Source organism: Diprion similis, chromosome 4 (genome assembly GCF_021155765.1).
Source record: "Diprion similis isolate iyDipSimi1 chromosome 4, iyDipSimi1.1, whole genome shotgun sequence".
Lineage (NCBI taxonomy): Eukaryota > Metazoa > Arthropoda > Insecta > Hymenoptera > Diprionidae > Diprion > Diprion similis.
In genome coordinates, this window is record NC_060108.1 from 25,516,341 (window position 1) to 25,569,347 (window position 53,007).

Genomic DNA, 53,007 nt, shown 5'->3' on the forward strand with positions numbered 1-53,007 from the left:
TGCAAGACGGGATCCAAAGAATTGGCAAAATTCACCTTCGTCTTATATTTCTAGGTAATATATACTACCCATCTTCAGAGGATCAAGCCCCTGTATAAATGAAAGATCTATTTAAACGTACAATCATTTTTATAGAAAGGTTTTCAGTTTCACCATCACAAAGATTCATAATGTTCAACTGAAATTTCACAAGGTGGTGAGACTTGATCATAGAAGTTTAGTCTTTTGAACCCGTTAGCTGACAGAGTTTCAACAAGACTGCTAAATGAGACCTATTTTTGAATAAAAACCATCTCGTCTGCCAGCAATAAGATCCATTTATTTGTCATTTTGTCAATTTCAAGCCTCAGTAAGATCGTCGTTGTAGTAGCAAAGCAGGCAAGGTATATAAAAATCATCTGGAAGTCCAGCGGCAATGAATCGATCTCTCTCATCAGGGATCCCATTTTCGGTCAAGGTGCAGCGAGAATCAATGTCTTTTCCTTCGAATTTCCAAGTATACGAAGCGCCATGGTTGTTAAAGCCCAAAAACCGTTCCTGGATGCGTTCGATGTTGTCCTCCTCGCAAACCTGTACACGGTAATTATTACCCTAGTCCAACATTGACGAAGATAAACCCCGGTTTCAGCTTTCCACTTTCTCGTCCACTCTGTCTTTTTATGCTCACCGATATCACTGCCTGGGTACCGACGAGGACGTTCAAGACCTTGCAGGGTCTCGGATTGCTAGTAAGACTACCGATCTTGTATCTTTCTTCTAGCCACCATGGGCAGCGATCCAAGGGTCGCCAGGACGCAGTTGGTGCCACAGGATTGACGTCAGGAATAGGTCCATGCGGACAGTAAGGCACGGCGACTCCTGTTACTGGATGAATGTAGTGTCGGATATCATTTACGCGGTGATCAAACCAGTGGCTTATGTCTTTGCCAGCGTGGGCGAGGATCGGTTTGATCTGATCACTGTCCTGATACATGCTGCAGAGATCTGTCAAGTCGTAAACACCCCCGAGGTAGGAAACCCAACAGTCCTTCGGGGAGTTGTGGATCACCACCTCCGTTGGTAGATAGTAACGCTCCATCATAGTCATTCCATGCAGGTTGTACCACGGGGCTCGATTTCAGCGTACATTTCGTATATTCGATCCCCGGAACACGAGCCATTGCATTGAAAAGTTATATGATTGATCGTCTTTTCATCGAAACCACATTTGTTTCCTCGTGAGCGGGAAGTAAAGAGGGCCATGAGTATGTTATATTTAGAGATCACGTCAAAATATACAACAATCTTCTTTATCGATCAGCTACAAACGCAATTTCTATTTTATTACTCGCCGCAGAAGCATGAAAGCAGGAACGTGGATAAGCCGATACACGCGGGACCTTCCTTTACCTTCTAGAAGTAAGCTGAATATGAAATTTCTACTTTGCATGGTTTCATTATCCGTATAATAGTGGCATTATTGTTGACTTCCCCACTGTGCTACCTTCAGTTAGTTAAGTATCTTTTATTCAGTCCTACCCAAAATAAACGTTTATTTTAGATATGATGTGTATTTACCCAGAGGAGGAGGCTATCGGCCATCAAATATTTGAGCTAAATCAAGTATATGGCATTCGTTTGCACACAGTAGCTGCTACCGCTTTACAATACAGTCGCAAGGTCGCAACCATGCAGTAAGAGTCCCTACCCTGAATTATGCCTACCGGCATTGAGAGATACACGCTTACGCGCATGTGTGTGATGCTCACTCCATAAAACTGTACTTATTATTAGTGGCTGCGGCACACGCACCAAGCAGTCGGTAGTCACGCCGTGCGCCTCGGATCGACTGGACTGACTGGCTGGCATTTGCAACTAGCGAGTTGCTATTTACATGGGACTGACGGCTACTCGACATTGAAAAATTCCGCACCGAGCCGACCCGTGAAGAAAAATGTCGTGGGACGACATCGTCTACGTCTTACTGCTTCTTTTCTGTATCGGGTTCGGGCACTTCTATCGAAAAATAAAAGACCCCCTAGCAAAGCAATGGGCTGGCACTGGAGTCGGATTTGCAGTGGCATTCCTAGCTACTGGATCGCAAATAATTCATCCGATAATCGTCACCCTTGTGAACGCAGTAATTGTTACTCGATTATCTTGGAAGTACGCTTTTTCAGTGTATTAGATTGCTATTACTGTGTTTATTGTTCAGTCAGCTATTTCCACCTGTAAACCACAATAATAATTATTTACATATGCATTTTTTTCTCAATCCTTAGGCAATGTCACGTCGTTAGTTTTGCCTTCACATTTTTCTACTTGCTGGGTTTCTTTCGGCTGGCTGATTGGTACGGATTGTCTTTACCATCGGGACCTGGTAATATGATACAGATGATGCTGACACTGAAATTGGTGGGACTGGCATTTGAAATAAACTCAGCTGCAACGGCCCCAGCTGATGATCCATTGGGTGCCAAATCTCCAGCTTTTGATAAAGTTGGATTCATTGATGTTTTCCACTATGGTTTTAACTACGCGGGGATATTGACTGGTAACAACTTTCGTCGCATTATTTGATAGCTTTTAACTCTCAAGGAAATTGATTGATTAAGAAAATCAAAACTAGTTTTTGAAATCGCAACTCATATCTGACAGTTAATATCCATTGATAAAAAGCCATGATATTATCAATGTATTCCTAGTTTGCTTTTCTATCATGTCTTCTCAATATTATTGATAATCATAGTTGGAAAAGTCCTTGATCCCTGCCAGGCTTAAATTATCAACTTTCTCATTGATCTCTTCAGTCAATATAAACTAACTGAACGATTAGTTATAGTAGCAACGGCTTACATTTTACCCATAAGTATTTTTTCTTTTCCCAAATTATAAACTCGTAATGTTTGTAATCTAAATTTGTTCTGATTTTCACAAAAAATCTTGCTTGCAGTATTTAATGTAGATTTAAAATTCAAATACAGTCGCCCCAGATCCGGAACTCAATATTCATTATACCAGATTATATAAGTAATATTCAAATGGGCTGTGCATGATGACTTGCATGTTGAATCAATCAGTAAAAATATGATTGTTATCCACTGCGCAGTAATGACATAGAGTCTTAACGACTTGTTATTTTCAGGACCGTACTATCGCTACAGGACATACTGGGATTCAATTTATAGACCATTTGCCCAAATCGCGGATCACTGGGGAGTCACACTTAGTAAACTGAAAGAAATTGCAGTGCATATTACAATCTACCTCCTGTTAGGGTACTATTATCCTTCGGAGGTGAATGAACCTACTTTCATGCGATGGAATGGATAACTTGATCTTTATACGAATCTTTTTATTTTATACAGCACATGTCTTCTTTCAATTTTTTTTAGTACTTTTTGGCGGATGAATTCATGAACCGTAGCTTCTGGTACCGAATTTGGTATATCTACCCATCATTTTTCGTATTCAAAATGAGGATCTACGCAGGCATGGCACTTTCCGAATGTGTTTGCACTATGGCTGGAGTAGGAGCTTATCCAACGAGCTGTACGACAATCTCTGGTCTAGGACCAAAAAACTATCAGGCATTTGAAAACTTGTGAGAATGAATGATATTTTTCACCTTCTTTATTTAGAAATGAAACGATTTATTCGATCACTACTCCTACTGTTTCTTTTAAAGGAGTAAAAATCCGGAGAAGATAACGGCTGAAGATATCGATTTTGAGACTATTCATAACATCAACACATGGGGCGTTGAGAGCTGTACAAATGTCAGGGTAGCCATGAAGATGTGGAACACCTGCACACAATATTGGATGGCTGCATATGTGTATAAAAGGTTTCCTCACAAAGTGCTCAGAGTACCAGCAACATTTCTTATATCCGCTCTATGGCATGGATATTATGCCGGTTATTACATCTGCATTTGCTCGGTCGTGTTTTACTTGCCGATGGACGACATTTACGTGAAATTCTACAAACAAAGTGAAGAGAATAGCCTGGTGAGTACAGGTTTACATGTAACAAGAATTAATTCAACGATATTTCTGGTATTTTGCAGCATAAAGTTATTCGTTTCGATGTTTATGAAAACTTGAATTTCTTACAGGCAAAGAAAGGCTGGGGTTTTATGGGATGGTTCATGAAAACTTTTTGCATGTCCTATCTAGCAGCTTCTTTCCAAGTACTCAAATTGCGAGATGCACTCAACTATTACAGCAGTGTTTACTATGTGGGCCAAGTGCTTGTGGCCGTACTATACGTGATTGGAAGAATTCTGCAACCACATATTTTAGTGAAACCTAAAATCAAGGAGGGTTGATCTCAGAATTGTTAGACATTGTTATTTTATCTCATTATTACTCTACATGCATGCACACATTTTTTACTTTTATTACAATTTTACGTTAATCCTAAAACGTATCTAATACGAATCTCAAATTATACTTTTATGTTTATGTGGGTACACATAGATATACAGAAATATTTTTAAATCTCTATCAAATCTCTTTATGTAAAATTAGATAATATATCAATTTACCTAATGCGAGGAGCAAAAAATCTCGAAATAATAATGCAAAAAACTAGTACGTAAACTTGTCAATTTGCGGAAGTAGTCCTAAAGATTTAATTACAATTTTACAAGATAGTGTGCAACACAAACATGGTGTTATTAAAAGTCAAGAAATGTTACCAAAAATTGTATTTATTGTCATCTCAAAAAAGTACATTCCACATCCCTTGAAGTCCTCGGAGAATCTTCTATAAATACGTATAGTTGTGCATTTGGGGCATTTTCAGATTTATAAATTACAGCCGTCTACTAACCGTTCGACTCTGATTGACTATTTAAAAAAAAATAGTTTGAGAAATACGAAAAAAATTATCAAAATCTTAGATTACACATCAACAAGTTCAGGTAGAAACCCATAATAAACTGACTATTGCTTTTATGTCATCGTTCTTCAAAAAGATACAAAAAGAATAAAATTGAACGCTGGCCCACCTGGGAATTTAGGCTTAAAAATGTTGATCACTGAAACAAGATTTTTGAGATTTTTGTCTCATTTTGGAACTACGCCAAAAACACGTTGGTTTTCAAAAATGATATACAAAACAAATCGACTCAACAATCTGAAAAATACCCCATTTTCTTTATATTATCACCAATTATATAAGATCTTACCTTTGCAACTACGAAAATTGTTGATTGTCGAAATCCTGAAATTCAGATACACAAAAACACATGATACCCCCAGCCTATGCCATTTATTAAGGAGTAGTGGCAATTTTCTCAATGGTAAACTACTACTCGGAAGGCGTCTTTCATATTAACCCATGAATAATAATTCCATCACAAAGTAACATAGATCAGCAAGCCCATTCAGAACGTTTACTGTTGATTTCACACAAATATAACGTTTATGGAATGTGAAAATTAGAGCAACATAATTAATTGAACATGTATCAACTCAGAACCTTGCACAAACAATAGACTTCAATAAACAAACCCATAAGACTGCTTGTAAAGATTATGCCCTTGATTATCATTTATTACAATTGAATTAATGATGATCAACAGTAAACTGTTTTCTTTATAATTTACTGGGAATCGAGAAACCTTTGTACACGTTCACCAATAATTCTTGATTTTGAGATCAATGGTTCGTTAATGAGAATTTGAGGGGGCTGGACAAGAAAAAAAAAAATTGAAACTGATGTATTATTGGTTCGGAGATTCGCTCAAAACACAGTGTTTACCAACTCTACCAAATCGCATAAATATGTAAAATTTCCTAGTCAAGTATCCGAGGAAGAAGACAGAATGGCAAGTGGGTCGAATTCATACGTTTTTACTCATTCTGTTTTGCAGCCATCCTCTCACTCAGTAAACACTTGAACACAACCACATATGGATCTCGTGATCAGGAATATTAATGAATACGTATAAAAAGGTAGACTCTGTTCATTGCTGCTATATGCGTTGCTGCTTGCGAGGTCTGGTGATTCTCGTGCTACCTGCGAGTAAAGATCGGCTGCGACAGCACAGCGTAGTTCTGGCTGCTTTCCGCAATTTCTGTGCTCGAGTGCTCTCAGCAATATCTCAGGACTCTGACCCCCCAGACTGCTTACGCTCGCACACTTTCGCCTGACTGGTCGCGAACTCGCTTTCACCAGACCACCAACCGCTCGCTCGCTACTGCACACTGCATACTGCTTACAGCCCCGCTACTCGGCTTACTGCTTACTCAGCTACCCCCATCATCAGCTACACTCGCCACGCCACTCCTTCCCACCGCCTGTGGCACCATAAAATAACAACTTAGTTACATGAAATAACTTTGCTGCTTCCATATTTGACTTTACCATTTATATTAAACAAGTATTGACGATTCAAGCGGATATCAAATGGATGTCATGTGTTTTTTCTCTTAACAAAACCTTAAATTCGTGGGATACATGAAATGAGATGGATGATCATTTAAGCCAGCATTTTCAAGATGCAATAATGATAAGGATACCGAAATCGGTATATTATATGTACCTCATAGTTTCACCCCCCCAGCACGCTACCAATTTTGTCACATACTTTTCTTTTTTACCATGTATTGTGTTATATTCAGTGTACAACTAGTGAGTGTATATTAAAAATATCATTCCTCTAAGGAACCTGTACAGATTTCAACTCTTTTACTTTGGTTCACAAATTATGAGGACCTACAAAAATGCGCGCAGTCAAACCCACACAATACTGTTTCCCAAGACAAGCACGTAGATAAATTGTATTTCCAAATTACGAAGAAAACATTGTTTATGAAACTGATGCAAACTTACAATTAATCCACATGACAAAAATAACCCGAAAAAAAAAGAAAAATAATAATCTGATGTTATCAAGATCGTCTTAATTCAATAGCTCATAATATCAAGTATGAAAGCATACCAGACATATAAAATCTTGGACCCATTGTTGCCAATTGATTAACTACATGGGAATACTTTATCAAGTGAAACTTTAATAAAGTCAGCAATGATACTTTCGAACTCATCTGAGAATACAAAGGCAACTTGTAGGCTATCCATCCATTTTACAATTGTTACGATTCTATGAATATTACTATTACTACTATTGTTATTCTTCTTATTATTATTATCATTAATGTTATGATTATGGCTGAGAAGATATTCCTATCAAATTTCATCGATCATACAATAAAAATTATGCAGTAATTATTGACAGTCAAAACTACTACAGGAAATATTAATTCCTTGATGTATCACTGAGAGAACATTTACAGTTTTCTAGACTCATACAACATTCATTTTTATTAGTTGATTCAATTTTAAGCAAAAATTTTAGCCTTTGCAGCATAATTTACTTTATTATAAATGGCAAACTTACACAAACAAACCTGTAAATCGCACTACAGAACATAGAACTTAAGTTTAACGCTCGGACATATCATGATTCTCACCTTCTCATACAAGTTAAAGAAAATTCGTATGCTCAGGTAGGGTTAAACTAAGTAAGGGTAATGAGAGCAAAACTACATTCAATATCTGAATAAGATGTTTTTGCACAAATTTAGAGTCAATCGTCAATTAGTTATGAAGGTAAAGTAAGTTCAGTTTAATGTTCCAATCTCTATAGGGTGTGGAATTACTTGTTCTAATTTTTGTTTCAATTGTAAATCTACCTGTAGTACCTGAATATATTACTGAATTCGAACGGTTTTTGTAGCTTTTTCACGTAATTGAACAAAGAAATTTGGAAACATCTGAGTTAGAGAATGTGATCCATACGATCATGTGAAAACTCAACATCAAGCAAAAACATTGAAAAGTTTCAAGAGCTATTTTTAAACACTACAAAATTTTAAGCTAGAAACAGCTTTTATTTTCTTCTACAATTCTCATGAATTTAATTTAGAAATAAGTGAGACATTAATTTCAATGACAATTTCAAACTTGTAATACAAAAATATGGAATACAGCTATTTAACTGTAGCGTAATCCACATACAACTGTAATTGTTTATTTATTTTGTTTTTAGATTTTCTATACGGTGTTAAAAAAAAAAACGTCAACATGGTACTGTTTTAGATCACAAGAACGTCGGATTATTTATATTATCAAATTTAATAACGAGAAAGAGCATGGCAAAGTAAAATCTGATGTTCATGATAAAAGCTAACTAAGGGTGTAATCTAAATCAGCAACAATAATCAACGTCTAAATTGTTATAGATTTCATTCTTAAAAACGTAGCTTTCTCAAGTCTTTGCTAATGTAGTTTATGTATATTACATTAAAATTAAACTAGGTTCTTTTTATTCAAAACCCACCCAAGTGCGTCATTGTAGGTAATATAATAAATGATAGAAAGATGTGAACAAGGTAATGTGGCTTAGGTACAGAGTATAATGGAATACCTTTATTGTTTTGTCAGAATGCTTTACTGCTTTTGCAACTGAGCACATCCATCAGTTCCCTGCTATACACTTCGAGCCATATTATCTTCAATCCCTACAAGCAAAAAGATGAATAATAGAAAGATTATTTTCCAGATTCAACTAAAGACTCAAAACTATTCCAGTGTTTGCGGCACAAAAATTTAATTGATTACAAATGGTATGAAGATACATACGTAGTACTGCTTACCTTGACTTCGAACGGCTATCCTTCTGTCTTTCCTGCGATTTGCTGCGCGAGTGTGACTTGCCACGAGAACTCTTGCTGTCCGAACGGGAACGGCTTCGGCTGCGACTGTAAGATCGTTTGCGATCTCGATCGCGACTGCGTGACCTAGACCGAGACCTGGAACGTGAACGTCTACGGTCCCTGCTTCTGCTACGTGATCTGACAAATGAATGAGGGTATTTGAAGTAAACGATCCGCGGTTGAAAATGAATCTTGACTCGAATAATTGAATTCGTTACTTCTTTCCAAAACTTGAACAAAAGGATTCATGATTTCAATTACAAAATACTCATAATAGGTGATGTATCAGTAAGAATGTCTGAACAAAAATTCATTACTCGCTTATCAGTCATCTATCCAACCTAACGGAGTTGTGAATAACTAGCAAAACTACCAAGTACGTTATCGATATCTTGATGCAACAATGAGATTCAAGAGAGGGAAATCTGCCAACAATGAAACGAGAGACTGATTTATAGAAGAAAGACCAACCTTCCACGACGTCGGCTTCCGCGGCTTCGGTGCGGTGAAGTTGGCCGTCCATAGCGAGCCATCTGAACTCTCAACTCCCTGCCGTCGAGGAGACGTCCATCCATGGCGTCAAGTGCATCTTCGGCGTCACGCTTGTCGTAGAATCTGCGAAAAGTATACCGGAGCGTATAGTACAAGAGTCAGAATAACGAATGCGGAACTGAAAATAGACGGGGCAAAAATATTGAGCGGCAGCTGCGTGTGACTGCTGACGTCACGGGTCCGTTTACGGCGTACGTACGCGTTTTATGTACTTTCAAACAATTAACATAACGCGCGACGATCGTCGGTTGGAATGCAAGGTAAAAGAGTAATTTCATGCACGATTACCTGACGAAGGCAAAGCCTCGACTCTCACGGGTGAATCGGTCACGAGGTATGTAAATATCTCCAACTTCGCCGCATCGCTCGAACACGCGCCTCAGATCCTCCGGCGTTGTTCTATAGGTGAGATTATCGACTTTCAACGACACCATGCCGTCGATACGGGGCGGCGGCCTGCCGTAGCTCATTTTCTTACTACTTTTGTATACTTTCACTGACAATAGGATAGCGTATTCACACCAAATTAAGCAAAATAATCCACCGCTCCGTCTTCCGCACCAAACGATGCCAAGATGGCGAACGACGGAAACACTGAAATTTTCAACAAGGGGAGGTGGCGCGCCGGAACCGGAAGTAGAAATCGAGATGTGCGCACGACGCGGACGAATTAATTCACTAGGAGAGTCAAAACCGTTTGCGGCGGGAAGAGCCGTCGGCGTTTGAAAATTTCCACTATTTCTGACGCGTTCAAGAACACTGCCGCATTTAACGGTTTCAGGATAAATGTAACCGGCAAAATGAAATGGCAATGAATAAATATATATGAAAATGACGAGAATGTGTCGAAGAATATTAGTTTTTTATACCTAGGAAGCCTTTTATTTAAGTTTTTGTTTTTTAAATAAACAAAAGAGAACTTTGTTGAATCATCATTGCGAGATAGAATATCCGGTTCTGACTCTGCTCTCGATTTTTAAAATCTTTTTCACCCCAAATTTTATTTCAACTTAACCTTTTACTGATAATAAAACTGCAGAAAATTCAAATAATCAAAATGGAAAAAATGTCACTGAGAGATATCGGTTTAATGTACGACGAACAGTTCAACAGAAAAATGAAGATAGCTAAATTTTTGCTCAAGAATTTAGGCAATAAGAAAGGTTGTGTACCGCATCTGAAAAAAGGCTATTTACTACTCTTGGTTGACTCATGTAACGTGTTATATCAACTCAACAGAGATACAATTGGCAACTAAATGGCTTATCAGAGTAAGCAACATAAAATCAGCCGACTTGGAAGTAAAGAAAAATAGGAACGCTTTTCTGTCGTACGTGGTGAAAGTTCTGCGCGACGGCGTTCTGCGTGGCTGTTTAGAGTCTGAGCCAGATTTACTCTGTGATCCGGATAATAGTTTGGCTTTTTTGGATTACCCGGTAAAATCTATTACAAAATTATATAAAATTCTAGAACTTTTTACCCGTGTCACGACATCATGAAATGTAAATAAAATTACTCAACATCAGGATGAATTCACTGGCAAGTCCGCGGAAGAAATTTTAAAAGACACGGTCAATCAGCCGACGATTCAGTTCCACTCAAAATGGTCTGAGGATCACAGAACGTACGTGGCGGTAAAGCCGATACCAGGACGAGGAGCTCTTGTGTATATGGCTGTGTCAAAGAAACCAGGCATGCAGAATTGGGACCTTCCTTCTCTCAAGAAAGCCCCACAAGATTAGCGTTTATTAGATCAATTTCATTACTCAGTCACCGATGTTCGCGATTTGGGAATTTATCTTAACTGATAGGTCATTGATGTAATAGGAAAAGCCTCAAGGACTTTTCAGAGATTTCAAGGTCTCAAAATTGACTCAAGGAAGTAATTTTTTTTTTTTTGTTTGTTTTAAAGAAATGGGTTTCTATCATCTTGGAATTAGTAATGTAGATATTGCCGGTTATATGTAATGTATTATAGCATGATTAAGAAATAATCATAAAATGTAATACTTGTGAAATGCTTTGACACAATGTTGAATAAAGTATAAAGTATATAGAATACAGAATTATCAACACATTATTTTTTATTGAAGATTTTTATGAAGCTGCGTCTGTGGTATCACAACAATGCCCTTGCATAAGATGCCCTCGAAAAATTCATTAAGGCTAATTTTTATAGTTACGTCAACATCATCCGGTCTCTTTTCCCATTCTCAGTTCTGTTGTAAAAATTAAAATCAAATCCTATCAACCACTATACCAGCAAACTCATAATTTTGTATGAATATTGGTCATTGACACTAAAGAGTCGTGGTTCCTTTGACTCTTACTCGTTATGTGTCACAACATCTTGCAGACTCCTGAAGTGGTGAAAAGTGTAATACTGCGTACAGAGCCAAACGAAGAGCATTAAACTGCATAAAAAGAGAAATCGCATCCACAAGAGAGCGTTTGCAAAATACTGAAGATTAATTGGCTGTAGGAGACTAAAATTATCGTGTGTTTATTTTAGAATACTTGAGGAGCTTGCTGAGAAATTGAAATGAACGCGTGAATATTTTAGGGGTGTTAGCATCGTGCGACCAAAAATATTACCTTAAACTGGTGTTAACATGTGATTGGAAGACTATGATGCTGTGATTTCCTGCGTTTTCTACATTCTTAACCTTTATTTGTTTCAATGACAAAAAAAATAAATAAAATGATTAAAAAGAAACGGAAGTAGAAGATGGCTAAAACCTAATTGTAATAAGTTTCGGCAGATTTAAAACTTAAACAAGCACAATCCAAACTCTTGCCTTAAACATTCCTAGGCAACTATCTAACAAAGTATATGATACACATCACAGGACAAACCAAAAATATTTTGATGCTTATTAATCATCATCAGTAATTACAAGAATTCATTCAATATTGAGTATTAAGTATTTAATTCGTTCTATGTGACGTATTTAATATTATTAAATCAATGCAAATAGAATTTTCATGTGCTCGGTGATTGATGTTTTTTTAGTGAATTTTTTCATTATAGATTTGATGCATAATTGACAAATTCTCGTGTAAATGTGTAACTACTTACGATGTGGGTAGAAATTTAAAAAAATAAATTTTAATAAATCACATAGTAGCCGAATAAATAGCTTAAAATCTCTAACATCGTTATATCACCTACCATTATAATACAAAAACATGATTTTTGTCATTCGTAAACCCATAATATAAGTATATAAATTAGGTACACCTGTCATGGGAGGTTTCTATCATAAATTAGAAAGAGAAAAGAAATGTAAAAAAAAAATCAAAACTTATCTTGTCACAACATTATGTATAGGAATAATAATAGTAATAATAATAATAATAATAATAATAATAAAATATAAAAACACGGGCAAAACAAAATATATCGATTAAATAGAGTAAATCATTCATGTATGATATAATTATGACAAAATTTGGATCAGAAATACTACCAACCACAGGGCATAGTATCAGTTATCTATTACCCTAGGGTTACGTTCTCTAGGGGGGAGAGGGGGGATGATTACCGCGCCCTGTGCTCTCTGCTTACTATTATTATATTACTATTCAACAATTCAAAATACTTATAATGATACACACAACCTTGAGTAATCTCAACAGCTGCTGGCATTAGCCCAAACTAACTTATTACAGTTTAGAATACAAAACTAACTTGCTTTTACATATTATTACTTTTTATGTATATGTATTACAATATATTTCCACTTCGTAAGTTAGTCTTCAGCCAATTTTAACACCACCACAGCATTGTATACAAAATATGCCAGGGCACTAACAGTATATTGATCTTTCTCCATTTAAGAAGAACAAACACGTAATACTACGTTATGATACCATGTTCTTCTTACAGTTTGTCATGTTTATTAGGTATTTCATTATTCATTTCATACTTCTGTACTCATTCATTACTATCTCTTCATGCTTTACTCAAATTTCAATAATTTTGTGACGTGTTAGTATTATTATTATTATTATTATCATCATCATCATCATCATCATCATCATCATTATTATACTTTATTATAAAAAATAATACTCAGTCAATTAGTTTGGATTAATACTCGTGTGAGAATTAAACAAAATTCAGTATGAGTGTTTATGTCATATGCAAGAATATGCAAACGGTAACTCATGTACATTACAGAGATGGATAGAACATACTACAGGTATAGCCAGCAAATTTCAATGCAAAACTAAGATTCAAAGTTCAAGTGGTAATGTCTATTCAGACTTGGAAAATTGTATGTGATATCAGCAGAGGGTGATTGTTCACTGTCTTCATTTCTGTTTTGTAAATTCATTCATTGACTCATTTTTTTATATTTTTCATTTCATTGTTTTTTTTTTGTTTTTTTTTTTTGTCAAATAGGGATACACAGTATCATCACTTTTGGCACACGCTACTTATGGACCCAACTTTCGTCATTCAATTTGAAATCTTTGAATGATCACGAAATAGAATCATAGCATATTACTTATTCCGACAAATAAATGGGACGAATGATCTAAATTTATAGTAAAAAGCCAATTTTCAAGCAATTATAAGTTTCTTCTTGAGTATTATGCATATGCAAATAATTTATGGGGTTGTGTATTTTTCACAATAGAAAAGTAAGGTGTTTTACAACGTAATTGGGGTTTATTCTCCATTGCCAGCTCACAAGTGCACATTACCACTTCGTAAGTGCTTCATTCTAGAATTTATTTTTATAAATATGAATAATAATTTATTAAAAAAAAAAAAAAAAACGGATGATATCATTACCAAGTTTTTAAAAACATCATATTAATAGAATTGGTAAAAGGCTTTTCTGTATACATTTTTCTACGCTACCTCCGTCAACAGCTCGACTACTTTGTAGTTTTTATGAGCACCAGTGCTTATAAAAACTACAGAATATTCTCGTATTTGAAAGGACATAGTGCAGAAAATAGAATTTGTGACATGTGGGCATAGTCACCTGCCACGAAAATAACTATTGTCTTACAAGTGTGAGATCAAGTACACTTTAATTGAAAAAATGATACGATTATGAAATAAGATGTTCAATCTAGTGTTAGAACTATTCTGGCCCATCTCTTTAAGTGTTGTACTCACAGCATTACCGCATTACCATCTATATCATGTGGCAAATAGTATCATCAAGAACTTGTATGCAAGGACCATTAACGCAATAGGCTACATATATGAATCGACTGATTGAAAAAAAACAAACAATTAATCATGTATAAAATATAATGTAGAATAAATTAAGCCAGTCGCTGCCAAATGTTATGCAAACGTTGGTGCAAATAAAAAGTAATAATTTACCACTTAAATAATAATTAGGGTTGTACAAATAAATGTAAAAAACTAAATAATTTAATAATTAAGTAATGATTCGTAGGTGACCCTTTTAAGTAGTGTCAACATAAAAAAGAAAAAAAAAACGAAAAACTTAAAAGTATTTAAATTAAAGGAGTGGAATACTGATATAGAAACCTATTAAAAAAAGCCTCGACTACCTGAACCAAATTGTCAAAACCATAGCAGACTTGTTACTAATTAATGATAGTAATAATAATGTTAGAATACGCTATAGTTAACCATTAATTAATTAATATAATTAATAAAATAGCAATACTCAATCAATGTATAGTTACAAAGAATAACTTCAGCTTCAGTATTAGTAGAGAGCTCAAAACTAATCTACATATGTATAATAGTAATAATAATAATAATAATATTGACAATAATAATAATCATGTATCATGAATTTATTCTGCCAACTGCAGAGACATGTCTAAAAATGCCTAACGAAAACTGTCCGCTTTATATTATGTATAGCTGCGTTACGTGCGGTTATTTATTATTAACTCAGGGTAGAGTAGTAGAAGTAGTATATTAGTAGTAGAAAGTGGTCGTTCGAATATTTTTTTTTCAGATCAAAAAAATACCTTCAAAGAATTGACCATGTATACATAGTATACTACAATATACATGAATTTAAATAATCCTGCCGACGAGTCGAGTTACATGTGCTTTCAAGTTCAAAATTCAATTCTGGACTCTGCACCTAAGTATTTTTTTCGATACTACGTGAGTTATTTTTTATTTGTTTTTTTTTTAAATTCATTCTATGTGACAACGATGAAAATATCGAACACGATCGGTGGTGCAACACCTTTATGCAGCCTAGTGAATTCATAAAGAATTTCCTTGCTCAAGTCGATTATACCTTCGTGAAATTTTAAAGTATATAAACCTTGTGGACTACGATTTTTATACTAACATGACTTGAAACAGTCCATCTGTAAATATATTCGAACTTGTAGTCAATTTATTTATTCATTTTAGAGATTCAATTGTCTTTCGTTTTAAACATTTGTGAAGTGACATAGATATAAAAACAAATTCATTAAGGTAATTGAGACCTTAAAGCCAGTTTCAAAATGCCGAAAAGATATAACGTATCTTCGAATAAATTGAATGCACTGCTTTTATGAACTTGATAACATATTACTTATTGTGGAAGTAGCAAAGTTTGAAATTCAGATCACAGTGGAAAATATACTCGTCTAATAACTCATGCATGGATCATCCGTTCCTAACTATGCCGCTACCCTATACTGTCCCTATCGCTTAGCTAATTATCATTTATATATATAGTAATATAGAATAATATATATTTTGTATAATATATATCTATAATCTATACACGTGTGTTTATAAGGCTTCTTGAATAACAAATATATGTATGTATAATGCTAAGCCACTAGGCAGCTGCTGCCAATACTAAATTTCCAGTGTGTCAAAAACTTCCGCCGATATGAGTTGTTGGTGAGAAACAGTTAGAGAGAGTGAGAGAGTGAGAGAGAGAGAGAGAGAGAGAAAGAGAGAAGTAGAAAAAAAATTAAATTATTTAAATAAAATAAAAAAACAAAATACAATGACGCGATGTGAAAAAGAAAATACATAAAATTTTTATGCCCTTAACTATATTCTATGTTACAAAACTAAATCTATTTTTGGCAAAGTTATTTAGGTATACAACATTAAGTATAACAATACGCGAGTAGATGCACTGGCCACAATATTATGCACTATTTAAGGCTGCTTATCTTTGTGTTTTATCAACATCAGTTATCTGTACAATCTGGAATATGTTTATCAACGATTCCTTCTGCATCTCTCAAGTGCTTTGTTAAAAAATGAAAATGCTTACAATGAAATTCTTCATTTATTAGTTACTAGACAACCAGGGAACACTGGGTTACTTTAGTAAGTTCAGAATTTGATACATTATTAGTTAAAAACTTTCGAATATCCGAGGTTTAATAATAATTTACAATCGCGGGCATTCCCTGGAGGCAACCAAAACCTATCTGGAAGTCTTTGCATGAAACTTGGAAGTGGTCGTATAATTGGCAGCAGTAGCGTGAAAGCGGTGATGTTCATTATTCTTAAAATCCGGCATTAAGTGGAGAACGTTACCTACGTATTTCCTGAAATTCCTGCAAGTCAAGGGCTAAGAAAGTCATCGCGACGTTTCACGAGTATTATTACGAAATGACCAATGTAAGTAATTCTAATCAGATCCGTTATTGCTTTTGGATAATTAGATTACGTAGTGACGCTTTTAAACCTTTTAAGTACTAGTTTGTGTCCTTATTTTAAAATTTTTTGTAACGATACTGTTCATTTTGACGGCTCGTATATAATCGGTAAGAGTATTACTTCACTGTGTTTAAACAAGTTAAACGTATCGAAAAGAATCTACAACCTCTAGACATTATTAATCATAATATACCGTAAGTAAATTGTCCATGATTTTTAATAGGAAGAAAAAAAATGCGAAAAAAACGTAGAGAAACTAAAAAAAAGCAGTAAAATACAGTAATTAAGACGATACTGGCATCACATTCCTACACGAAATAAAAAATACTTTACTTTAAGTTAGTGAGTATACTAAGGTCTTAGCAATTAACCGTCGATTAATACGCAAGGTAACTTTCCCGCTACCAACATTTTTTGTTACCCTTTGTAAATTTTTTGTGTCCTAAAAGTATACATTTGTTCATGATTAAAAAAAAAATAAAGAAAAAAAAATTAAAATTTTAATCACTAGTAAAGTTTAACTGGGTCATTCGCAAAAGGCTTAAAATTATATAACTTAATGGAGTATTATGATTGCTTATGTTGTCAAAGAGCTAATGGCCCAGGGAACAATTCGATTAAGAGCTAGTTTATGACCCAATTAGTGAGCTTAAGGCAACCAAGAAAGTGATCACTAATCATTTGATCAAAAACAAGCGCAAAGAATCTTTTTTAAATTGTTCTTTTCTCTCTTTTTCCGTCTTCTCAATTTTTTGGAAACCTTGAACAGTAATTCCAGCACCACATTTTTACCGTCAACTTAACTTCGATTACGACTAATTAATTGATTAAAAAACAGGCTTCTTCTATCTATGTAAGAACTTCACAACATCAAAAAACAGTTTGTATATACAATCGTTATATCACCACTTGCAAGCATAGAAAATTTAGTATAAAAATATTTTCTCGTTTTCATATGTACAATTCGTATAACTTCTCATAATTAGGGTAATACTGCGAATTAATATCATCATTTATTTGCGTTTTGTTCCCCAGGCCACACAGCTTTGGGAATACTGTGTAATATTTCGATTCCCTGTTTCATCTTTTCTTTTTTCATATAGGTAATTCATTACTTGATATCTTGTAGAGAGCATGCCGCTAACACCCTGTGTGTCACCGGACAGATCTATGTCTGTGCAGAGATTCTTAGTTACATATTATATTATATATTTACGCTTCTCGTGAACAAGACGAAACTCTCACTGGGCATCTACCGACAGTGACGTAGCAACTAGATTCAGTGGTACGTCCGAGACGTTTTCTTCATCGCCTTCATCTGCTTCTTCTGTAATGTTGCGTTGCTGTTCCATCACTTCGCTCTTCAAATGCTAACAACGGAAAGCAAAATTTTATTGAAGCCAAGTCACCCAGTAATGTAATTATAATTTAAAATAAAAAAAAAAAATAAAAAAAACCAATGGAAAAATACTTACATGCATCATATACCCAGGAAGGGGAAGCGGGTAGTTGAGTTGGGGGGTGGAAGAAGGTGGAGCATGAGTTCCTGGTATACGAGGAGGAGTCAATGCTGCCATCATAAGGTGAGGCTGAATCTGCCTGCGGAGAGCTGCTAACATGTCTGCACTTTCCGCATCCATCTGCTCGGGCTGTGATGAATTTCCATCTCCTTTTTCTGTCAGACAGTTAAAAATGTAATCTTTATAACCATCTTTTGAAATGAATGATTGTTTTTTACTTCAACAGTCATTGAAAATGTCAATGATGATTCCGGTTTGATGCGTAATAATACTAAAACCACTTAATAGCTCGCTTGATGGGCTCAATAACAGTTTCCTGCACAAGCACGGATACAAATAATATCGTGAAGTCATAGAAGTGTTTTATCGGAATCTTGTGATTATTGATAGGAAAATAAATGACTAATTACAAAAGGTTCATACTTCTGTGTCTTGTTGGTTTTTCGCCTTTCGGCCTGCGTCTACGCGTATGAATAGTGTCCCTTCGCATTGTAACAGGGCGATTAACTCCATGGAGTTTATAGTACAACCCACAAGCATTACAGACCATTTCTCCCTTCATATTTCGCCGCCATATTGTCGTTGTCATAGTCCCGCAATTTGTACAAGACATGTCAACTTTTTTAGCAACGTTACCACTGTGCTGATCAAACTGCTTCTGCTCACCAATCTGTTATGAAATACAAAACAAAAACAGTTTCACCCAAAGTTCACTAGAATCGTGATACTTAAACCAGTGTTTGATAAATGATTTGCTCGCACTGACCTTTCCTTTCATTTTATTAGACCAAGCAGTGAAATCATGAGCCTGTTCTTCGCTGGATTCATGGTGATAATTAATCACGTCTGGACTGGCAGGGGCTTTACTGGGATAACTTTGTTTCCGTCTACCCTTTGTCTCTTTCTTTCCCACACTAGCAGGACTGGAAGGATTACTATCCATGGAAGTACTCTATGTAACAAAAAGTAAATTCAACATCAATGAAATTACTATCAAAATATGAAATAAAAGTTTATAAATGGATTGTGATAGAATTGTGTTTGTAAAATGAAATACACTTTACGAAGAACTGCATTTTGTCATAATATATTTAAATAAAATTTAATAACGGAAAAAGTTTAGCAATGAAAAAGAATTTCACATTTTTAACTGAACATCTGTTGATAGTCGGTTGACAAAATTTTTAGAGTGGGGCACAACTTGGAGCACATCACAAAGCAGTTCCAGTTATCTATTATTTGTTAGACCATCAAAGCCTCTACCTGTCAGGCCAGGTGTGCCTTTATTCAGACCCATGGGCTCCCTTAACACCCCTAGTAGCTACCTGGGTCTCTCTAAGTCTACCCATCTGGCTTTGTGGAATTTGCATTTGTATTTCACAGTACTGTGTTGATAAGATGTGAATTTCAGACCCAAGTTTAAGAATAAAATTTGCACAACTATTATTGCAAAAAAAAATGTACCTTTTTCAAATAAATAATATAACGATAGTTTGTAATTACAAGCAAAAAAAAAAAAATTACATGTATTTACCTTGTTATCTATACATGACATATTCGTGCGATTACCAAGCACAGAGCAATCTGGCATTGTTCGCTCAATTGTTGTACCCTGGGTATCCCGGTAGAATCGTATCTGCGGAGACGTTCTGCCGGTATCAATGGCTGTGATACCGATCTGCCTATTGTTGATTAGAGAGCGCAACAAATTAGTTGCTTCACCACTAAATCCGTTGTTCAACTTATCACCATTTGTCCTTGTTATTTCCAAACTTCTGTTACTAGGCCAATAAAAATGATCGTTTAATTACGCAGGTCCGTTGAATATAACTACTATCCAATATCATATACCTTGATCAATAATGTGAACTACTTGTAAACAGTAAACACAATCTTGTACTCAGAACACATCAGATGTGAGAATTGTTTGTAAAGTTAAGACAGATTTACAAGCTCAAGTAGCAGGTGAGAATCAGGCTAACAACCCTCAATCTTATCTCAAAACAGATATGGTGAACCTTCTCGGAACAGATTGTCCCAAATATGATAAAGAAACTACACATATTACAACGACTTATCACTTCAAAAATGCTTTAAAAAATTTGCAACCAGTCAAGTTGTTTCTTCTAAAGGATTAAACAGGATATAAAAATGTTAGTAACTTACTTTGCAAGCGCCTGCCAAAGTTTTGTTGTCTCTTGATCGATGTGTGTGTCAGAACAGTTACTTTCTGGAGTATCCATCCTATTAACAGGACTTCGATTGGGTGTACTTTGTTTAGAACTTTCGTATCCAGTGTCTAATTTGACCCTCTTACTAACAGTCATGTCATAGCCATTTTCTTCCCCATCAGATTCAGGATCACGATCTTCGATCTCCAATCTCTCTGGGTCTGAACTGTTTGAGCATGTATCATCCTCGGGTTCACACTTTATCGCGTCTTGCTCCGGCATCTCCTTCGTGCGTAATTCTAAGTGATGGGTCTGCGTTGACGGCGATACATTTTGAATACTGGCTGGAGAATTGGGCTTCTCATTGAAAAGCGTTTTGTTTAATTGAAGAAACGACTGGAGCGGACTTAAGTCGGCTACTTTGGCAGTGGAGAAAGATTTGTTGTCCTGTAGAAAAATAATGCAGTATTGCTCAATTGTTCAGGCCAATTGTGATATATTTATCTAAAAGTAACCATTAACTCAGAAAGAAAGAAGAAAAAAAAAACGAACGCTATCAAACTAACGCGATAAGTGATTCCAGTTAACAGGGAAAACCTTGAGGTCGTTCTGCTAATTAGTTGCTGTAAGTTGAGAGTTAAGAACGAGTAAGAGAACATGTAGGATATGAAATACAGTGACGCTCGGTTCTTATCTACAATCAAATTGCACATATAGCACATTCCGTCATTGCATCACTACGTGGAACGGAATGAAATGACTAGGTATCACTGTCAGCACATCAGGCCAACTTGTACTACGTGATTAGTCATTGATACCAAGTATCCTTTCCTCTTGCTAATCATTTTTCTTTCCTCATTTCTTATATGAATGAATGGATTTTTTCCTCTTAAACTTCCCTTACGTAGAAATACGGGAAATGAAATTACAATATCTTTCAGCAGAAAAAACATTATCAAAAAAATTCTTCAAAAGATTGATAGGCAATCACTGACCATTTGTGTTTTTACCTGGTCTCCGTTAGACAGTTGCATGGCATAATCCAGATACTGTTTCAGGATGACATCAGACTTGCGAGATACCTCACGGAAGTTATGAAGTACATCTAGCTTGTACACACAGCGGTGGCATATTATTGGTGGAAGAGAATCTCCATCATTCACCTGCACAATTGATAAAATCGTTGCAGTATTTTTACCTCAAATTTTTCTTTTCCTTAAATTTTTACCAATGAAATTTCTTCAAATTAATCACTAATGGTTATTCCGGGTAGTGATGGTGGGGAAGGGGGAAGAGGGGGGAGGGGGGGTTCTTTTGCAGTAATAAAATAAATTTGATTATTTGTTTCCTTAATATTACGTGAACGTAGAACGACGCGCGTAACCGGGCTTTGAGGGAAGAAAAAAAGGTGAAAAAAGAGATGCGGTTGAGAAAACGCAAAATTAGCAGAAAATACTCATGACGGAGGATGGAGTGATACGGATGAGACGAAGATAGGTGACTAAGTTTGGATAAATTTAGCTTATCACCTGGAGAATCACATGGGACGAATAAACGTAAGATAGGAACCAAGGTACGTACGTGTAGTTATACACGTACAGAACGGACGGATAAGCCGAGAAGCGCGTATTTATAATATCTCTCGGTGTGCGATATCGAATCGCTATGGAATAAAGTGACAAGCGACGAGTAGGTGAAACCTGATAACAGGGTGTCTAAATAAGGAGCTGCCCCCCCTCTCTCCGGTCTGTATAAGCCTACAAGGAGCTTATCACTGCCATTTTAAATTCTCAAGCCTCTTATCTTTCCGACACATCTTACGCCAAACTTTCTCTCTTGTCATTAGGCCAGATGTTGCGTGTAGTTGATGGTATTTTATGGGGTTTATTTGTTCAAGGATTGATAAAAGTTGCCTCGTGAACTCACCGCTATCGACAGGCACGTAAGTATCTTGTCAGCGAAGTTACGCTGCGTGCCCTCTTCGTCAAAAATGGATAATTTTACACCGTCCGACGATAAACAAAGGCGACACAGCTCGTAAAATTTTGGCGGTACATTAAACATAGTTGCAGCTTATTAGCCCCACATAAAACACCCCAATCGCACTCACTGTTACGTACATTCATTAATAATCCTTTTGTATCTTTCTCCACTGCCGTTGACAAGGGAATAATTAAAAAATTAGTTTATCACCAACACCGCTCATTGTCAGACAACACACCAAGAGTACATGCAGCGTTGCAGCCAGCATTTGTGCCACTGCCTCGTGGATCTTCTACACCGCCGGGGCTACAACGACGCCACTTATCAGTTACGGAACGCTCTTTATCTGATGGCGCCAAACTTTCAATCTTCGATATTCACCACTTCGTCATTCTCTCTTCTCCTCCAACAAAATTCAATATATTCGACCCGAAATTATTCGTGGTTTAGACTGTTGTACAACGAATCTCAACGTGCAAATATTTACGTACGTGTACTTAACTTAATGGTAAAACAAAGTACTGGACGATTTTCAGTCACTGAGCGATGGCAGTGCCATCCATAAACGCGTAGTTAGGTAGGACCGGGAAATAGAAACGTGAGAAATCGTACAACGGTGACGCGTACTTTTAATTTTCACTGAACGGTGACGCGTGAGTATTTATCCTCCGGGTATACACACCCTACGTTAAGCGAACATCGCAATGATCTGAAGTGATAATTACGAGTGTCGAGATTCTCCGTGTTTCGTTGATAACGGATGTGAACGCATCCTGAGCTGTATGAAAGTGTTGATCGACGAACGATTTGCGGTTGGTAAAAGCCCCGTGTGGTTAGCCGCGCAATCGGTGAGTCAGCTAATTGAATAAATAAAGTTTTTGTTTTAGGTCCGGAAGAAATACTTTTCAGTCGTTACGATCTGTCACAATCTGAAAATTACACATCTAAAGTTTCAACCAGAAATTCAGCGTTTCCAGTCATAAAGTACGGCCATCTTGTTCACGTATAAGCGACGGTACAGTCCGAGCGACAATTATCGTTAGAAATTCGTCGAAACCTAGGGACTTTCACCGAATTTTGTTAGCTTCTTAAGTACCGATAGTTGGCTCCCATGACTCACATTGTTGAGTCTCAAACTTGACGAAGCTGTTAGTTTACCACATTTAATTACAAAATACATACATCGTTTGTGAAATAATAAAACAATAATAACGAACACATGATATTCGTTTTCCACATTACAAATGTATCTGATACGTATAATGTTTCTTTGAATTTTTGAAATCAACAGGGAAATCGTGCGTTACACTTTTACGCCTCATGCAGCCATACCAGCACAACGGTGAAACGTTGGCCGCGCGTCTGCATTGATTATTGCCTAGGTATTACTCATCTCAGAAGTCATTAAAACTATGCAAATCCAATTGTGCAGATAATCATGCTAAATAGACTTATGGTAGATTGCTTATAAGTTTCCCTTCACGAATGTAAAATATAAGGCGGATCGTGGCGTAAAGTATTTCCTGACCATTAAGACAGCCGTTGGTGGGAATGAGAAAACTGGTTTCTTATCACGCATCATTTTACCGGGAATTTGATTACGTCAAATAAATCGTCCAACCCACTTTAAAAACGAGTGGACGAAGCGAATGACTAATCCCGTGCGCGAATGATTACGCGATCGGACACTTCTTTCGACCCACGCCGCTTTATGGGCGCTTATACATATACTTGTAGAATTACCACACACGTCTGAAGATAATATGCGTACTACATAATTTATACCGTCTCTCGTAGATATACATATTACTATTCGTCATATCGGTCTATCACGTCTATCTTTACCCATATGACTACGCTATATCGGGAACGAACACGACGAAGCTTCGCCCTTTCTCTTTTTTTTTTTTTTTATTTAATTTTATTACCAATTCATTTTACTCTGCTAATCTGGTATCTAGGTTTTTCCCACTACGTCTCGCGTCGTCTTTTCGATAATGATCACCAGTAACTTGTTGCCACGTATTTATTTCCTAATAGCAGTCTTTGGAGTATGTTGTCTTTCGGCTGATGATAGCGTTAACTTGCAATCAGTTTTATATTATTCGTTTATGAATAAAAGCCAACAAACGCACGCACACATATAATTAGCATATTTTATGGACAGAACAAGTTTTCTGCTTAATGAAAAGCAAAAAAAAAAAGCAAAAAAAAAAAAAAAGATATGACTGCGAGTAATAGTATTCGAAAATGTCGGATAACGACAAAAAAAAATTCCAGTAAGTAATTTGGAATTTTAATTTTACGTCCAATCTATTGCTGCATATGTTATGTGAATAGAAAATTAGTCTATTATGTCTTAAGATTTAAACGTACGTGATTTATATATTAACACCATATTTTCTTATAATTCTTACTAATTAATAACAATGATATTTACATCAATTTACAAACGTTACAAATATATTATTTGATATATTACATAAAAACGCGGCGAAATATAATAAGATTATAACAGGAGCGGTTGTTATCAGGGATTACAAATCGGAGAAACAGAAAATATCACGTAATTCATGTACAGTTACACTCGCCATTCAGCAACAGACTCTGGTGAATTTATTTACTTAATTGAGACTTGGTAATACGGTAGGTAAAGTATTTGCAAAATTCAAATACGTATTTATTCGAATCGTCTCGATTAAGCATATATTCCTGTATATCATAGAAACGGAAATTCGCATTGTACAACCCAATCCCCTGACTTGAGAAACGTTTATTCTGATTATAATGTGAGGAACAACAACAAATGGTACAACACAAAAAAAGAATGAAAATTTAAATTTCTCTTCAATCTCCGTAACAATCAAGAATCAGATCTATTTTCATTAAACGATACTTACGAACAAGTATTATCCTACAGCGAATATTTATTTTTCTCAACTCTTCTGTTCAGTTGCAAATTTGAGTGAAAACGTGAAGAGAAAAAAATTAGGAAAAAGAAATCATGACCATACCATATAAAATAGAAATTATAACCAGTCAGCGCAAAAGTAACTAAATGAAAGACTCAACCAGGATTTGGTATAGCAAGAGAAAAAATTTATGACATGTCATTCATTGTATTGTGCAGGATTTCAAATCTAACATATCATTTTAGTAATTGTTTTTTCAATATATTCCCAAAAAGAAACCCACGTCAGAGTTGAATGGGAATGTTTTCTAACATGAAAAGACTCATGATTTCACAATTTGATATGTCACTGTGTCGTCACGCAGCAACTCTTGTCAGAAATTGAAATTAATTTGAAGTGGCGCAATTTTAAATAATCCAGCAACAAATCACATTGATAAGTCAGTATGGAAACTTTAGGTTGTATTTGAAATGCAGTGTCTTTGCTACCGAGCAATGGTCGGGCGCAGATATAATGAACCACGACAGGAACGAAAGTGTCCACAAACCAAATATCAGATTTGCATAGCGCGAGTGAGCGAATATCACAACTCATGTCTGAGTTTACTTACATTGTTAATATTTACATGCTTGTCACTAACGACCTTCCTATCTACACCATTGTCTATGTCAAGAGCTGATAGCTCTTGATAATACGATTTAAACTTATCCCGAATTAAGATAACCTTGTCCTCGTCAATTCGTAGATCGCTGATCGACCCTAATGTCAAATGAATTTCTTTAATATGCTGTAACCTTAATAGTAACACTTTCAATTTCTTACTTGTGGCAGTCTTATTTGTAACACTAACTAAACTTCGTCGCAGTCTTCTGTAGCTCCGAAGTAAGTCTTCAATTATTTCTAAACAAAGAAGCCTAATTTGGGATACACAGTCAGCTGGCGAATCTCCTATTCCCAAGTGGCAGATGTTTACCAAGGCTTCAACGTGTGCATCCCCATCCAAGTTGGCAAGAACAAAGTTGAGGAAATTTGGAATGCTGATTGGTAGAGAGAACGGAAAGACAGTGCTGTCTGCTTTTCTAAAATAACACAAGCTTATTAGTTAATACATAATCTTCAGATGATTCTCGGGTAAAAAAAAAATTCGATTACCTCTTAGCTGGGAAGAAGAGAATGGCTGGATATCGGTTCATTGTATATTCCCACGGCAGATCGTTTCCGTCTCCGTTAATACGCACAAAAGTTAGATTCTGCATGTTATGTAAGTACTGTGCCACTGTTAGGAACACGTATGATACTACGTGACAAAATGCGCAGTAAGGTGAATGGTACATTACTACTACATCCTGAAAAGAGAAATTAGCGATTACTAATGTTTTATAGTAATGGACTGTGGTGATATTTAAAAACGGCCACCCCACCTTGTCAGGGTTCATAACAGTATCCAAAAATGTATCGGTTGTTATCTCTGCAACACATATTACAGAGTTTTCGCTGAAACTGCATGTCTGGTGTGTTTTAGAATTCTTTACTGATTCCAAACGGCTGTGTGAGCATAAATAACGTTCTAACGAATTTTCGGTGTAATTGTTTATGAATTGTACAAGCGAGTTATAGCTCACAGCTTGCTCCAAAATGTATTGGCTTTCTTGCTGAAAAAACACAAAGTAATTTTTCTATACTAGGGTCAATTTATCTACATTATTACAATATTCATCGATCAACATACCAGAGGGTCTACAATAGCCACAGTAGTTTTATCTTTCTTTATTGCAACATCAATACCCAGCCCCTCAGCAATATGAAAGAACTGCAGGCTATCAACAGCTATCAAAGCCAATGTTTTGTTAGTCTTGCATATGGAAGATGTTAAATTAATTTTCTGATGATCGTGAGGCAAATTTTTCGGAAATACTGGTGGATGATAATTATTTCCAGTTAGTAAGTGTCTGCATTCATCTTTTAGAATGTAATCAGACAAAGCATTTGGAGTTTGTGCGTCATTTTCTTCTGTTAAAATAGAAGTTTCAACACCTTCCATCATTTCATGGTTTTCACAGCAAAATTCGTTTTGTTCGTGTTCTTTCCTCTCTTCTGCAGGTATGTTAAAGACATCTATTTGCTTACAGCTGTGATAAAAGCTGTTGAAATTTGCGGCACATACCGGGTCTTCACTCTTTAGTAACACAGATGTTTTCTTCTTGCACATTAAGCACTTATTAGTTAAAATTTGAGTACAACAGCTGCTGTTTATCCACTGTCGATCGGAAATACTTATTTTTGGAACCGGTTGTTGAATCTTGTTTCTATCTAAAAGGCGCATACACTGCTTACTTTTATCATAATGCTTTGCCTTTTCTCTAGGGCGAACATACTCCAAGTGGTTTACTATGTCTTCGATCATCAAGTTGTCGCCGCAATTATAATACTGCACCCCAATTGCTTTCAACTGGAAAAATCAAGTCACATCAATTTATAAAACAAATGTTAATGATGAGTAAAGAACAGTTAGTGCAAATGAAATTCAGACTACAGTTATCCTTGAATTACTTACCAAATTATAGTAGTAGTTATATCGATGAAACGGGTTCCTGGGTGTAAATAGAAACAATACTGGTCCATCCTTCAAATATGGTGCTAGTGTTAGAGACTTTGTACCTGGGGGTTGCAGCCAAAGAGTAGCTTGATGTAGTGCTCCACCAATCCACTTCAGCAAACTATCAGATTTCCATTCATTTTCCACAGGATAACTCTGTATAAGGAATATTTTATAGTAGCACAATGTTCAACATTGATGGTTCAAAAGCAAAACCTGGTATTTATATATTTCAAGCTAAAACTGCTCGTACCAATGACTCGTTCCAAAGTAGCAATCTAGCAGAAGGAAATTCCGTGACTCCGTAATTAGATTCTGCGGATGTATCGGTAACCACAGCAAATGCTAGCTCTCTGTTAGGATCTCTTTCTAGTGATTTAATTGCAGTTTTGTAAAACACATTGTATCCCGGCGAGTTTTTTAGTCCGGTAAAATTAAAGTACCCTATCACCACAGCCTAGAACATAAAGTTTTGTGATAATTTCACATGTGCGGAGATAACTCCAGTGATAATAACAATAAACATATAGAGGTCACAAGCCAGATTGAACACGGAGAGATAGAGAGAGAGAAAAAGAGAGAAATGTAATCAAACCTACGTCATAGTCTACAATCAGGTTCAGGAGCTGATTTCTGTCAGTAATTCTGAATATTGGGTTCATAAATGCATGGAGAAAGCGTATCATGTACGCTGCAGTACGAATGCCTCTGTACTGAACACCAGGTCCTCGTCTAGGATAGAGCATCAAAACTGGGTAGCTCTGAATCTTGCTGTATTGAGCCCGGCACTCTGAACCTGGGTGCCAACAATTGATGGCTGCAAAAAATATCTGAAAATTGATAAATTAAAGTTAGTGTTTCGTTTCTGCAAGTTTTTACAGAAATGTCAAGTGCAAGAAGCAATACACGAATAACGATTTCTGCATGGAACTTAGTGAATGTATTAATGAGAACCTGTTTGTGGTGAAAACGGGCCACAATTTCAAACTCCTGTCGAACGGCTTGACTCTCAGCATCCCATGGTGCGTAGTACATAACAAAACTGAGATCTGCATCTGTGACTCTTTCAATAGCGGCGCCTAAATGACCCTTGTAAAAATCCAAAACCAGCGAGCTTTGGTTGAAGAATGGCCGAGCTAAAGGAGGTTGTGACACTTTTGGAGGCCTGTAAATAATACATTCGTAGTTGAGGATTCGCTATTAAAGCAGTTGTTTACCAGATTTGTTATACACAAATTTAATCAACTAAAAAGATCTATGTGAAATCATGTTCTAAGATCATACGCAGTCAAGGTTTGATTTGATGTTTTCGAAATGAATATTTGAAAATCTCATAGGTTTTTATTTAAGATTGAGTTTTATAGTCAGATTTAAATTTGACTCAATCATAGATATTCAAAAAGATGAATAATAGAACGCTGTTATGAAATAGTGTTGTAAAAAAATTTCTGAAAGTGAAACGAATTTTGAAAAATAATTTCTTCTACGATGTAATTCATGATACTAGCATTTGAATTTTTTTACAATATGCTAGGTGATTAAAAATTCTAGAATTACTATGTTGAGTTGGCCGATAACCTTAAATATTCGCGAAAACTTACGAAGTGTGCAGAGCTGCTAAGGTGGTGAATAATATTGCAGCAAAGAAACATAATTCTTTGCCATAGTGTAACATTTTCGAGGCTAATCGTTCTTCTAGTGCGGAGCTTGTTGCGAGTGATGTTTGGACCACGTTATCACTTCCTGAATCATTGGTCGGCCGCAAATTATCACCATTTCTCTGCGGACTTGTGTCGCGTTCTCCACTGGTCATTATCCACGAAATTAAACAAATAACGAAGGTCCGACAGGGGGATGATTGCCGTCAAATTTTCGTCACGTATCGCGTCATTACTCGGGCCTACTTATCTTTTCATGGGGATTATATTAACTTAATTACAAACGATTATCAAACTCGCGCCCCAAGGTCTGCACGTATGTCACCTGTGCTCCATCTTTTTCTCCCCTGTGAACAGCTGACCGGTAAAATGCACACGTCTAACGACATTTGAGTGCAAGTGTCGAAATTTCATCTACAATTAAATTGAGCTTTCATAATATCCTTATGCATTTTCAACTTATTACAATATGTCCTTACTTCCGAATCACACGTGGCTTATTTTTTATAAATATCGTTTTGACTTGAATCGGCTGCTAAACTGTCATGAAATTTTTTTAACACCTGCAGTTGGCAGCCTGCACATCTTTCCACTATGTCTAGGGATATCCTGACGTGGACCAATGAGAAACCGCGACGCCGAGTTTCTGGATATCCCGATGTGGCACATCTCCAAAGGTTTAACTCTATGGTCGACGCAACGCGTGTCTTGCATTCGTCTGCTCCTAACCTAGTTCAAATTAGGTTCAAATTGTAGCGGCGAAGATAGGAAACGAATTGAAATGCAGAAACAATTGGAAACTATGGAGGAGGAGGAGTGCATTTTGCGACCGATGAATTGCGAATTAAATCAGCTGAGCAGACCGGATGGTTCAACAATGTTTATGCAAGGTAACCAATCCGTGTGAATGGTTGTTTGTTTTCCTAACACAAGTGCAGGATTGATTTTTTTACCTTGTATATTAGCCATCATTTCAAAAATATCCAGACTTTACTTTCCTAGTCTCGTAGATTCACATGTTCCAATTTTTTAAAATTATTGGTAAGCTGTCGCGCGGTTTCTAATATGTACATACATACATACATACCGTAAATTGAACTGATGGTGTTTACAAATGATCAATTCCAGGTGACACCGTCGTTGTTGCCGGAATTTATGGACCAATTGAAGCGAAGCTACAAAAGATGATGCACGACAGAGCGACAGTTGAAACAATATTTAGTCCTGCGAAAGGACCACCGTGTAAGTATTTCTTGATTGCTGACAATCCTGGTGTTTTGTTTATAGCTCTTTACAGAATACTTGCTTTTTATGTGATTAAACTTTTTCATAATTATTTTGTATTTTAAGGTGTTGACGATAGATTGAAAGAAACTGTCATCAAGGAAACGTGCGAGGCTGTACTCTTGACTGCGTTGCACCCTGGCATGGCGATAAGCATAAATGTACAAGAACTGCAGGATTCTGGAGGAGTTGGTATTTTTTTTTATAGATTAAGTGTTGTATGGTACAATTCTATCACTTCACTTTATCGCTTGATTCCAAAAATATTGATCCCACTTTACTTGATTGTTTTTTCTTTTTAATGAGATAGTACTTACATGTTATGTACAATTTTGCAGTTACTTGCCTGTGCCATTAATGCTGCTTGCTTGGCGCTCATGAACTCCAGTATTTCTATGAAATTCACTGTCGCTGCTGTATCCTGTATGATTGACCGCGAGTCAGGCAAACTGATTATAGATCCTGATAGCACGCAAATACAGGTTTCTGAAACTTATATTTATATATTTAAAATATTTCAATTAAAATTCATATTCTATCAACATTTATGAGTATAAAATATCATTGGTATTTATTTTTATTGCATAATTTGAACCATTTGAAAATAATCTTATTTTCCATAATTTGAACTTGAATTTTCCAGTAAAGTCTTAATCGCTAATTTTGATCAGCTTCTTTTTATACTCTGCAAATAAATTTTGAGGAAACATAAGAAAGATCAGAACTTTTTTTTACAAATTATTCTTCCTCTGTTCCTAGATGTTAATCAGAGCAGAACTGACGAACCAATGAACTTTGTATAATTTTACTTGCTGAATTTCACAACACGTTGTTGAGTCAAGTTTCGTAATTCAAAAGTATGCTATTCATTTTAAATGTTACTTTCGTGAAAAAGATTTCCTTTAATCCCAAGCTCATGGAGTTACATGTAATTGTGGAGCATAAACAACATTTTTGAAGGATGTTGGCTCTCAGAGAACAAAAATGCCATATTATTATTGTTACCTTGTTTCAATACCTTTCCTTATCACTCATCACATGGAATTCTAACATATTTGATAATAATTGTAAATTGCAGCATGCACGAGTTACGTTCACGTATGTTTTCGAGGGTATAAAAAAGGACTTGGTGTCTTGCCACACGACCGGTCGGTTCTCGGAGAACGAGCTGATGGAATCTCTTGAAAAGTGTCGAGCAGCAAGCCAGAACATCTTTAATTTTTATAGAAATATAGTTGAACAATACGCGATTAAATTATGAGGATATTTTCATGCAATAAAATTTATCCACGTCGAATTCGCATGCGTAAATTGCTGAAAATTCCAATGATTGAATTGTATAATTAGCATTTTGCGTATATTTCCGAGCAGTGGGAGATCCATTGTATGTACCTATATAAAAGTAATTAGCCGGTGGTATGCTCGATCCGATTCGAGCTCAGGAATTTAATGACACCGGTTAAAACGGCCTCCGCGGTGCAGGTGATTCGGTATAGCGAACCAGCGATCATAACTTTGATTCCATTAAACACAATAAGGCTACCAGGAATACTGACTGAACTACGTTTAGCCGCGAGGTTTCCCCCGGGGGCTCGAAGCCGCAGCGCAGTCCTGCTGACCATTAACAAGAAGCGAAACAATTTATGGCACGGTTCGCTCATTCCCACTTTATTATTTCTCGTCGTAGCTGAGTAGATGTTTCTCTGCTGCAGTCGCCGGTTTCGTTTTGCTTACCGAACAGCCAGATACAGCGTCAGCTTACAGACAGCCTGGCAAGATGCTTTACATCGAAATTCTGCAAACCGTTCTGATCTTGAGGCTTCCTCATTACCGTGATTCGGATGTATATACATATGTACACATTTATCTTAAGCATGAGGATAATTAATGACGTTTATGTACGTGAATGTTTAATACTTCATAATAAACAATTTTTCACTTTAACAATGAGATTCCCTTTATTCAATTACGTTAAGTTACTTTTTCATTTTCAGGGTTCCGTAATGTATTTTACCGCAAAATTTCAACTTGGACTGACAAGACTTTGACTTGATATAATTAGGAAATGAGCCTTCATCGGCCTTTTTGTCTTCCGCGAGAACTAATTATCATATATAAGATACAGACACAAAATTTTGAGACTTTCTAAGAGGAATAAAGCTTTTAAAAGCTCAGCAGTACCAAGGTTAAAAAGCGCATCTCTTTAAATTCTCTCCATGACGTCAAGGGCCTTCGGACAAATCGTAGACAAGGGATGGCTGCAAGCATTTTGAAGGAGCAGCGAAGGTTTTCGCGTTTTCCAGAAGATGTCACTGGCACGACATATGACGTCAGAAGTGCTGTATCCAATTGTAGCAGAGTTGATAAAAAAATCAAGAATAAGTTTCAATAACGGTATCTTCCGAAAGAAATGAAAAGCCTTTGTTGCAATAAGTCTGATCTTTGATAAATCGATACTATTAAAAAATACACTACAAAGATACTAATTTGTATACGCATTTCGTTATCGCGTGAAAAGGCACAATTACGCATAATTATCCACCTAATTAAAAATACAATCTGCGGCTGTTAACGACAAGGGGGGAGGAGGAGAAGAAATGACGAGTTCGCATATATATGTTGAAGGGTTAAATGCTGAGTTGCGGCGAAGGAAAGAAGGAATAAGAAAGAAAGGAGGAGTCTTCGACGCGCAGGTATTGAGTTGGGGCTACCTCATACTACACCATACCTCGGCACAGCTCTGAACTCACCATTTTACGATGTATAAAAAATAGACAGACTACAAGTTCCCGAGAACCCTATTGGCGCGAAGACTGTTATTATGAAATTAGCATTTAGCGAGGGCCATCCGGTCGAGGTTGGTAGGTATACATGTACACACACGTAGGCACGCGGTGTACAAGCTGTAATAGGAGGGCAAGAGGTAGGAAGCCAGGAGGTAATAAGGAGGTAATCGCTCCGAGAGAACCCTCATTGGACCGGATCGGGCCAGGTCTTTCGAACTCGGAACCAGGTGCCACCAATCGCATACTTCAACGTGCTCCGCGTTTCATTGGACGAATTATTTACGAGCCCTGCACGCGAGCGGCCGAATGAGCCTGGAAAACTGCCGGGTTGCATGTGACGTTAGACCGCTTCATTCTAAGGTGATCCTCAAAGTTCCCTTATACGACCAGGTCGCACACCGCGTATTACCCGAAGCCGCGGCATGAAGCGGGCACCTGTAATCCTATAATTATAATCCCGATTCTCGTCTTCTCCAAGCTGCGATTTGTCTTTGTCCCGATTCGACCCAGCTCCCCGATCCGATTCCCGTCTGCTATAATCCCACACGGAAAAAACCAAATCACTCCACGACGAATCGTCTCTCGAAACTTTCTTGCACAGCTGAAACACATACTCGCAGTTCCAAAAAGAAGAAAGATGCTGTCCCTCCATCATCGAGTTCCTTACATCCGATCATGCTTCGAAATGCTGAAAGCAACTTTCGCTTCTACCGGTCTCAAAGCTTTTTTATTCCGAAGGGTTTACATCTTTTCGAAAAACGATGAGCCGTTATACTTGATCAACTTGACGTGCTCAAAATAAATTTCAACTTTTGTTTGGTTTTTACTTGTCGAACAAATGTCAATTAGAGAACAATTATACGATTACAAAACTTAAATACAATGTATTTCTTGTTCACCAATTCTAGTTGAAGACATCTACCTGAGAGCAAGCATCTTTTAAGATAATTCGATGATTCGTAAATCTGGGCGAAACGATCGGAAGGACAAGGGTCCTAATTCAGGGTTTTAAGGAGGGGATCTGAGACCGGCACACGCCGTAGTGATCCCGGTTTGCGGTCTCTTGTCACATTCTTGTCAACGGGAACAACGCGTCACGTCAATCTCTTCCGCGCGCGCCGATCGTCTCGGTCGATCCTTTCCTCCTTCCCTCCTCCTTTTCCACTCCTTCCTTGAGCTCCTTCAGGTCTGGCTGTCGCGTACGCGTCAGCGGCGCCTTGATCGGCTGGTCCAGTAGACCCGTGAAACGGACAGATGGATGGACAGACGGACAGCTCGACAACCTCTCGATGCGTCAAAGAGAAATATAACTCTCCTCGCTCCCGGTCGAAACTGCCTCATTAACCGACCCACCGCTGTCGCGTCTGATCCCTGGAGTTCGAGTTGCGTCGCCGAATTCTCCGAGTATAGCTGAAAACTTCGCCTACCCCCATAGGAGCTTGGGGAAAGGAGTGAGCGACAAAAGGGCGAATTTCCTGCGGAACGTCGATCAGGAACGGAGCCGGAAAGCTGCTACTCGAACAAAGTCGAGGGGACAATGGGGGCGGTACCAAAAGCATGGGGCACCCTGGTCAATTCATCGCGGCGCGTCGGACGTTCATCAATCCTCTGGCTCGCCTCGGGTACCCGTGCCTACCTGTGCAGGAAGGAGTCTCGGCCTGCACGGCGTCGCGACGCAAAGGAACATTAATTGACGCGCAGATCCAAAGCCCGTTTCCCCCTCGCGGAGTCGACAGTCGCCCTCTGTCACCGACCGAGCAGATACTTCGGTCGCGGGGTTCCGCTCGAGGACTCGGTGCCCCAGGAAAGCCAGGATTTATGCTCCTATGAGTTGAGATGTTTGCGGGAGATTGAACGCGGCGCGGCAAAGACCCCCGCTGTACCGCCTGCAGGACCTGCAGGACCTGCAGGGAGAAAAATTGGCGCGCAAGTATCGCCGGCTCGAGTCCGTGAACAAAAGCTTGGGGCTCCTGAGTCAAGGCGATATCCTCGCGAGGCTGATTAAGATCGAAGTCTGCAGGACGAAGAGCGGGAGCAGCAGCTGCCTTCTTCTTCTCCAGGGTATATCGGGGCATCGAGAGGACGAAGAGCGGCCTGATGGCTGAGCGGAGATGATGAGAGATGGCAATGGCACAGCAACCGAACCCTGCAAGCTGGACTTCCGCGCCCGAGGCGTTTGGTCCTCCGGCCGGTTTGCCGTCGAGAGTTGTATCCTCGAAATAACACGTTTCCTTTTAATTTCAGTTTACTACTGTAAAATTGCTTGGTAATAACAATAATGAAACTGTTCCTGCATTTGCTAATGATAGTGATTTGTTCGCTGCCCTCGAGCGACCATCCGGCACCAGGCCTCGGAGAGCAAGTAGCTTGGCGCTATGGACGGACGGGACCATCCAGCGATGCGCGCTTATGCCGTTTGGAATTCATTTCATAGCTCTGCAGAAGGACGCGCTCCGATCTCCCAGGGTCAAACGCGTACTGCAATCGCTAATTAAGAGTCTTGTAATATATTTCCGCATCGGGGTATATTTCAGCACCGTATATGCATAACAACTTACAATTAGCATAGAGTTGCGATGGGTCCCGAAGTAGATACGTGGCTTTCGGATTTTTCGCCTCGCGCCAATCGGCATTGCAACGAGAGATGGAAGATGGATTTGGCAACGTATAGAGGATGGAAAAATAGGAGATAAACATGCGGGGAGAGGAGAAATCGGTGATTGAGGTGCACGGCATGGTCGCGGTCGGCGGTCGCCCGCCCTCAGGATCCATCCGTTCCGAACTCTTTTGAATCTTCGCCGGCCAATTAAAATAATTAGCGACGAAACGAAGAAGAGCAAGGAGGAGACGGACGCGCATAAACACGGACGCTGTGTTATTTACGGCTCGTCCGCGTCTTAATAACTAGCTTAACGATTGACCGGCAATTGAGCCTTACCGAAGAGTCGCGGTTTAATCACTGGCCCATTATTATATCCTACCTTCACTTTCCACGCGGTTCATTCTCGCCTTATCTTTTAGTCCTCGTCCTCATCTGATCGGCGCTAATTGTAAGTAAGAGTTTCGACGAATCCGATCATAAGTATATATGTATATAATACGCTCACTCCCATAAACTAGACGTACGAGTGATCGGCGAGTGAAATTGGTACCTTAAATCCGGTCTTCCGAGAACTCAGCTTCTTAATTGTCCCGGAAATCGAAGAACATGATGCATAAATTCGTCTCACTTTCTTCTCTCCCATTGATCGTCGCCAGCTCAAGCCCTGTTGAAACAGTGCCCATCAAGGAGGCACGCCGTGAGCTTACGGTGGTCTTCGTGGTCCTCGTGTGTCTACAGGGGTAGCAACCCCTCAGTGGTGTTAGTCTGGTTCCCAAGGGCGAAGGAAAGTGCAGGTCGAAGTTACGCGACGGCTGGAGAGGCGGGAGACCTCGGTCGTTTATTTGTCGTTATATAGTCGGGGAACATTGTCCCGTTGAAGGACCTGGAACTCGACGAGGGACCGCGAAGGGACTTGGAAAGGACCGCGGAGGGACGCCGCGCCGATCCGCGGCTAAACTTGACTCGTCTTTCGAAGGGTGGGCGGGGGAACCCGCCGCGTTTCATTTATTCAAAGTAAGTTATAGCGATCGGTGCTCTCACAGCAGCCGAAGCGGTCTGTCGCATCGGCGGCAGCGCCGCCTCCGATGCAAACCTAATATAGGTATACCGGGGTCCGAGTCGGTGCTCCGATTTTCAACACAAAGATATTCATCTAATTCCTCGATTAGACGACTCGCCCCGAGTCTCGGCGTCCGCTGCTGCTTTTTGCCGTTCTACTCCTATATAATCGCCGTTCGACGCTACACGCCGCTAACCACCCTGCTGCACGCGCGTCCATCTTCCGGCTAATCTATCACCGGAGGGTTGGCACACCGAACGAACCGAGTCGAGGAGCATTCGAGAAAACGGAGTAATTAGATCCGCGTGGTAGGGTTGCTGGAGGGACGAGTTTAATCACCTTCCCCCTTCGCGTTTGATATCCACGCACCACTTATCCGCCTCCGAAATCCATTATGGGGGTTTGTTGCATCGTTCTTGGCGAAAACAGATATTTTACAGGTGTGTATGTGATTGACTATTCATTCTACAAATGCGAACAAAAGGAGCCAGTTCTTCAGATGAAACGTAAAGCGATCGATTGAAATTATGTCGAATGCCTTTCACTACAGCAACATTCGTTCTTGAGAGATCCGTCTAAGGCGCTGCGCATCGTTACGTCATTCGACACCAGCGTATCACGAGTAGTTATGGTACATCGGAAAACGGCGGGAGGTAAAGAAAATTTGAATTTGAATTTCAGAACGAGCATGAACTGTGGACATGAAAGGAACGTCGATTAACGTCCAGCCTACTTCCTATACCAGCAAGCCTGTCGTGGTTTGCGTTTCAGATTATATTTCAAGATGCAGTATATAAGACGCAGAGAGGGAAAAGAGTGAGGAGGTTTTGAGAACATTATTTTCGCCACCGGCTCACATCGAGGAAGTTCTCTAGGCCCTGATGGTCGAGTGCGGTGGAATGCAAGGCCTCGGCAGCAGGCTATCGCATTCCATTCAACATTTTCTTCGACTCTTAGGTGTATACTGTAGTAAATATACTTATCTAAGCACGCACATGGAACGTTGGGTATGTGGAATCGTGTGCATGTCCAGATGTGTGTGTTTGGAAACGTAGAACACGCGCCAAATTGGACAGAGCACGAGGAACCATTACGGTTATCGTTCCACGACTTCGGGATCCTCGCACTCCTTCACCGATATTGCGAGAGCTTTCTGGCACGTAGCTGAAAATGTAAGAGAACGGTTAGGGAAGGTGGAGAATTTTAATGAAGAAGTATTGTTAATATTGGTATATTTGCAGTGGTGTTGCTTATTTCTATGACAAATCGCTCAATGCAGTATACATTTTGTGCTCGTGCATGCTATCGCAGTTTCATGTCTGACGTGAAATCGTTGCAGTGTGGCGACAAGGCATGTTGATCGGTTGATTAACATACTAGCGTCAATTCTAATTATGATTCCAGGTTGGCTTGGAGCTGACGTTTCAAAGCCGCAGACGTAATTAACTGCGTCGAGTCACGAAAAAGCGCGAGACCACCGGAGCTTATAGGCGACGAAAATTGCGTTGGCTGGAAATTGGTTGAGTGTATACTTATTATCGACGGTTTTCAGTCTCATAAATTAGTTTTTCGGATATAATTACGAGGCTACAGGGACATCGCGACGCGTGTGTCGATAGATTTCATCCAACGTCTAAAGTGCGTTTCTCCCAATCGTACCCGCGTAATTGAATCGAATCAGTCGTTTGATTATCTGTCAATATATAAATGGGCATTTGTGTTTGAGCAACAGGCTTAAATTCCGTGGGCTGAGCAGGTAAACGAAATTTCGAACGGTTTGATAAAACGATGCTAATCAAAGCCATTTGTATGAGTCGAGAAGCTACTTTTTACGACCCGGTTACATTAAACTTCGACAAAATACCCCAGCGATTCAAGAGGCATAACATTTTATCGGCAGAGTTTTTCGATAATCTCGCGGCAACATTCATTGCTTCATTTCCCAACAGGATCCACGTACATTCGACGAAAAACTCAATCGATTTTGCTGCTGGGTGGGCATCGGTGAGTCCTCCAATTCTCCAGAGGAACTCCGAAACCGGACCAGTTCTTAATACTACACCCTTGTTCCCTCCTCATGCTTCAATCGTCTTCGAAGCTGATTTTATGACAGCCATATCTTCGACATTCACTTAGGACCTCTCTCAGTGCTCGAAGTTTGCATAACTCTGTAACACGATTTCCACAATACGTTTGCGCAATTTAATAAAAAATCGTGAAAAAGTGCAATTAGAGTACTTGTCCCAGCGATTGCTATGATAATTCCTAACAAATTTCTGCTTCTAAAGTAATTCCGTTCGAACATTTCCTTTCAACAAAGGATACCCATACTAAGGGGTAAAATTTATATCGCGGTTGACGAAGGGCGACTGGACAGCGGATGAAAATAGTCATGTCGTCGGTCGCATGAGTATAAAATATTTATGTCCTATCAACGGTGTTGCAGAGTATAAGCGTCCTGGAGTGGTAAAAGGGAATGAAGAGAGAATTTTGGAGACGGGCGGGCGTCGACGTCGACGTCAATGAAACTCGACATGGCCTACCGGCCATAAATTCCACCGTCACGGACAGAAATAAATCTAATATCTCTCATGTCCCACTTACAGGACAGCCGACTGTATTTATTGCTTCTTCTGTCCTGGCCACTGTGTCCGCCGCATCAGTCCGAGACGCTGCTACCGGGATTTGCGGCCGCTCCTTTCCTCTCGTCAGGACTTCTTCCTCCTCTCAACTATTCCAAAAAATTTTACTGACCTCGCGTCGGTTCCGCGTAGAATTCTGTATATTCTTATACAACTCTGCATCTGCAGAGGCTCCTCATGGATGGAATTGATATTCCGAAAATATTGCTTTACCGCATGTCCTGACCGATGAGGAAATCAAAGGGTGCGATGTCGGAGGTGGTGTCCGGGTCTCGCCCAGGTGTAAGAAGTATTAGGTATAAGTTCGTATCGATCAACCTTCCGACACGCGAGCTCAGGGTGGGGTCTCCGGAGAACAACAACGCTTCCGCAGCCATTATGCAGTCGCCGGTTATTTTCTTTCTGGATGAACGTTCGTGTGCAGGACTGAATCGCCGGCATTGGCAGGACCTGGTGCGGAGGCCCAGCCTTCTCTGGATTTTTAAAAGGTCTCAGAATGTGTGCCTGAGAAGACTCTTCATTAAATTTTCCTCTTTTTCCATTGAGCCACGTCGGAGCCACGTTTCTCGCACGAACATTAGTCAAGTCATAAGTTTAGAGTGGCAGCTTGCGTTGTCCTGCTACCGTATGCGATAGCCGGTATCAAATTTCGGTGTAATTAGGCACCGTATCAGACGATGAAAAATAGCTATTAGGACTTTATCGAAGCATGATGCACGATATAATCATGGGACAAATGATGCGGATAATGCGCTGACTGCAGGAAACAAGTTTATTTCTACACCTGCTTAATGCGTGCAATTTGAATTCGAAATTCTTAATGCGTCTGAGTCTTGATTTACTCCGGCTAAGAGATACGAGCACTCTTGATTCCCGATAGTCAAAATTTAGAAAGCATGTATAGAATCAATCTTAGCCACTGATTATGCCGGCCACTCGTTTTCGGGCTTGAATCGTACGAAAATTCTTCACCTCCTGCCGGGACGAGAACGAAGTTTTATTAAACCGATATAAATCACCCGAGAGGAAATTATTTGAGAATTCTATTTAGGAAGGCCCGCGGTATAGTTGAGGTCCATCGAATTTCAGTGGTCTAATAACTTATGCGTACATGTACCTCGTATAAGCTGATCCAACTTCTGAACTTGAAGAAACCATAGTCTCCCGAATAACTTCAAGATTTCTTCCTTGAATTATATACACTTGAAATGTGAAAATGGAAAATTAAACGCCACCGGTATTTCCCTGTTTATAATTTTGTGAGCGATTCAAAGAGATAATTTTACCCAAATTAAAATTAGGCACCTACAAGGCTATTGGTGATAAAATCCTAAGTTGTGGTCGCCCCGAACCGCACTCAGGCCTTCTCCACTAAAATTTCTACACAGACAGGGTCGCGTCTTGGTGTGATAAGGAATTAAAAGATTCGTATCCCCGTGGGTGTAACGAGACGATAACGATTAGGACCCCAAACTGCACCGAAAACCGTCGCGTCGTTCTCTCCTCGCCTCGGCCGCTTCGCCTCTTCGTATTTCTCCGTTCTTCTCTCCTCTTCTCTCCTCTCCTCTCCTCTCCTTCTATACATCCCGAGGCAGGCACGGGGTCGCGGGCGAAGTAACGACTTCAGAATTTCATTAACGGAGGGCGGCGAGATTATTTTAAAGAGATACGGAATTACCTGATTAGGAGGGAAAAAGTCATTAACTCAGGCGAAACTAATTAACGCTAGGCTCGAGAGCGCCTTCCTTCCCCTTTCTCTCCCTTTCTCTGCTTCCCGGTCTCCACGTCTCAACGTCTCTCTCTCTTTCTCTCTCTCTCCCCCTATATCCCGTTCTCAACCTTCTACACTCCGTCATCTTCTTCTTCTTCTTCGTCTTCTTCATCGTAGAGCGTGTAATACCCTCCTCGTAGGTACAAGATGCGGAGTATAGCTGCAGGAAAGGGTAAACAATAAAAGCCTGGAGAACTGGGCTGTGCTGTGCAGGTCTCAGGGCACTCACGTTAATCTTGTTACGGTTATGAATCGCTATGCTCAGAATAATGCTATCTGCTTACTCGGAGTTCCGGTTTATTTTACCCCCTCCATCCCCATCTCCATCCCCCTTCCCTTGTCTTATGAAGATACCAACAGCTATTCAAGAATCTATTCAATTTATGTCTCAGGCATACGAACATCGTGTGATCAGCTGTCTCTAGCTATTTACGCCACACCCAGAATCACAATTTCCGTCTTTCTTGGAGGTTTTTTTTGTTTTTTTTTTTTATTTATTTCTGTTCGCGTCGAGATTCTTCTCTCAGGACCGGCGGACCTCGGTTCCAAAGGCAGAAATTCAGGAATTCGGGATTACATGATATTTCAACTCAGGTGAATAAATTCGCGACGAATTTCGCCACGTCCGCAGGTGCAAGGATAAGAAAAATGGAAATAAAAAATTACCAAAGTTATAACCCGCGACGGCGTAAACATCTTGGCGTGTGCAGGCATGCAGCAGCTCTCGTCCAAGCAATTCCTATGCATATCGCGACTTTCTTTACGATCGGTGGAAGCCCGCACCCTTTCTTTCCTTATGGGTGCGGGAGGATAACGCGGAGCTGCATCCGGATACTTGGTGGGCGAATAAAATCGGATCCTTCCGCTATTCCTTTTTGAAAAATCGAAAAGAAAATTGGTACAAATAAAACCATCTGCCCTCGCCAACGGCGCTAGCGTCTCGCAGATAAGCTTTTGTTGGTGAAATTATATATTATAACCGTGTGGCAGCTACTGTAAATACATCTCGCATGCACAGAATTTTTCTAGGCCAATCGTAAATTACACGTAGTAGGTACCTGCAGCTCGGATCTGTTGACTCTAATTACACTGTGCGTACCTGGACGCTCTCTCGACGCCTCTTGAAGAGGGGAACCTGAGTAGCCAAAAGAATATCGTCCCTCGGTTTGTTTTTCTTACACACTCGTAGCAGTTCAGGGTCGTAAAACTTGACACGGGGAAGTTCCACACGGTGAATTATGGTTTTTGGAACTGCAATTGTCTATAGCTTTAGCAATTGTACGTGTATAACTGATCGAAATTCGGAAGCAAACAAATTTCGATACCCTACATATTCTCGTGGTAAAAACGTGCGTGCAAGTGAACTGTGAACCTACCTACCCAGCAGGATCCACAATTTGGTTGAAAATTTGAAATCAAGTTGCGAGAGAGCGCGAAGATCGGTGAGGCACGAGTCAGCCCGTCAGTGTCAACGTCTAATGAACAATATACAAGACGGGACGGTGCTAAGAATCCAATATGGCCACCAGCTGCATCCGGAAGGATCGCAAGGGGAATTCTGTGATTACATTCCTGGCTGGGTTTCCCGGCAGCGTCGATCTCACCCCGAGTTTCCTTCCAGTCTCGAGTGCAAACTACGTTTCGCGATTCATCCACCGACGACATCAGCGATGGCGACTGACTGCAATAAGCAACAGCGGCTTTATTTGCGCTTGGCAGTAATTTACCCGCAGGTTAAAGGCCGCGTGCGGATCGACTGTACAGTCCTGCAATTTTTTTTTATCGATCAAAACAGCCTCCAGCCGTGGGGAACGATCGGCGATCAAGTTCATCGTCAGACGTAACGTGTTTCCGTCCGGCGTGCGGCCGATCGGCCGCGTGATCACCGCCCATGAACAACCACTGCAAGGGGACTGCGAGTTGTTGTTTATCGGCGCATTACATGCCTCCGCCTTACCGCAATTGACGATAATAATCGCGCGAATTCGCGCAAATCGCCGGCGCGCCGCTAATTTCGGAGCGATTCGATTCGCTTCGCTCCGCTCGTGCAGCCGCGATTCTCGTTCGATTTTGCCTTCGATGCCCAGCTTGTAGCGCAAAGCTATTCTTGGCTGGGGGTTGCAGTTCGTGCATTAATTTGGTCTGTCTGTGCCGGTTTGTGCGGTGGTGAACAACACCAGCGTATTGACTTTATACAGTCGTAAATAATGCCGCGAATAACACACCGGCCGTTGTCTTTTTTAATTAAATTTCGTTACTGCCAATTCAACGACCGAACCGCTGCTGCTGCTGTTGCTGCTGCTGCTGCTGGGGCACAAATAAATTGGAAAGATTCAACGCTGATTTCAATTACGATTGATTAAATGTTACTCCGTTAAACTGACCGCACCTGTACGAATTACCGAGAAGTAACCGGCGTCTATATTTCAACGTGTTTCAAGTGAAAATGAGATAATTCGCGGTCTTTTCATTACTTTCATTATTTTTTTTCATCCAAGATCGAAATCCGCATGTAGTCGACATAGGACGATTAAATCGTAAGAATGAAATGTATGTTATTTTTTACAAATAAAACTCAGTTTATAGCAATGAAATATTGTAATCATTAATTAAATAGAAACCCGAGAATAAAAAACATGACTCGCATACCTGCAGTCCGAGGTTTTTCCATCACACACGAATTTTGGTGAAAATTTGGAAACTTTTCATCCCGCGGGTCGCACGTGGGTTGAAATTGCCCGGCAGCCAAAGGCAGGTATACCCATAGCTACGTGGGCGGCATATGGAGTTGCTGAAAATTCATTTCCTGCAGCTAGACTATAAGGCGGTGCGAGGCGGCTGCAGGGATTTACCGGCAGTAAACCTGTAAAATATGAAAATTTTCAGCAAATTGCATTCTCCGACGGTGCATTCCAGTTCAAGCGATCCTCGACAATGGGCGACACCTTCCGCAGAATTCCGATCAACGATATCCTGTACCTACCCAGGACGACATTTCGCCACCGCGGTGTGTGGATTCCTTTATTGATTCGACTTTAAAAAATCAGGATAATCGTGTGCCAGTTGCAAGTTGAATATAAAGATTAACTTATTTAGTCGTTTATAGGCGGAAAAAATTCCAACAGTATATATGACAACAAATTTTGCATTTGGTTAAAAAGTTCGCTGATAAAACAATTAACTATAGCTGTTAATTTGCTATCGTGTTGATTGCCGTCGGTTTGCTCGTAGCATATACGAGTACATTAAACTGGGTTGTTTTTGTACAAAGCCATAATATGTATTGCAGTTCTTACGTAGCCTTGAGTATAAAGTCAGCGGTCCGTATAATTTCTTTCGGGGATTATACGCGTAATATATTAAGATTAGCGATAATTACAATACTTAGCGGTAGATCGTGATAATAAAAGTTTTTTGTTTTGTTTGTTTTTTTTTTTTCTTGCTACTGTTTAATTGATAATTGCACGTACCTATCGCATAAACTGAGTTGAAGATATAATTATCCTGCGATTGCTATCTGCGTAATCTTTGCGACAGTCCCAGTCACACGTCTCTGAGGTCAGTCAGCCGCCATCAGGCTCGGAAAAAGGTTTAAAGATCCCGAATTTTCAGGGCGGAATAGCTTAGTGGCGAAGAAAAACACCGCCAGCGACTCGCCTATCCCCAGAAGTTAGAGTGGGCACCCAAATGGCGGCCGCACCGCGGCACGAAGTAATTATTCCCTCTCCTTTTAAACACAGTAATCTTTGAGTTTCTTCCGCCGCACGTTGTTTATGGTAATCCATCTCCTCGCAGGTCTATAAACACAGCATATGACCAGAAATACTAAAATTGCCAGCCATGCAGGGTTATTATTATTATTATTGTTATTATATGTATACAGTTCAAAACAGTTCAACTAGAAATCCTTTTGGAAAAATTGGAAAACCATGAAAAATCATCTGAACTCATCTCACAAACAGCTGCTGTTAATATCTGGACTCCTGTTATTATAGTCCTTCAGGTACCAAAATGATCATCCTTATTCCTGTGTAAAAGAATATTTCCGCGACTAAGAAATTCTTTCACATCCAGTTTAGCACGCGTCGTTGATAAATCGTGTGACAGAGATTTCACGAGTACCTACGTAGAGACAGTTTATTAAATGTGCATAAACCTGTTACCGTGTCACACGGTGGTTATGACAGCGTGGATTTAAAGCTCGGAAGATTGACTCGAGTGTGATGCGTGTAATTCACCTTCAGAGACCTTTAAGCGCTTCCACCTTAACCGTCTAGGAGGCCCCATCTAATTGCAAGACCGAGATGGCTGCCGTGCACGCCACAGGAAATCACCCGCGCACGCCAAAAAAGAAGAAAAAAAAAAAAATTATAAAAAGAAAGAACAAAAAAAAAAAACTGTGTAGCCTATCTTACGGTTCGCTCGCTTTAACGACCGAGCCAGGCGAACGATTATAACGAGCATCTAGTTGGTTCTTCGTACCTATATAGTATACCTACATTTCCTCAGCGAGATATTTTTATCCATAAGTGATAATATTTCCTTGATCACAGCGAAGATGCAGTTCATTGATTTGAAAATGGATATGTACTGTTGAAGATATAAAAAGAAGGAAAGAAAGAAAAAAAATTATTTACCAGGGACGCAATTACACCGCATAGCTTATGAGATAATGATGCAAAAATAAATAACGAAAATTTCCAGCAACGTGGTTTAACGTGTAAGGTTGAAACCCGTTGAAATTTAATAGCGTGTGTTTATGCATTACATTTTACGTTATATGGCGCGACGTATATTTATAACGTATAAGCGATACGATCACAGCAGGTTACATTTGTATTGTAATGCGTATAGTAATTGCGGGAGTCTTGACGCGAGGGTTGCGTAATAAAAATAAACTGGAAAGAAATGAAGAATAATATGGAGAGAGAGAAAGAGAGAACAGAAAGAAGGGAAAAAACGAGGTATACAAATTTTTTTCAAAAAATATTAATACGGTTCTAAACTTACCCGTGTATAACCTACCTACCTACCTACCAACGGGCTAGATTTTACGACCTGACCGATGTTAATGCCGCGAGTTCTGTTCGGAATGGGTGTGACCCTGCTTTTTAACTATTGGACAACGGAGTTGCTGGAAGGCCGACACACACGCCCCGGATGCGAAAGAGGCTTACTGAGCTCCGACGAACTTAACGACTAATCAACCTATCGAAACGCACTTTGAAAGCTCCGTACGGTCCGGAGAGTTTGTCTATGGCGACGGCCTCGGGAGAGTCTCGTAATTCCGACCGCTGGACATGTCTTACCGTCGCGATAGCCTTTTCAAAATCATAAATGTCATTAGATAAGGCCTAACAGCTGTTGGCCCTTATCGGCGAGACACTCGTTATCGCCAGTTAGCTCGAAGTGAATAAAAAGTATCGCGTTCGAATTCTAGAACAAGCGAGTAGGTATTCATCGGAATATAAAATTTCTGCATTTGCATTTTCGCCACTTGGCCGGGGATCTTGAAGACGCGTTGCAAAATCCACCGCAACGGGATTTATTCGCGTTTTGCGTGGGCGCAGCTGCATCGGTCGCGTTTTCTGCTATCCCCATCTCCTCGTCCGGAGCGAACCAAGGGAAAGGTTATCGAACGAGAACGATGATAGATGCAAGGTGGGGCGAAGCAATCGCGTTCTAATCGACTTATAATCGATCACGAAACCTCGCATGCGGCCAAACAGAGCTCGAGCTCCTCCTCTTCCGCCATCTACTCCGCAGGCTAACCACCCATCCAATTTTCCCCCCGTTACTCGCTCATGCATTTAATGCTCGCAATTTTTACCGCATGGTTACAGCAGGGCGCGATGCATATCGCTGGAGGAATTCAAACGTCTGTACCTACATTTCGAATTTAACGTGGGGAAAATCGAAAGGGGAATCGCTTACCTCGAAGCACCTTTGAGAGGAACGTCTCTCGTCTGTGGCCTGCCATGGCACCCCGCGTGGTTTCAGGGGGCAATCAACGTTTCGTGATTAGCAGTCTCGAGATTGGCCAAAACTGATTGCTCACCAGCTCGCAGGCTCCGGACCAAGTCCGCAACGGAGGTTGAGACTCATCTTCTGGGTCCAGCTCTCCCAGCGAATTTTAGATCTCGTTTCCCAGCTGCGGATGGAAAACGGTGTTTATTTTCACGAGTGTTAAGGATACCGGTTCGAAAATGGTTTATACGGCATATGTTCACGTAAGAGCGCAACTGCACGAAGGTTGGCGAAGGAGATCGATTGAAACCGTTGTATATATACGATGAATATACGGCATAGGACGAATACGACGAGCCTTTCGTCGAATCAATTTTAATTTCAACCTTAAACACTACGTGTGCAACTTTGTATGCGTAGATATTATCGTTTTGACAAAAGTATGTTTCTCTTGCTCCATTAGAGATATAAACCAGTCATCGAGGGGCTTATTTATTTCACTTATGACACCAGCGAGTATGCGGATATCTTTAATTGCTAATCGCGTCGACAGCTGCTCGACTCCGCAAGGTGACATCGTCGTCGTCGGATGACCGTTGAATTAAAAATTTGCCCATAGAATTTTACCGTATTTCCAACATCGGTATATTAGCAGACCGGCACCGACTCCAAGCACTCACATGACAGCCAAGTAACGACGTGCGAGCTTCGGTGTCCTGGACACATGATCAAATTACCAAATCCATAAATATCACACGTACATACGTATCTCACGCGTATTCATATCTATTAGTCATCGTTAACCCCACAACCACCGCCACCAAGATATGTCATGTCATGGAAAGATCGATTTAGCGACGATAAAGTAATTTCGTTTAGTATTCAGTTTATAAATTCGACATCAATTCTCGCCATAAACACGAATAAGTATATACAATTTACAACTATTGCTTGTCAAAGCTGTAGGAAAAAATTTTCAAATCTATATACATTCCGTTGGTAAAAAAAGTATCTCGTTATCAAATAAAAAAAAAACAAAAAAAAAAAAAAAACATAATGACATTGCCTGAAAGGAATATTCGCTATAAATATTGTCCATTTGATCCAGCATCGACGTCAACGTATTTTAGAAATAGTTACTAAATCAGTGGCTCTAATTGGTCTAAGACACGAATGAAAGCGTGACCATAAGATCAGGTCCAAACGATCGATGATTGAGATTCCTCGAATTCCTAACACGAGATGTGGAATTTCCAAGCACGTTGTTTGAGGCGCCCAAGTGATTAAAAACTTTCCGAGCGCCAGAATTGTCAACTAAAATTGTTTGTCTCGAGTCAGCGTCCTACGTGGGGAAGTGGCTCGCGAGTATCGATCACGTAAATGTTTGATGAAGAACGGTGCCAGGTGCCAGAGTTACCCGGGAGCTTCGGGGCTTCTGTAGGGTTGTTTGATACAAACAACGTTGTTCGCACAATTGGCATGAAATCTTCATCGCGTGGTGCTCAGTTGGGTATCATTTCGTTGGCCACTGTCACCTTGGCGCCTGAATATTTCAGGTATGATGAAGATTTCCAGTCTCCTTACTCCATTTCGAGTCTAACGTGGATTGATTTTAGTGGAAACCGTGAATTCCAGTACCTAAGTGAGCTATAGGAAAAGGAAGTTGGCCAGTGAAATTGGCTCGACGACGACGTCTCCTCAACCCGGCACGAAACATTCAAGTTATCGTAACGAAGTTGCTACGCGTCTAGTAACGTGATAATATTCCACTCGGTGGTATCTCAGTTCGCTGTTCGTTTAGGCGTGATTGATTCACCTCTTGACCTTCGACACGATCCGTTTTCAAGATACCGTTGAAACGTACGAGTATATCAGCCCGGGACGAGCTGGTCTGCGACATAAACTTGGTGGATAACGGGGTCTACTTCGCAGTCTGAAAACAAAGCTGTGTGTTCCGATGGTGAGCCGCGTTTGCAGGGCAAGGAACACCCGTGATCCACAGTTCCTTGGTAGGTATAGCGAGGAGAAGACCGGGGTCGGGGGGTTGGGTGTAATTATGAAGCAGAGATCCGCAGGGAAAGATAGGCCACGAAACCCCGAGTGATGGATGCTTTCAGCGTTTGAACACCGCGGCAGTCCGCAGGCTTCGAAGCCATGCACCATATACGCGGCCACCCTCCTTCTGGCGATCGCAGCCTCTTAGAATGGGGAAAAAAATGGCGATTCTGAATTTTGGCGAAAACGGGTGATTCTGGTGAATCTCCTCGATTGCCGTAGTGGCAAGCGAGAAACGCGTCTTTCTGCACTGCACTGTCCAGAGTCCCGCCCAGCACGTCGACCAATAGTCATTAGGTGGGTCCATTAAACGAGCGTGCACGCTCACGCACACGCTTGGCTCGTCGAGCGACCTCGTCTTCGACGCTCGAACCACGCGTGGGGTGCTCGGCCAGGTCGGCACCACATGCCATGGCGTTTCTTCGACGGACCGGGAGGTGGGCGGAACCAAGAGGCGGCTCTTTACGGCCACCTTCCGTTCCCCGCGTCGGAAACCGCTTGTACTCCCCGATAGTCACTTGGTATACTTTGTACACGCGTGGTATAACGCGAGTATGCAGGTACCGAGGACCTGCCCGATGTTGCCTGCTTGACTATCGCAATCAAACGTCGTCGTTGCCTTTCCCGTGTTCTTCTGTTTTTCACGCTTTCCGGATCGCTGAGATTTTCGTATCGATGACTGTTTCATACAACGGCCTACGAATTTAGAGACCATTTTTTCATGGTACCGCTGGGGTGAATACCTTGGTCGTTGATCCATTCGATCATTGATCACGAATTGCTATAGCAAAAAGGGTGTTGATGCAGTTTACTTGACGTACTTGGAATTTACGATACTGTGAATTACTGATGTTGTCCCCGTGGTTGAAGAGACTCCGTAAATGTTTTTGAACAGTCACGATAAGAAGTTATAAACTTCACTGAATGAGCAACAGGATACATTTGCGATCTTGTGAACTTTGGTTTAATTTTGATTTGAGCGTCGAATGAAAAGTGGCTAAAAAAGGGATGGAATCATCGATATTTTTGTTGCGTAACTGTATAAATGGTGAAGTATAACGTAATATCGTTTGCACAAGTATCGTACCAATCAAGTACCGTAAAATAACTTGGAAAATTGACTCGTTGAACTTCTTCCTTCTCACTTCTTTGCTGTATCACTACATGATTTAACTCAAAACAAAATTCGTCATCCAAAAGCCTTAGGAAGGGTTAAAAAGAAGTTGTAATCAAACCGTCGATAAGCGGCTCGAGTATTACAATAATCACCAGAAGAATACCGGCGAATATGTAAAATTGCGTCGAGGGTGCGGATCGTCGGAATATAAGGTTAATTTTTCTTGTACTTACCAACACGCAGAGGTTCGATATGGGCAGCTTAGCAGTTTCTTATCGCACGCGATTGTCGCAGGTGGTGTGCAGGTAGGTTAAGTAACTGCAGAGAAACGTTAGAGTCGTGGGAATGGTCGTCGGGGCGGTTAAAACTGCGATGAAAATAACGCGTAACACGTGAGTAACACGCACTTCTCCGGATGATATTCGGTTTCACGAACGTCACACTTACTAGATGGAGGTTCGGCTGGGTCGAGGGGGTCGAAAATCTGACCTCGACCGATAACATCTTGCGTTCGATATTAGTCCGCGCACGCAACGGAGGTCACTCGTGACTTCGTACGCACTTTCGAAGTCTCAATGCGATGGCGGGTCCGCCAAGGTGACCGGGAATCCGATCTGGAACCCCGAAGACTGTCGTCTTCTGGCGCCCCAACCGAACTACACCAATGAGGATGCCCGGTCAGCCCTCCAGGAGAAGAGAAGCAGTAGTCAGTCAGTTGGCCAGCACCGGACCAGCCGCCGATGTGGCGATTATGTTTGCCCATTAATATGCGGCGTCGGACAAGACAAGGTCCATTCTGTTCGAAGAAGCAGCCTCATGGCTGCCTCCAGCCTGGCCTATAACAGACCTCGGGTTTGTGGGTTTGTAGGTCTAGGCCCTCTGCCAGGGCGCGTCGTATCATTTATCACTGGATTCACGCCGCCCTCTTCTCCCAGCTGGACTCGAAGACCGTTAGTCTTCAGCCCGGTGAATGCTGCTGCTTCGACCTCCCCTCCTCCTTAACCTCGCCCTTTATAGGTATACAGGAATTATATACACGTATGTACGGACATGGATAATATTATGCTCACTGTGGTGGCTCGTTCGTTCACTTTCGATTTCACCTCGTGAGTGTGGATAGGTATGTCTATACTTATGCTCATTATAGCATCCCAGCGACCATTCGTCGATCATAACTTCCTTTTTCTCTATAAAATTTTTTATTACTCACCATTTCAAGTCGTTAAAACACGAATATACTCGGTTGTTATTCCAAGATTTCAGTATGGTATCTACGCGTTGTCGAACCAATCATAGACGCACGATTTAGTCGGTGTATCGATGGTTCAGCGAGTTGATCACTCACTGACTTGAAGTCATATGGCTTTTGTGCTTCTCCATCCAGAGCAGAATCGCGATCTTATCTTCTTAGCTTATTTTATCTTCCCAATTCAAATTTGCAGCATGCAATGAGGCTTATCGTTCATTACAAATGTTGGTTCCATTGAGTTCCGACTATGAGTTTACTTGATATTTAGTCAATTATTTTTTGTTCATTCTGCGTTTTCCTGTAGCGCTATAAAGAGATCTACAATCTGCGTAACACCAGGTCGATCAGATTCCGCGTACGATGACTGATTTCCATTCGACTCTATAAGCTACTAGACTAGCTACCTAGAAAAGACGTACGACGTCTCTAGGTTATGGTTATGATTGTGTCCTGGTCGACGGAGGGCCAGCTGTGATAAGACTGCGTTATCATAAAATTCCCAGGAGAGATCTGCCGCGGGGTTCGTTGAAAATCTACATCCGGCCTCGGAAAAACGACTCATGGAAAGAATGTCTGAATATTTTTATATCCGAGGGTCCAGACAGGCCTTCGTATGGGGTTTACAATTCTATGAATAAAAAATCTAACTTGATCGTAGGTTGTGGGTGCGGATGGGCTGCGGGTAGGGTCAAGGAATAGAAGAAACATTATTCGAGGAAGATAATGGCCGTTATAATA

The 53,007-nt window shown here is 39.8% G+C and overlaps 7 protein-coding genes and 2 long non-coding RNA genes across 14 annotated transcripts; 3 read left to right on the forward strand and 6 right to left on the reverse strand.

The window, feature by feature from the left end:
- Positions 1–339: 339 nt before the first annotated feature.
- On the reverse strand, positions 340–1,241 carry LOC124405950 (cytochrome b5 domain-containing protein 1). Its single transcript, XM_046881219.1, has 2 exons — positions 668–1,241; positions 340–570 (listed from the first exon to the last, which is right to left on the reverse strand). Exons 1-2 carry the CDS (start codon positions 1,085–1,087, stop codon positions 340–342), a joined length of 651 nt encoding a protein of 216 aa, XP_046737175.1. The 5' UTR covers positions 1,088–1,241.
- A 568-nt stretch (positions 1,242–1,809) lies between these two features.
- Positions 1,810–4,680, forward strand: LOC124405344 (lysophospholipid acyltransferase 7). Its single transcript, XM_046880162.1, has 6 exons — positions 1,810–2,145; positions 2,262–2,533; positions 3,125–3,276; positions 3,375–3,583; positions 3,668–3,989; positions 4,097–4,680. The coding sequence occupies exons 1-6, from the start codon at positions 1,934–1,936 to the stop codon at positions 4,307–4,309; spliced, it is 1,380 nt and encodes a 459-aa protein (XP_046736118.1). The 5' UTR covers positions 1,810–1,933; the 3' UTR covers positions 4,310–4,680.
- A 268-nt stretch (positions 4,681–4,948) lies between these two features.
- Positions 4,949–9,861, reverse strand: LOC124405348 (serine/arginine-rich splicing factor 2-like). Of its 4 annotated transcripts, XM_046880170.1 has the most exons (6): positions 9,549–9,860; positions 9,180–9,323; positions 8,649–8,846; positions 8,420–8,513; positions 6,007–6,287; positions 4,949–5,208 (listed from the first exon to the last, which is right to left on the reverse strand). In XM_046880170.1, exons 1-4 carry the CDS (start codon positions 9,728–9,730, stop codon positions 8,507–8,509), a joined length of 531 nt encoding a protein of 176 aa, XP_046736126.1. In that variant the 5' UTR covers positions 9,731–9,860; the 3' UTR covers positions 4,949–5,208; positions 6,007–6,287; positions 8,420–8,506. The 4 variants fall into 4 exon arrangements, with proteins under 4 accessions (XP_046736126.1, XP_046736129.1, XP_046736128.1 ...); XM_046880173.1 differs by having other exon boundaries at positions 4,949–6,287; positions 8,649–8,804; positions 9,549–9,861; XM_046880172.1 differs by having other exon boundaries at positions 4,949–6,287; positions 8,649–8,837; positions 9,549–9,861.
- Positions 9,862–10,194: 333 nt separating this feature from the next.
- Positions 10,195–11,319, forward strand: LOC124406099. Its single transcript, XM_046881473.1, has 4 exons — positions 10,195–10,423; positions 10,500–10,696; positions 10,787–11,025; positions 11,184–11,319. The coding sequence occupies exons 1-3, from the start codon at positions 10,318–10,320 to the stop codon at positions 11,000–11,002; spliced, it is 519 nt and encodes a 172-aa protein (XP_046737429.1). The 5' UTR covers positions 10,195–10,317; the 3' UTR covers positions 11,003–11,025; positions 11,184–11,319.
- A 33-nt stretch (positions 11,320–11,352) lies between these two features.
- Positions 11,353–24,327, reverse strand: LOC124406100. Its single transcript, XR_006929160.1, has 3 exons — positions 24,317–24,327; positions 23,886–23,887; positions 11,353–11,886 (listed from the first exon to the last, which is right to left on the reverse strand). It is a non-coding gene; the product is annotated as an uncharacterized LOC124406100 (long non-coding RNA).
- On the reverse strand, positions 12,359–22,848 carry LOC124406097 (GATA-type transcription factor SRE1-like). 3 transcript variants are annotated; one of them, XM_046881471.1, is made up of 8 exons: positions 22,514–22,848; positions 21,598–21,750; positions 20,583–21,034; positions 19,951–20,098; positions 19,180–19,368; positions 18,840–19,083; positions 18,372–18,571; positions 12,359–18,266 (listed from the first exon to the last, which is right to left on the reverse strand). In XM_046881471.1, the coding sequence occupies exons 1-8, from the start codon at positions 22,649–22,651 to the stop codon at positions 18,138–18,140; spliced, it is 1,653 nt and encodes a 550-aa protein (XP_046737427.1). In that variant the 5' UTR covers positions 22,652–22,848; the 3' UTR covers positions 12,359–18,137. The 3 variants fall into 3 exon arrangements, with proteins under 3 accessions (XP_046737427.1, XP_046737426.1, XP_046737425.1); XM_046881470.1 differs by having other exon boundaries at positions 19,951–20,191; XM_046881469.1 differs by having other exon boundaries at positions 19,951–20,197.
- Positions 24,328–25,636: 1,309 nt separating the features above from the next.
- On the reverse strand, positions 25,637–30,098 carry LOC124406096 (thioredoxin domain-containing protein 11). Its single transcript, XM_046881467.1, has 9 exons — positions 29,680–30,098; positions 29,033–29,243; positions 28,678–28,908; positions 28,332–28,535; positions 28,037–28,234; positions 27,212–27,931; positions 26,904–27,134; positions 26,635–26,828; positions 25,637–26,561 (listed from the first exon to the last, which is right to left on the reverse strand). Exons 1-9 carry the CDS (start codon positions 29,889–29,891, stop codon positions 26,066–26,068), a joined length of 2,697 nt encoding a protein of 898 aa, XP_046737423.1. The 5' UTR covers positions 29,892–30,098; the 3' UTR covers positions 25,637–26,065.
- Positions 30,099–30,322: 224 nt separating this feature from the next.
- Positions 30,323–32,964, forward strand: LOC124406098 (exosome complex component RRP46). Its single transcript, XM_046881472.1, has 5 exons — positions 30,323–30,626; positions 30,865–30,978; positions 31,087–31,208; positions 31,359–31,502; positions 32,099–32,964. Exons 1-5 carry the CDS (start codon positions 30,518–30,520, stop codon positions 32,279–32,281), a joined length of 672 nt encoding a protein of 223 aa, XP_046737428.1. The 5' UTR covers positions 30,323–30,517; the 3' UTR covers positions 32,282–32,964.
- An 11,585-nt stretch (positions 32,965–44,549) lies between these two features.
- Positions 44,550–51,712, reverse strand: LOC124405413. Its single transcript, XR_006929108.1, has 3 exons — positions 51,254–51,712; positions 47,816–48,032; positions 44,550–44,744 (listed from the first exon to the last, which is right to left on the reverse strand). It is a non-coding gene; the product is annotated as an uncharacterized LOC124405413 (long non-coding RNA).
- Positions 51,713–53,007: the final 1,295 nt, after the last annotated feature.

Bases quoted from the DNA above. Each gene is read 5' to 3' on its own strand.
- LOC124405950 (XM_046881219.1), bottom strand. From the start codon at position 1,087: ATGACTATGATGGAGCGTTACTATCTACCAACGGAGGTGGTGATCCAC. The intron at 571-667 runs GTGAGCATAAAA...TACCGTGTACAG, and splicing joins GTACCCAGGCAGTGATATCG to GTTTGCGAGGAGGACAACAT.
- LOC124405344 (XM_046880162.1), top strand. From the start codon at position 1,934: ATGTCGTGGGACGACATCGTCTACGTCTTACTGCTTCTTTTCTGTATC. The intron at 2,146-2,261 runs GTACGCTTTTTC...CTCAATCCTTAG, and splicing joins GTTACTCGATTATCTTGGAA to GCAATGTCACGTCGTTAGTT. The intron at 3,277-3,374 runs GTGAATGAACCT...AATTTTTTTTAG, and splicing joins GGTACTATTATCCTTCGGAG to TACTTTTTGGCGGATGAATT.
- LOC124405348 (XM_046880170.1), bottom strand. From the start codon at position 9,730: ATGAGCTACGGCAGGCCGCCGCCCCGTATCGACGGCATGGTGTCGTTG. The intron at 9,324-9,548 runs GTAATCGTGCAT...TACTTTTCGCAG, and splicing joins CGAGGCTTTGCCTTCGTCAG to ATTCTACGACAAGCGTGACG. The intron at 8,847-9,179 runs GTTGGTCTTTCT...TTCATTTGTCAG, and splicing joins GGAAGCCGACGTCGTGGAAG to ATCACGTAGCAGAAGCAGGG.
- LOC124406099 (XM_046881473.1), top strand. From the start codon at position 10,318: ATGGAAAAAATGTCACTGAGAGATATCGGTTTAATGTACGACGAACAG. The intron at 10,424-10,499 runs GTTGTGTACCGC...TCAACTCAACAG, and splicing joins GAATTTAGGCAATAAGAAAG to AGATACAATTGGCAACTAAA. The intron at 10,697-10,786 runs GTAAAATCTATT...ACTCAACATCAG, and splicing joins TGGCTTTTTTGGATTACCCG to GATGAATTCACTGGCAAGTC.
- LOC124406097 (XM_046881469.1), bottom strand. From the start codon at position 22,651: ATGTTTAATGTACCGCCAAAATTTTACGAGCTGTGTCGCCTTTGTTTA. The intron at 21,751-22,513 runs GTGAGTTCACGA...TCAATTGTGCAG, and splicing joins TTACGTGCCTGTCGATAGCG to GTGAATGATGGAGATTCTCT. The intron at 18,572-18,839 runs GTATGAACCTTT...ACTGTCTGACAG, and splicing joins AAAACCAACAAGACACAGAA to AAAAAGGAGATGGAAATTCA.
- LOC124406096 (XM_046881467.1), bottom strand. From the start codon at position 29,891: ATGACCAGTGGAGAACGCGACACAAGTCCGCAGAGAAATGGTGATAAT. The intron at 28,235-28,331 runs GTACGAGCAGTT...TTCCTTATACAG, and splicing joins TACTTTGGAACGAGTCATTG to AGTTATCCTGTGGAAAATGA. The intron at 26,562-26,634 runs GTAATCGAATTT...GTGTTATTTTAG, and splicing joins CTCTTCTTCCCAGCTAAGAG to AAAAGCAGACAGCACTGTCT.
- LOC124406098 (XM_046881472.1), top strand. From the start codon at position 30,518: ATGCAGAAACAATTGGAAACTATGGAGGAGGAGGAGTGCATTTTGCGA. The intron at 30,627-30,864 runs GTAACCAATCCG...GATCAATTCCAG, and splicing joins TTCAACAATGTTTATGCAAG to GTGACACCGTCGTTGTTGCC. The intron at 31,209-31,358 runs GTTGGTATTTTT...ACAATTTTGCAG, and splicing joins AACTGCAGGATTCTGGAGGA to TTACTTGCCTGTGCCATTAA.